We start from the raw sequence: 72,089 nt of genomic DNA, 5'->3' as shown, positions 1-72,089 counted from the left end.
GGGGGTGGGAAACAAGGCTGGGGCAATACAACGACAGTACCGGATGCACAACTCGCTCGAAAGACACTATGGGCAACCCTTCTCCGAGAACCCATCTTGCTTCCCTCGTGTCAGCAGTGTGCGCAGCGGCCCGCGGGGCACGGAGCTGTCAGGCCCGTGCCGTCTCCGCACCCCTTGGAAGCATCAAGGAGGGTACACCTTCTAGCCACTGACAAATGCTGTCGCTAACGTACACAAGTGTTGGAAAACTGACGCTGGCGACAAGGAAAGCTCCCTGGGCTGATGTGCAACAAAGAACACTGTGGGATTGTGCTTGTGGTCCAGTGTTGGAGTGGGGCGATAATCCCCTCTTGGAACGAACATCTCGTTTCCCGCAGTTTCAAGCCTTGGAACCACCGTGACGGGGTTGCTGAACGCGAGCTGTCCACCATGGGAGCTTTTTGGAACCATGGTGCGGCGATACCCTTTGCACACATAATGGGGTTTCACCGAGTGACAAGTGTGTGGAAAACGACCCGCGGTCTTTGCGGAGACTGCCTCACACTTCTGTGGTGAAACAACACTGGGCTGCATTCTTGCTGTGACGACGCTCTCGTTTCTCAAAGCTAGACGTGTGTGCAAACTGTCCGGAACCAGGCTGCAAAGAGCCACAGAGAGAACCCTGTGACACAGCACGGTGGGGAAGCCTTCTTTCAGCTCAGCAACCCCTGGTTTCACCAGGTTGGCAGGCGTTGAAAACCCCGCGGGCAACACGCAGGGCAATGCCACGAACTCCACTCTGTGAAACCTCAGTGAGGGACCACCCTCGTTCCTTCTACCTTCCCGAAGGAAGAAGCCTTGGAAAAGTCTACGTGCCTGCCTGGAACATCCCAGGGACTGAACTCTGATAGAGAAACGGCAGTTGGGGAAACTAGCTTTCAACCCACACGTTGTTCCAACAAGGAGGTAGGGCTTGCTGGAGAGCACAACGGGGCCGACACGGCCCGTCCCCTCGACTCAGCTCCGGGTAGCAAACTCGTGCCGAGGGCCTCTTTCAAGTGACACCCCATTTTCCTAAGCACGAAATGTCTGATGGGAAGCCCGGCGGGGCCGACGTCGCGAGCCCTGTGCCCTCAACGCTGTGCAGCCAACAGGGGTCGCGATCCAGAGGTCGACCAACTTCTCCTTCCCCTAACGTTACAAGAGTTGGAAATGCTTGCGGGACCTCACAGGGATGCGCCCCATGTGCATCTCCCAAAAGCAAGGCTGTGGGGTAACGGACCTCACCTGGCCTCAGTGGACTCCGAGAAGTTAGAAGTGTGGGAGTAGGTGTACCGGCCCTATGCATTACACTGTCCTAAGCTCATCTGTAGAAACCAAACTATGGTGACTCCACCTGACCCACGGACGGACACCTCGTTTCCCACAGTCAAAGGGTTGGAAACCTCGCTGGGGCAATACGACGACAGTACCGGATGCACAACTCGCTCGAAAGACACTATGGGCAATCCTTCTCCGAGAACCCATCTTGCTTCCCTCGTGTCAAAAGTGTGTGCAGCGGCCAGCGGGGCACGGAGCTGTCAGGCCCGTGCCGTCTCCGCACCCCTCGGAAGCATCAAGGAGGGGACACCTTCTAGCCACTGACATCTGCTGTCGCTAACGTACACAAGTGTTGGAAAACTGACGCTGGCGACAAGGAAAGCTCCCTGGGCTGATGTGCAACAAAGAACACCGTGGGATTGTGCTTGTGGGCCGGTGTTGGAGTGGGGCGATAATCCCCTCTTGGAACGAACATCTCGTTTCCCGCAGTTTCAAGCCTTGGAACCACCGTGACAGGGTTGCTGAACGCGAGCTGTCCACCATGGGAGCTTTTTCGAATCATGCTGCGGCGATACCCTTTGCACACATAATGGGGTTTCACCAAGTGACAAGTGTGTGGAAAACGACCCGCGGTCTGTGCGGAGACTGCCTCACACTTCTGTGGTGAAACAACACTGGGCTGCATCCTTGCTGTGACGACCCTCTCATTTCTCAAAGCTAGACGTGTGTGCAAACTGTCCGGAACCAGGCTGCAAAGAGCCACAGAGAGAACCCTGTGACACAGCACGGTGGGGAAGCCTTCTTTCAGCTCAGCAACCCCTGGTTTCACCAGGTTGGCAGGCGTTGAAAACCCCGCGGGCAACACGCAGGCAATGCCACGAACTCCACTCTGTGAAACCTCAGTGAGGGACCACCCTGGTTCCTTCTACCTTCCCGAAGGAAGAAGCCTTGGAAAAGTCTACCGTGCCTGCCTGGAACGTTCCAGGGACTGAACTCTGCCAGAGAAACGGCAGTTGGGGAAAGGCAGCTTTCAACCCACACGTTGTTCCAACAAGGAGGAAGGGCTTGCTGGAGAGCACAACGGGGCCGACACGGCCCGTCCCCTCGACTCAGCTCCGGGAAGAAAACTCGTGCCGAGGGCCTCTTTCGACTGACACGCCGTTTCCCTAAGCACTAAATGTCTGCTGAGAAGGCCGGCGGGGCCGACGACGCGAGCCCCGTGCCCTCAACGCTGTGCAGCCAACAGGGGTCGCGATCCAGATGTCGACCGACTTCTCCTTCCCCTAAAGTTACAAGGGTTGGAAATGCTTGCGTGGCCTCACAGGGATGCGCCCCACGTGCTTCTCCCCGAAGCAAGGCTGTGGGGTAACGGACCTCACCTGGCCTCAGTGGACTCCGAGAAGTTAGAAGTGTGGGAGTAGGTGTACCGGCCCTAAGCGTTACACTGTGGTAACCTCATCTGTAGAAACCACACTATGCTGACTCCACCTGACCCACGGACGGACACCTCGTTTCACACAGTCAAGGGGGTGGGAAACAAGGCTGGGGCAATACATCGACAGTAACGGATGCACAACTCGCTCGAAAGACACTATGGGCAACCCATCTCCGAGAACCCATCTCGCTTCCCTCGTGTCAGCAGTGTGTGCAGCGTCCCGCGGGGCACGGAGCTGTCAGGCCCGTGCCGTCTCCGCACCCCTCGGAAGCATCAAGGAGGGGACACCTTCTAGCCACTGACAAATGCTGTCGCTAACGTACACAAGTGTTGGAAAACTGAAGCTGGCGACAAGGAAAGCTCCCTGGGCTGATGTGCAAGAAGGAACACCGTGGGATTGTGCTTGTGGGCCGTTGGTGGAGTGGGGCGATAATTCCCCTCTTGGGACGAACATCTCGTTTCCCACAGTTAGAAGCCTAGGAACCACCGAGAGGGGGTGCTGAACGCGAGGTGTCCGCCATGGGAGCTTTGTGGAGCCATGGTGCGGCGATACGCTTTGCACTCATAATGGGGTTTCACCAAGTGACAAGTGTGTGGAAAACGACCCGCGGTCTGTGCGGAGACTGCCTCACACTCCTGTGGCGAAACAACACTGGGCTGCATTCTTGCTGTGACGACCCTCTCGTTTCTCAAAGCTAGACGTGTGTGCAAAGCTTTCCGGAGCCAGGCTGCAAAGAGCCACAGAGTGACCCCTGTGACAGAGCACGGTGGGAAAACCTTTCAGTTCAACAACCCCTGTCTTCTCCAGATTGGCAGGCGTTGAAACCCCCGCGGGCAACACGCAGTGCAATGCCACGAACTCCACTCTGTGAAACCAAAGTGAGGGACCACCCTCGTTCATTCTACATTCGCGAAGGAAGAAGCCTTGGAAATAGTCTGCCGTGCCTGCCTTGAACGTCCCAGGGACTGAACTCTGACAGAGAAACGGCAGTTGGGGAAAGGCAGCTTTCAACCCACACGTTGTTCCAACAAGGAGGAAGGGCTTGCTGGAGAGCACTACAGGGCCAACACAAACCGTCCCCTCGACTCAGCTCCGGGAAGCAAACTCGTGCCGAGGGCCTCTTTCAACTGACACCCCATTTCCCTAAGCACGAAATGTCTGCAGAGAAGCCCGGTGGGGCCGACGTCGCGAGCCCTGTGCCCTCAACGCTGTGCAGCCAACAGGGGTCGCGATCCAGAGGTCGACCAACTTCTCCTTCGCCTAACGTTACAAGAGTTGGAAATGCTTGCGGGACCTCACAGGGATGCGCCCCATGTGCATCTCCCAAAAGCAAGGCTGTGGGGTAACGGACCTCACCTGGCCTCAGTGGACTCCGAGAAGTTGGAAGTGTGGGAGTAGGTGTACCGGCCCTAAGCGTTACACTGTGGTAACCTCTTCTGTAGAAACCACACTATGCTGACTCCACCTGACCCACGGACGGACACCTCGTTTCACACAGTCAAGGGGGTGGGAAACAAGGCTGGGGCAATACAACGACAGTACCGGATGCACAACTCGCTCGAAAGACACTATGGGCAACCCTTCTCCGAGAACCCATCTTGCTTCCCTCGTGTCAGCAGTGTGCGCAGCGGCCCGCGGGGCACGGAGCTGTCAGGCCCGTGCCGTCTCCGCACCCCTTGGAAGCATCAAGGAGGGTACACCTTCTAGCCACTGACAAATGCTGTCGCTAACGTACACAAGTGTTGGAAAACTGACGCTGGCGACAAGGAAAGCTCCCTGGGCTGATGTGCAACAAAGAACACTGTGGGATTGTGCTTGTGGTCCAGTGTTGGAGTGGGGCGATAATCCCCTCTTGGAACGAACATCTCGTTTCCCGCAGTTTCAAGCCTTGGAACCACCGTGACGGGGTTGCTGAACGCGAGCTGTCCACCATGGGAGCTTTTTGGAACCATGGTGCGGCGATACCCTTTGCACACATAATGGGGTTTCACCGAGTGACAAGTGTGTGGAAAACGACCCGCGGTCTTTGCGGAGACTGCCTCACACTTCTGTGGTGAAACAACACTGGGCTGCATTCTTGCTGTGACGACGCTCTCGTTTCTCAAAGCTAGACGTGTGTGCAAACTGTCCGGAACCAGGCTGCAAAGAGCCACAGAGAGAACCCTGTGACACAGCACGGTGGGGAAGCCTTCTTTCAGCTCAGCAACCCCTGGTTTCACCAGGTTGGCAGGCGTTGAAAACCCCGCGGGCAACACGCAGGGCAATGCCACGAACTCCACTCTGTGAAACCTCAGTGAGGGACCACCCTCGTTCCTTCTACCTTCCCGAAGGAAGAAGCCTTGGAAAAGTCTACGTGCCTGCCTGGAACATCCCAGGGACTGAACTCTGATAGAGAAACGGCAGTTGGGGAAACTAGCTTTCAACCCACACGTTGTTCCAACAAGGAGGTAGGGCTTGCTGGAGAGCACAACGGGGCCGACACGGCCCGTCCCCTCGACTCAGCTCCGGGTAGCAAACTCGTGCCGAGGGCCTCTTTCAAGTGACACCCCATTTTCCTAAGCACGAAATGTCTGATGGGAAGCCCGGCGGGGCCGACGTCGCGAGCCCTGTGCCCTCAACGCTGTGCAGCCAACAGGGGTCGCGATCCAGAGGTCGACCAACTTCTCCTTCCCCTAACGTTACAAGAGTTGGAAATGCTTGCGGGACCTCACAGGGATGCGCCCCATGTGCATCTCCCAAAAGCAAGGCTGTGGGGTAACGGACCTCACCTGGCCTCAGTGGACTCCGAGAAGTTAGAAGTGTGGGAGTAGGTGTACCGGCCCTATGCATTACACTGTCCTAAGCTCATCTGTAGAAACCAAACTATGGTGACTCCACCTGACCCACGGACGGACACCTCGTTTCCCACAGTCAAAGGGTTGGAAACCTCGCTGGGGCAATACGACGACAGTACCGGATGCACAACTCGCTCGAAAGACACTATGGGCAATCCTTCTCCGAGAACCCATCTTGCTTCCCTCGTGTCAAAAGTGTGTGCAGCGGCCAGCGGGGCACGGAGCTGTCAGGCCCGTGCCGTCTCCGCACCCCTCGGAAGCATCAAGGAGGGGACACCTTCTAGCCACTGACATCTGCTGTCGCTAACGTACACAAGTGTTGGAAAACTGACGCTGGCGACAAGGAAAGCTCCCTGGGCTGATGTGCAACAAAGAACACCGTGGGATTGTGCTTGTGGGCCGGTGTTGGAGTGGGGCGATAATCCCCTCTTGGAACGAACATCTCGTTTCCCGCAGTTTCAAGCCTTGGAACCACCGTGACAGGGTTGCTGAACGCGAGCTGTCCACCATGGGAGCTTTTTCGAATCATGCTGCGGCGATACCCTTTGCACACATAATGGGGTTTCACCAAGTGACAAGTGTGTGGAAAACGACCCGCGGTCTGTGCGGAGACTGCCTCACACTTCTGTGGTGAAACAACACTGGGCTGCATCCTTGCTGTGACGACCCTCTCATTTCTCAAAGCTAGACGTGTGTGCAAACTGTCCGGAACCAGGCTGCAAAGAGCCACAGAGAGAACCCTGTGACACAGCACGGTGGGGAAGCCTTCTTTCAGCTCAGCAACCCCTGGTTTCACCAGGTTGGCAGGCGTTGAAAACCCCGCGGGCAACACGCAGGCAATGCCACGAACTCCACTCTGTGAAACCTCAGTGAGGGACCACCCTGGTTCCTTCTACCTTCCCGAAGGAAGAAGCCTTGGAAAAGTCTACCGTGCCTGCCTGGAACGTTCCAGGGACTGAACTCTGCCAGAGAAACGGCAGTTGGGGAAAGGCAGCTTTCAACCCACACGTTGTTCCAACAAGGAGGAAGGGCTTGCTGGAGAGCACAACGGGGCCGACACGGCCCGTCCCCTCGACTCAGCTCCGGGAAGAAAACTCGTGCCGAGGGCCTCTTTCGACTGACACGCCGTTTCCCTAAGCACTAAATGTCTGCTGAGAAGGCCGGCGGGGCCGACGACGCGAGCCCCGTGCCCTCAACGCTGTGCAGCCAACAGGGGTCGCGATCCAGATGTCGACCGACTTCTCCTTCCCCTAAAGTTACAAGGGTTGGAAATGCTTGCGTGGCCTCACAGGGATGCGCCCCACGTGCTTCTCCCCGAAGCAAGGCTGTGGGGTAACGGACCTCACCTGGCCTCAGTGGACTCCGAGAAGTTAGAAGTGTGGGAGTAGGTGTACCGGCCCTAAGCGTTACACTGTGGTAACCTCATCTGTAGAAACCACACTATGCTGACTCCACCTGACCCACGGACGGACACCTCGTTTCACACAGTCAAGGGGGTGGGAAACAAGGCTGGGGCAATACATCGACAGTAACGGATGCACAACTCGCTCGAAAGACACTATGGGCAACCCATCTCCGAGAACCCATCTCGCTTCCCTCGTGTCAGCAGTGTGTGCAGCGTCCCGCGGGGCACGGAGCTGTCAGGCCCGTGCCGTCTCCGCACCCCTCGGAAGCATCAAGGAGGGGACACCTTCTAGCCACTGACAAATGCTGTCGCTAACGTACACAAGTGTTGGAAAACTGAAGCTGGCGACAAGGAAAGCTCCCTGGGCTGATGTGCAAGAAGGAACACCGTGGGATTGTGCTTGTGGGCCGTTGGTGGAGTGGGGCGATAATTCCCCTCTTGGGACGAACATCTCGTTTCCCACAGTTAGAAGCCTAGGAACCACCGAGAGGGGGTGCTGAACGCGAGGTGTCCGCCATGGGAGCTTTGTGGAGCCATGGTGCGGCGATACGCTTTGCACTCATAATGGGGTTTCACCAAGTGACAAGTGTGTGGAAAACGACCCGCGGTCTGTGCGGAGACTGCCTCACACTCCTGTGGCGAAACAACACTGGGCTGCATTCTTGCTGTGACGACCCTCTCGTTTCTCAAAGCTAGACGTGTGTGCAAAGCTTTCCGGAGCCAGGCTGCAAAGAGCCACAGAGTGACCCCTGTGACAGAGCACGGTGGGAAAACCTTTCAGTTCAACAACCCCTGTCTTCTCCAGATTGGCAGGCGTTGAAACCCCCGCGGGCAACACGCAGTGCAATGCCACGAACTCCACTCTGTGAAACCAAAGTGAGGGACCACCCTCGTTCATTCTACATTCGCGAAGGAAGAAGCCTTGGAAATAGTCTGCCGTGCCTGCCTTGAACGTCCCAGGGACTGAACTCTGACAGAGAAACGGCAGTTGGGGAAAGGCAGCTTTCAACCCACACGTTGTTCCAACAAGGAGGAAGGGCTTGCTGGAGAGCACTACAGGGCCAACACAAACCGTCCCCTCGACTCAGCTCCGGGAAGCAAACTCGTGCCGAGGGCCTCTTTCAACTGACACCCCATTTCCCTAAGCACGAAATGTCTGCAGAGAAGCCCGGTGGGGCCGACGTCGCGAGCCCTGTGCCCTCAACGCTGTGCAGCCAACAGGGGTCGCGATCCAGAGGTCGACCAACTTCTCCTTCGCCTAACGTTACAAGAGTTGGAAATGCTTGCGGGACCTCACAGGGATGCGCCCCATGTGCATCTCCCAAAAGCAAGGCTGTGGGGTAACGGACCTCACCTGGCCTCAGTGGACTCCGAGAAGTTGGAAGTGTGGGAGTAGGTGTACCGGCCCTAAGCGTTACACTGTGGTAACCTCTTCTGTAGAAACCACACTATGCTGACTCCACCTGACCCACGGACGGACACCTCGTTTCACACAGTCAAGGGGGTGGGAAACAAGGCTGGGGCAATACAACGACAGTACCGGATGCACAACTCGCTCGAAAGACACTATGGGCAACCCTTCTCCGAGAACCCATCTTGCTTCCCTCGTGTCAGCAGTGTGCGCAGCGGCCCGCGGGGCACGGAGCTGTCAGGCCCGTGCCGTCTCCGCACCCCTTGGAAGCATCAAGGAGGGTACACCTTCTAGCCACTGACAAATGCTGTCGCTAACGTACACAAGTGTTGGAAAACTGACGCTGGCGACAAGGAAAGCTCCCTGGGCTGATGTGCAACAAAGAACACTGTGGGATTGTGCTTGTGGTCCAGTGTTGGAGTGGGGCGATAATCCCCTCTTGGAACGAACATCTCGTTTCCCGCAGTTTCAAGCCTTGGAACCACCGTGACGGGGTTGCTGAACGCGAGCTGTCCACCATGGGAGCTTTTTGGAACCATGGTGCGGCGATACCCTTTGCACACATAATGGGGTTTCACCGAGTGACAAGTGTGTGGAAAACGACCCGCGGTCTTTGCGGAGACTGCCTCACACTTCTGTGGTGAAACAACACTGGGCTGCATTCTTGCTGTGACGACGCTCTCGTTTCTCAAAGCTAGACGTGTGTGCAAACTGTCCGGAACCAGGCTGCAAAGAGCCACAGAGAGAACCCTGTGACACAGCACGGTGGGGAAGCCTTCTTTCAGCTCAGCAACCCCTGGTTTCACCAGGTTGGCAGGCGTTGAAAACCCCGCGGGCAACACGCAGGGCAATGCCACGAACTCCACTCTGTGAAACCTCAGTGAGGGACCACCCTCGTTCCTTCTACCTTCCCGAAGGAAGAAGCCTTGGAAAAGTCTACGTGCCTGCCTGGAACATCCCAGGGACTGAACTCTGATAGAGAAACGGCAGTTGGGGAAACTAGCTTTCAACCCACACGTTGTTCCAACAAGGAGGTAGGGCTTGCTGGAGAGCACAACGGGGCCGACACGGCCCGTCCCCTCGACTCAGCTCCGGGTAGCAAACTCGTGCCGAGGGCCTCTTTCAAGTGACACCCCATTTTCCTAAGCACGAAATGTCTGATGGGAAGCCCGGCGGGGCCGACGTCGCGAGCCCTGTGCCCTCAACGCTGTGCAGCCAACAGGGGTCGCGATCCAGAGGTCGACCAACTTCTCCTTCCCCTAACGTTACAAGAGTTGGAAATGCTTGCGGGACCTCACAGGGATGCGCCCCATGTGCATCTCCCAAAAGCAAGGCTGTGGGGTAACGGACCTCACCTGGCCTCAGTGGACTCCGAGAAGTTAGAAGTGTGGGAGTAGGTGTACCGGCCCTATGCATTACACTGTCCTAAGCTCATCTGTAGAAACCAAACTATGGTGACTCCACCTGACCCACGGACGGACACCTCGTTTCCCACAGTCAAAGGGTTGGAAACCTCGCTGGGGCAATACGACGACAGTACCGGATGCACAACTCGCTCGAAAGACACTATGGGCAATCCTTCTCCGAGAACCCATCTTGCTTCCCTCGTGTCAAAAGTGTGTGCAGCGGCCAGCGGGGCACGGAGCTGTCAGGCCCGTGCCGTCTCCGCACCCCTCGGAAGCATCAAGGAGGGGACACCTTCTAGCCACTGACATCTGCTGTCGCTAACGTACACAAGTGTTGGAAAACTGACGCTGGCGACAAGGAAAGCTCCCTGGGCTGATGTGCAACAAAGAACACCGTGGGATTGTGCTTGTGGGCCGGTGTTGGAGTGGGGCGATAATCCCCTCTTGGAACGAACATCTCGTTTCCCGCAGTTTCAAGCCTTGGAACCACCGTGACAGGGTTGCTGAACGCGAGCTGTCCACCATGGGAGCTTTTTCGAATCATGCTGCGGCGATACCCTTTGCACACATAATGGGGTTTCACCAAGTGACAAGTGTGTGGAAAACGACCCGCGGTCTGTGCGGAGACTGCCTCACACTTCTGTGGTGAAACAACACTGGGCTGCATCCTTGCTGTGACGACCCTCTCATTTCTCAAAGCTAGACGTGTGTGCAAACTGTCCGGAACCAGGCTGCAAAGAGCCACAGAGAGAACCCTGTGACACAGCACGGTGGGGAAGCCTTCTTTCAGCTCAGCAACCCCTGGTTTCACCAGGTTGGCAGGCGTTGAAAACCCCGCGGGCAACACGCAGGCAATGCCACGAACTCCACTCTGTGAAACCTCAGTGAGGGACCACCCTGGTTCCTTCTACCTTCCCGAAGGAAGAAGCCTTGGAAAAGTCTACCGTGCCTGCCTGGAACGTTCCAGGGACTGAACTCTGCCAGAGAAACGGCAGTTGGGGAAAGGCAGCTTTCAACCCACACGTTGTTCCAACAAGGAGGAAGGGCTTGCTGGAGAGCACAACGGGGCCGACACGGCCCGTCCCCTCGACTCAGCTCCGGGAAGAAAACTCGTGCCGAGGGCCTCTTTCGACTGACACGCCGTTTCCCTAAGCACTAAATGTCTGCTGAGAAGGCCGGCGGGGCCGACGACGCGAGCCCCGTGCCCTCAACGCTGTGCAGCCAACAGGGGTCGCGATCCAGATGTCGACCGACTTCTCCTTCCCCTAAAGTTACAAGGGTTGGAAATGCTTGCGTGGCCTCACAGGGATGCGCCCCACGTGCTTCTCCCCGAAGCAAGGCTGTGGGGTAACGGACCTCACCTGGCCTCAGTGGACTCCGAGAAGTTAGAAGTGTGGGAGTAGGTGTACCGGCCCTAAGCGTTACACTGTGGTAACCTCATCTGTAGAAACCACACTATGCTGACTCCACCTGACCCACGGACGGACACCTCGTTTCACACAGTCAAGGGGGTGGGAAACAAGGCTGGGGCAATACATCGACAGTAACGGATGCACAACTCGCTCGAAAGACACTATGGGCAACCCATCTCCGAGAACCCATCTCGCTTCCCTCGTGTCAGCAGTGTGTGCAGCGTCCCGCGGGGCACGGAGCTGTCAGGCCCGTGCCGTCTCCGCACCCCTCGGAAGCATCAAGGAGGGGACACCTTCTAGCCACTGACAAATGCTGTCGCTAACGTACACAAGTGTTGGAAAACTGAAGCTGGCGACAAGGAAAGCTCCCTGGGCTGATGTGCAAGAAGGAACACCGTGGGATTGTGCTTGTGGGCCGTTGGTGGAGTGGGGCGATAATTCCCCTCTTGGGACGAACATCTCGTTTCCCACAGTTAGAAGCCTAGGAACCACCGAGAGGGGGTGCTGAACGCGAGGTGTCCGCCATGGGAGCTTTGTGGAGCCATGGTGCGGCGATACGCTTTGCACTCATAATGGGGTTTCACCAAGTGACAAGTGTGTGGAAAACGACCCGCGGTCTGTGCGGAGACTGCCTCACACTCCTGTGGCGAAACAACACTGGGCTGCATTCTTGCTGTGACGACCCTCTCGTTTCTCAAAGCTAGACGTGTGTGCAAAGCTTTCCGGAGCCAGGCTGCAAAGAGCCACAGAGTGACCCCTGTGACAGAGCACGGTGGGAAAACCTTTCAGTTCAACAACCCCTGTCTTCTCCAGATTGGCAGGCGTTGAAACCCCCGCGGGCAACACGCAGTGCAATGCCACGAACTCCACTCTGTGAAACCAAAGTGAGGGACCACCCTCGTTCATTCTACATTCGCGAAGGAAGAAGCCTTGGAAATAGTCTGCCGTGCCTGCCTTGAACGTCCCAGGGACTGAACTCTGACAGAGAAACGGCAGTTGGGGAAAGGCAGCTTTCAACCCACACGTTGTTCCAACAAGGAGGAAGGGCTTGCTGGAGAGCACTACAGGGCCAACACAAACCGTCCCCTCGACTCAGCTCCGGGAAGCAAACTCGTGCCGAGGGCCTCTTTCAACTGACACCCCATTTCCCTAAGCACGAAATGTCTGCAGAGAAGCCCGGTGGGGCCGACGTCGCGAGCCCTGTGCCCTCAACGCTGTGCAGCCAACAGGGGTCGCGATCCAGAGGTCGACCAACTTCTCCTTCGCCTAACGTTACAAGAGTTGGAAATGCTTGCGGGACCTCACAGGGATGCGCCCCATGTGCATCTCCCAAAAGCAAGGCTGTGGGGTAACGGACCTCACCTGGCCTCAGTGGACTCCGAGAAGTTGGAAGTGTGGGAGTAGGTGTACCGGCCCTAAGCGTTACACTGTGGTAACCTCTTCTGTAGAAACCACACTATGCTGACTCCACCTGACCCACGGACGGACACCTCGTTTCACACAGTCAAGGGGGTGGGAAACAAGGCTGGGGCAATACAACGACAGTACCGGATGCACAACTCGCTCGAAAGACACTATGGGCAACCCTTCTCCGAGAACCCATCTTGCTTCCCTCGTGTCAGCAGTGTGCGCAGCGGCCCGCGGGGCACGGAGCTGTCAGGCCCGTGCCGTCTCCGCACCCCTTGGAAGCATCAAGGAGGGTACACCTTCTAGCCACTGACAAATGCTGTCGCTAACGTACACAAGTGTTGGAAAACTGACGCTGGCGACAAGGAAAGCTCCCTGGGCTGATGTGCAACAAAGAACACTGTGGGATTGTGCTTGTGGTCCAGTGTTGGAGTGGGGCGATAATCCCCTCTTGGAACGAACATCTCGTTTCCCGCAGTTTCAAGCCTTGGAACCACCGTGACGGGGTTGCTGAACGCGAGCTGTCCACCATGGGAGCTTTTTGGAACCATGGTGCGGCGATACCCTTTGCACACATAATGGGGTTTCACCGAGTGACAAGTGTGTGGAAAACGACCCGCGGTCTTTGCGGAGACTGCCTCACACTTCTGTGGTGAAACAACACTGGGCTGCATTCTTGCTGTGACGACGCTCTCGTTTCTCAAAGCTAGACGTGTGTGCAAACTGTCCGGAACCAGGCTGCAAAGAGCCACAGAGAGAACCCTGTGACACAGCACGGTGGGGAAGCCTTCTTTCAGCTCAGCAACCCCTGGTTTCACCAGGTTGGCAGGCGTTGAAAACCCCGCGGGCAACACGCAGGGCAATGCCACGAACTCCACTCTGTGAAACCTCAGTGAGGGACCACCCTCGTTCCTTCTACCTTCCCGAAGGAAGAAGCCTTGGAAAAGTCTACGTGCCTGCCTGGAACATCCCAGGGACTGAACTCTGATAGAGAAACGGCAGTTGGGGAAAGGCTAGCTTTCAACCCACACGTTGTTCCAACAAGGAGGTAGGGCTTGCTGGAGAGCACAACGGGGCCGACACGGCCCGTCCCCTCGACTCAGCTCCGGGTAGCAAACTCGTGCCGAGGGCCTCTTTCAAGTGACACCCCATTTTCCTAAGCACGAAATGTCTGATGGGAAGCCCGGCGGGGCCGACGTCGCGAGCCCTGTGCCCTCAACGCTGTGCAGCCAACAGGGGTCGCGATCCAGAGGTCGACCAACTTCTCCTTCCCCTAACGTTACAAGAGTTGGAAATGCTTGCGGGACCTCACAGGGATGCGCCCCATGTGCATCTCCCAAAAGCAAGGCTGTGGGGTAACGGACCTCACCTGGCCTCAGTGGACTCCGAGAAGTTAGAAGTGTGGGAGTAGGTGTACCGGCCCTATGCATTACACTGTCCTAAGCTCATCTGTAGAAACCAAACTATGGTGACTCCACCTGACCCACGGACGGACACCTCGTTTCCCACAGTCAAAGGGTTGGAAACCTCGCTGGGGCAATACGACGACAGTACCGGATGCACAACTCGCTCGAAAGACACTATGGGCAATCCTTCTCCGAGAACCCATCTTGCTTCCCTCGTGTCAAAAGTGTGTGCAGCGGCCAGCGGGGCACGGAGCTGTCAGGCCCGTGCCGTCTCCGCACCCCTCGGAAGCATCAAGGAGGGGACACCTTCTAGCCACTGACATCTGCTGTCGCTAACGTACACAAGTGTTGGAAAACTGACGCTGGCGACAAGGAAAGCTCCCTGGGCTGATGTGCAACAAAGAACACCGTGGGATTGTGCTTGTGGGCCGGTGTTGGAGTGGGGCGATAATCCCCTCTTGGAACGAACATCTCGTTTCCCGCAGTTTCAAGCCTTGGAACCACCGTGACAGGGTTGCTGAACGCGAGCTGTCCACCATGGGAGCTTTTTCGAATCATGCTGCGGCGATACCCTTTGCACACATAATGGGGTTTCACCAAGTGACAAGTGTGTGGAAAACGACCCGCGGTCTGTGCGGAGACTGCCTCACACTTCTGTGGTGAAACAACACTGGGCTGCATCCTTGCTGTGACGACCCTCTCATTTCTCAAAGCTAGACGTGTGTGCAAAGCTGTCCGGAACCAGGCTGCAAAGAGCCACAGAGAGAACCCTGTGACACAGCACGGTGGGGAAGCCTTCTTTCAGCTCAGCAACCCCTGGTTTCACCAGGTTGGCAGGCGTTGAAAACCCCGCGGGCAACACGCAGGCAATGCCACGAACTCCACTCTGTGAAACCTCAGTGAGGGACCACCCTCGTTCCTTCTACCTTCCCGAAGGAAGAAGCCTTGGAAAAGTCTACCGTGCCTGCCTGGAACGTTCCAGGGACTGAACTCTGCCAGAGAAACGGCAGTTGGGGAAAGGCAGCTTTCAACCCACACGTTGTTCCAACAAGGAGGAAGGGCTTGCTGGAGAGCACAACGGGGCCGACACGGCCCGTCCCCTCGACTCAGCTCCGGGAAGCAAACTCGTGCCGAGGGCCTCTTTCGACTGACACGCCGTTTCCCTAAGCACTAAATGTCTGCTGAGAAGCCCGGCGGGGCCGACGACGCGAGCCCCGTGCCCTCAACGCTGTGCAGCCAACAGGGGTCGCGATCCAGATGTCGACCGACTTCTCCTTCCCCTAAAGTTACAAGGGTTGGAAATGCTTGCGTGGCCTCACAGGGATGCGCCCCATGTGCTTCTCCCAAAAGCAAGGCTGTGGGGTAACGGACCTCACCTGGCCTCAGTGGACTCCGAGAAGTTAGAAGTGTGGGAGTAGGTGTACCGGCCCTAAGCGTTACACTGTGGTAACCTCATCTGTAGAAACCACACTATGCTGACTCCACCTGACCCACGGACGGACACCTCGTTTCACACAGTCAAGGGGGTGGGAAACAAGGCTGGGGCAATACATCGACAGTAACGGATGCACAACTCGCTCGAAAGACACTATGGGCAACCCATCTCCGAGAACCCATCTCGCTTCCCTCGTGTCAGCAGTGTGTGCAGCGTCCCGCGGGGCACGGAGCTGTCAGGCCCGTGCCGTCTCCGCACCCCTCGGAAGCATCAAGGAGGGGACACCTTCTAGCCACTGACAAATGCTGTCGCTAACGTACACAAGTGTTGGAAAACTGACGCTGGCGACAAGGAAAGCTCCCTGGGCTGATGTGCAAGAAGGAACACCGTGGGATTGTGCTTGTGGGCCGTTGGTGGAGTGGGGCGATAATTCCCCTCTTGGGACGAACATCTCGTTTCCCACAGTTAGAAGCCTTGGAACCACCGAGACGGGGGTGCTGAACGCGAGGTGTCCGCCATGGGAGCTTTGTGGAGCCATGGTGCGGCGATACGCTTTGCACTCATAATGGGGTTTCACCAAGTGACAAGTGTGTGGAAAACGACCCGCGGTCTGTGCGGAGACTGCCTCACACTCCTGTGGCGAAACAACACTGGGCTGCATTCTTGCTGTGACGACCCTCTCGTTTCTCAAAGCTAGACGTGTGTGCAAAGCTTTCCGGAGCCAGGCTGCAAAGAGCCACAGAGTGACCCCTGTGACAGAGCACGGTGGGAAAACCTTTCAGCTCAGCAACCCCTGGTTTCTCCAGGTTGGCAGGCGTTGAAAACCCCGCGGGCAACACGCAGTGCAATGCCACGAACTCCACTCTGTGAAACCTCAGTGAGGGACCACCCTCGTTCCTTCTACCTTCGCGAAGGAAGAAGCCTTGGAAATAGTCTGCCGTGCCTGCCTTGAACGTCCCAGGGACTGAACTCTGACAGAGAAACGGCAGTTGGGGAAAGGCAGCTTTCAACCCACACGTTGTTCCAACAAGGAGGAAGGGCTTGCTGGAGAGCACTACGGGGCCGACACAAACCGTCCCCTCGACTCAGCTCCGGGAAGCAAACTCGTGCCGAGGGCCTCTTTCAACTGACACCCCATTTCCCTAAGCACGAAATGTCTGCAGAGAAGCCCGGTGGGGCCGACGTCGCGAGCCCTGTGCCCTCAACGCTGTGCAGCCAACAGGGGTCGCGATCCAGAGGTCGACCAACTTCTCCTTCGCCTAACGTTACAAGAGTTGGAAATGCTTGCGGGACCTCACAGGGATGCGCCCCATGTGCATCTCCCAAAAGCAAGGCTGTGGGGTAACGGACCTCACCTGGCCTCAGTGGACTCCGAGAAGTTAGAAGTGTGGGAGTAGGTGTACCGGCCCTAAGCGTTACACTGTGGTAACCTCTTCTGTAGAAACCACACTATGCTGACTCCACCTGACCCACGGACGGACACCTCGTTTCACACAGTCAAGGGGGTGGGAAACAAGGCTGGGGCAATACAACGACAGTACCGGATGCACAACTCGCTCGAAAGACACTATGGGCAACCCTTCTCCGAGAACCCATCTTGCTTCCCTCGTGTCAGCAGTGTGCGCAGCGGCCCGCGGGGCACGGAGCTGTCAGGCCCGTGCCGTCTCCGCACCCCTCGGAAGCATCAAGGAGGGGACACCTTCTAGCCACTGACAAATGCTGTCGCTAACGTACACAAGTGTTGGAAAACTGACGCTGGCGACAAGGAAAGCTCCCTGGGCTGATGTGCAACAAAGAACACTGTGGGATTGTGCTTGTGGGCCAGTGTTGGAGTGGGGCGATAATCCCCTCTTGGAACGAACATCTCGTTTCCCGCAGTTTCAAGCCTTGGAACCACCGTGACGGGGTTGCTGAACGCGAGCTGTCCACCATGGGAGCTTTTTGGAACCATGGTGCGGCGATACCCTTTGCACACATAATGGGGTTTCACCAAGTGACAAGTGTGTGGAAAACGACCCGCGGTCTGTGCGGAGACTGCCTCACACTTCTGTGGTGAAACAACACTGGGCTGCATTCTTGCTGTGACGACGCTCTCGTTTCTCAAAGCTAGACGTGTGTGCAAAGCTGTCCGGAACCAGGCTGCAAAGAGCCACAGAGAGAACCCTGTGACACAGCACGGTGGGGAAGCCTTCTTTCAGCTCAGCAACCCCTGGTTTCACCAGGTTGGCAGGCGTTGAAAACCCCGCGGGCAACACGCAGGGCAATGCCACGAACTCCACTCTGTGAAACCTCAGTGAGGGACCACCCTCGTTCCTTCTACCTTCCCGAAGGAAGAAGCCTTGGAAAAGTCTACGTGCCTGCCTGGAACATCCCAGGGACTGAACTCTGATAGAGAAACGGCAGTTGGGGAAAGGCTAGCTTTCAACCCACACGTTGTTCCAACAAGGAGGTAGGGCTTGCTGGAGAGCACAACGGGGCCGACACGGCCCGTCCCCTCGACTCAGCTCCGGGAAGCAAACTCGTGCCGAGGGCCTCTTTCAACTGACACCCCATTTTCCTAAGCACGAAATGTCTGATGGGAAGCCCGGCGGGGCCGACGTCGCGAGCCCTGTGCCCTCAACGCTGTGCAGCCAACAGGGGTCGCGATCCAGAGGTCGACCAACTTCTCCTTCCCCTAACGTTACAAGAGTTGGAAATGCTTGCGGGACCTCACAGGGATGCGCCCCATGTGCATCTCCCAAAAGCAAGGCTGTGGGGTAACGGACCTCACCTGGCCTCAGTGGACTCCGAGAAGTTAGAAGTGTGGGAGTAGGTGTACCGGCCCTATGCGTTACACTGTCCTAAGCTCATCTGTAGAAACCACACTATGGTGACTCCACCTGACCCACGGACGGACACCTCGTTTCCCACAGTCAAAGGGTTGGAAACCTCGCTGGGGCAATACGACGACAGTACCGGATGCACAACTCGCTCGAAAGACACTATGGGCAATCCTTCTCCGAGAACCCATCTTGCTTCCCTCGTGTCAAAAGTGTGTGCAGCGGCCAGCGGGGCACGGAGCTGTCAGGCCCGTGCCGTCTCCGCACCCCTCGGAAGCATCAAGGAGGGGACACCTTCTAGCCACTGACATCTGCTGTCGCTAACGTACACAAGTGTTGGAAAACTGACGCTGGCGACAAGGAAAGCTCCCTGGGCTGATGTGCAACAAAGAACACCGTGGGATTGTGCTTGTGGGCCGGTGTTGGAGTGGGGCGATAATCCCCTCTTGGAACGAACATCTCGTTTCCCGCAGTTTCAAGCCTTGGAACCACCGTGACAGGGTTGCTGAACGCGAGCTGTCCACCATGGGAGCTTTTTCGAATCATGGTGCGGCGATACCCTTTGCACACATAATGGGGTTTCACCAAGTGACAAGTGTGTGGAAAACGACCCGCGGTCTGTGCGGAGACTGCCTCACACTTCTGTGGTGAAACAACACTGGGCTGCATTCTTGCTGTGACGACCCTCTCATTTCTCAAAGCTAGACGTGTGTGCAAACTGTCCGGAACCAGGCTGCAAAGAGCCACAGAGAGAACCCTGTGACACAGCACGGTGGGGAAGCCTTCTTTCAGCTCAGCAACCCCTGGTTTCACCAGGTTGGCAGGCGTTGAAAACCCCGCGGGCAACACGCAGGCAATGCCACGAACTCCACTCTGTGAAACCTCAGTGAGGGACCACCCTCGTTCCTTCTACCTTCCCGAAGGAAGAAGCCTTGGAAAAGTCTACCGTGCCTGCCTGGAACGTTCCAGGGACTGAACTCTGCCAGAGAAACGGCAGTTGGGGAAAGGCAGCTTTCAACCCACACGTTGTTCCAACAAGGAGGAAGGGCTTGCTGGAGAGCACAACGGGGCCGACACGGCCCGTCCCCTCGACTCAGCTCCGGGAAGCAAACTCGTGCCGAGGGCCTCTTTCGACTGACACGCCGTTTCCCTAAGCACTAAATGTCTGCTGAGAAGCCCGGCGGGGCCGACGACGCGAGCCCCGTGCCCTCAACGCTGTGCAGCCAACAGGGGTCGCGATCCAGATGTCGACCGACTTCTCCTTCCCCTAAAGTTACAAGGGTTGGAAATGCTTGCGTGGCCTCACAGGGATGCGCCCCATGTGCTTCTCCCCGAAGCAAGGCTGTGGGGTAACGGACCTCACCTGGCCTCAGTGGACTCCGAGAAGTTAGAAGTGTGGGAGTAGGTGTACCGGCCCTAAGCGTTACACTGTGGTAACCTCATCTGTAGAAACCACACTATGCTGACTCCACCTGACCCACGGACGGACACCTCGTTTCACACAGTCAAAGGGGGTGGGAAACAAGGCTGGGGCAATACAACGACAGTACCGGATGCACAACTCGCTCGAAAGACACTATGGGCAATCCTTCTCCGAGAACCCATCTTGCTTCCCTCGTGTCAGCAGTGTGTGCAGCGTCCCGCGGGGCACGGAGCTGTCAGGCCCGTGCCGTCTCCGCACCCCTCGGAAGCATCAAGGAGGGGACACCTTCTAGCCACTGACATCTGCTGTCGCTAACGTACACAAGTGTTGGAAAACTGACGCTGGCGACAAGGAAAGCTCCCTGGGCTGATGTGCAACAAAGAACACCGTGGGATTGTGCTTGTGGGCCGTTGGTGGAGTGGGGCGATAATCCCCTCTTGGAACGAACATCTCGTTTCCCGCAGTTTCAAGCCTTGGAACCACCGTGACGGGGTTGCTGAACGCGAGGTGTCCGCCATGGGAGCTTTGTGGAACCATGGTGCGGCGATACGCTTTGCACTCATAATGGGGTTTCACCAAGTGACAAGTGTGTGGAAAACGACCCGCGGTCTGTGCGGAGACTGCCTCACACTCCTGTGGTGAAACAACACTGGGCTGCATCCTTGCTGTGACGACCCTCTCATTTCTCAAAGCTAGACGTGTGTGCAAAGCTGTCCGGAACCAGGCTGCAAAGAGCCACAGAGAGAACCCTGTGACACAGCACGGTGGGGAAGCCTTCTTTCAGCTCAGCAACCCCTGGTTTCACCAGGTTGGCAGGCGTTGAAAACCCCGCGGGCAACACGCAGTGCAATGCCACGAACTCCACTCTGTGAAACCTCAGTGAGGGACCACCCTCGTTCCTTCTACCTTCCCGAAGGAAGAAGCCTTGGAAAAGTCTACCGTGCCTGCCTGGAACGTCCCAGGGACTGAACTCTGACAGAGAAACGGCAGTTGGGGAAAGGCAGCTTTCAACCCACACGTTGTTCCAACAAGGAGGAAGGGCTTGCTGGAGAGCACTACGGGGCCGACACGGCCCGTCCCCTCGACTCAGCTCCGGGAAGCAAACTCGTGCCGAGGGCCTCTTTCAACTGACACCCCATTTCCCTAAGCACGAAATGTCTGCAGAGAAGCCCGGCGGGGCCGACGTCGCGAGCCCTGTGCCCTCAACGCTGTGCAGCCAACAGGGGTCGCGATCCAGAGGTCGACCAACTTCTCCTTCCCCTAACGTTACAAGAGTTGGAAATGCTTGCGGGACCTCACAGGGATGCGCCCCATGTGCATCTCCCAAAAGCAAGGCTGTGGGGTAACGGACCTCACCTGGCCTCAGTGGACTCCGAGAAGTTAGAAGTGTGGGAGTAGGTGTACCGGCCCTAAGCGTTACACTGTGGTAACCTCATCTGTAGAAACCACACTATGCTGACTCCACCTGACCCACGGACGGACACCTCGTTTCACACAGTCAAGGGGGTGGGAAACAAGGCTGGGGCAATACAACGACAGTAACGGATGCACAACTCGCTCGAAAGACACTATGGGCAACCCATCTCCGAGAACCCATCTTGCTTCCCTCGTGTCAGCAGTGTGTGCAGCGGCCCGCGGGGCACGGAGCTGTCAGGCCCGTGCCGTCTCCGCACCCCTCGGAAGCATCAAGGAGGGGACACCTTCTAGCCACTGACAAATGCTGTCGCTAACGTACACAAGTGTTGGAAAACTGACGCTGGCGACAAGGAAAGCTCCCTGGGCTGATGTGCAAGAAGGAACACCGTGGGATTGTGCTTGTGGGCCGTTGGTGGAGTGGGGCGATAATTCCCCTCTTGGGAACGAACATCTCGTTTCCCACAGTTAGAAGCCTTGGAACCACCGAGAGGGGGTGCTGAACGCGAGGTGTCCGCCATGGGAGCTTTGTGGAGCCATGGTGCGGCGATACGCTTTGCACTCATAATGGGGTTTCACCAAGTGACAAGTGTGTGGAAAACGACCCGCGGTCTGTGCGGAGACTGCCTCACACTCCTGTGGCGAAACAACACTGGGCTGCATTCTTGCTGTGACGACGCTCTCGTTTCTCAAAGCTAGACGTGTGTGCAAAGCTTTCCGGAGCCAGGCTGCAAAGAGCCACAGAGTGACCCCTGTGACAGAGCACGGTGGGGAAAACTCTTTCAGCTCAGCAACCCCTGGTTTCTCCAGGTTGGCAGGCGTTGAAACCCCCGCGGGCAACACGCAGGGCAATGCCACGAACTCCACTCTGTGAAACCTCAGTGAGGGACCACCCTCGTTCCTTCTACCTTCCCGAAGGAAGAAGCCTTGGAAATAGTCTGCCGTGCCTGCCTTGAACGTCCCAGGGACTGAACTCTGATAGAGAAACGGCAGTTGGGGAAAGGCAGCTTTCAACCCACACGTTGTTCCAACAAGGAGGAAGGGCTTGCTGGAGAGCACTACGGGGCCGACACGGCCCGTCCCCTCGACTCAGCTCCGGGAAGCAAACTCGTGCCGAGGGCCTCTTTCAACTGACACCCCATTTTCCTAAGCACGAAATGTCTGCTGAGAAGCCCGGTGGGGCCGACGTCGCGAGCCCTGTGCCCTCAACGCTGTGCAGCCAACAGGGGTCGCGATCCAGAGGTCGACCAACTTCTCCTTCCCCTAACGTTACAAGAGTTGGAAATGCTTGCGGGACCTCACAGGGATGCGCCCCATGTGCATCTCCCAAAAGCAAGGCTGTGGGGTAACGGACCTCACCTGGCCTCAGTGGACTCCGAGAAGTTAGAAGTGTGGGAGTAGGTGTACCGGCCCTAAGCGTTACACTGTGGTAACCTCATCTGTAGAAACCACACTATGGTGACTCCACCTGACCCACGGACGGACACCTCGTTTCCCACAGTCAAAGGGTTGGAAACCTCGCTGGGGCAATACAACGACAGTACCGGATGCACAACTCGCTCGAAAGACACTATGGGCAATCCTTCTCCGAGAACCCATCTTGCTTCCCTCGTGTCAGCAGTGTGTGCAGCGGCCCGCGGGGCACGGAGCTGTCAGGCCCGTGCCGTCTCCGCACCCCTCGGAAGCATCAAGGAGGGGACACCTTCTAGCCACTGACATCTGCTGTCGCTAACGTACACAAGTGTTGGAAAACTGACGCTGGCGACAAGGAAAGCTCCCTGGGCTGATGTGCAACAAAGAACACCGTGGGATTGTGCTTGTGGGCCGGTGTTGGAGTGGGGCGATAATTCCCCTCTTGGAACGAACATCTCGTTTCCCGCAGTTTCAAGCCTTGGAACCACCGTGACAGGGTTGCTGAACGCGAGCTGTCCACCATGGGAGCTTTTTCGAATCATGGTGCGGCGATACCCTTTGCACACATAATGGGGTTTCACCAAGTGACAAGTGTGTGGAAAACGACCCGCGGTCTGTGCGGAGACTGCCTCACACTTCTGTGGTGAAACAACACTGGGCTGCATCCTTGCTGTGACGACGCTCTCGTTTCTCAAAGCTAGACGTGTGTGCAAAGCTGTCCGGAACCAGGCTGCAAAGAGCCACAGAGAGAACCCTGTGACACAGCACGGTGGGGAAGCCTTCTTTCAGCTCAGCAACCCCTGGTTTCACCAGGTTGGCAGGCGTTGAAAACCCCGCGGGCAACACGCAGGGCAATGCCACGAACTCCACTCTGTGAAACCTCAGTGAGGGACCACCCTCGTTCCTTCTACCTTCCCGAAGGAAGAAGCCTTGGAAAAGTCTACCGTGCCTGCCTGGAACGTCCCAGGGACTGAACTCTGCCAGAGAAACGGCAGTTGGGGAAAGGCAGCTTTCAACCCACACGTTGTTCCAACAAGGAGGAAGGGCTTGCTGGAGAGCACAACGGGGCCGACACGGCCCGTCCCCTCGACTCAGCTCCGGGAAGCAAACTCGTGCCGAGGGCCTCTTTCGACTGACACGCCGTTTCCCTAAGCACTAAATGTCTGCTGAGAAGCCCGGCGGGGCCGACGACGCGAGCCCCGTGCCCTCAACGCTGTGCAGCCAACAGGGGTCGCGATCCAGATGTCGACCGACTTCTCCTTCCCCTAAAGTTACAAGAGTTGGAAATGCTTGCGGGGCCTCACAGGGATGCGCCCCATGTGCATCTCCCAGAAGCAAGGCTGTGGGGTAACGGACCTCACCTGGCCTCAGTGGACTCCGAGAAGTTAGAAGTGTGGGAGTAGGTGTACCGGCCCTATGCGTTACACTGTCCTAAGCTCATCTGTAGAAACCACACTATGGTGACTCCACCTGACCCACGGACGGACACCTCGTTTCCCACAGTCAAAGGGTTGGGAAACCTCGCTGGGGCAATACGACGACAGTACCGGATGCACAACTCGCTCGAAAGACACTATGGGCAATCCTTCTCCGAGAACCCATCTTGCTTCCCTCGTGTCAGCAGTGTGTGCAGCGGCCCGCGGGGCACGGAGCTGTCAGGCCCGTGCCGTCTCCGCACCCCTCGGAAGCATCAAGGAGGGGACACCTTCTAGCCACTGACATCTGCTGTCGCTAACGTACACAAGTGTTGGAAAACTGACGCTGGCGACAAGGAAAGCTCCCTGGGCTGATGTGCAACAAAGAACACCGTGGGATTGTGCTTGTGGGCCGTTGGTGGAGTGGGGCGATAATTCCCCTCTTGGGACGAACATCTCGTTTCCCACAGTTAGAAGCCTTGGAACCACCGAGACGGGGGTGCTGAACGCGAGCTGTCCGCCATGGGAGCTTTGTGGAACCATGGTGCGGCGATACCCTTTGCACTCATAATGGGGTTTCACCAAGTGACAAGTGTGTGGAAAACGACCCGCGGTCTGTGCGGAGACTGCCTCACACTCCTGTGGTGAAACAACACTGGGCTGCATTCTTGCTGTGACGACCCTCTCATTTCTCAAAGCTAGACGTGTGTGCAAAGCTGTCCGGAGCCAGGCTGCAAAGAGCCACAGAGAGAACCCTGTGACACAGCACGGTGGGGAAGCCTTCTTTCAGCTCAGCAACCCCTGGTTTCACCAGGTTGGCAGGCGTTGAAAACCCCGCGGGCAACACGCAGGGCAATGCCACGAACTCCACTCTGTGAAACCTCAGTGAGGGACCACCCTCGTTCCTTCTACCTTCCCGAAGGAAGAAGCCTTGGAAAAGTCTACCGTGCCTGCCTGGAACGTCCCAGGGACTGAACTCTGACAGAGAAACGGCAGTTGGGGAAAGGCAGCTTTCAACCCACACGTTGTTCCAACAAGGAGGAAGGGCTTGCTGGAGAGCACTACGGGGCCGACACGGCCCGTCCCCTCGACTCAGCTCCGGGAAGCAAACTCGTGCCGAGGGCCTCTTTCAACTGACACCCCATTTCCCTAAGCACGAAATGTCTGCTGAGAAGCCCGGCGGGGCCGACGTCGCGAGCCCCGTGCCCTCAACGCTGTGCAGCCAACAGGGGTCGCGATCCAGATGTCGACCAACTTCTCCTTCCCCTAAAGGTACAAGGTTTGGAAATGCTTGCGAGGCCTCACAGGGATGCGCCCCATGTGCATCTCCCAAAAGCAAGGCTGTGGGGTAACGGACCTCACCTGGCCTCAGTGGACTCCGAGAAGTTGGAAGTGTGGGAGTAGGTGTACCGGCCCTAAGCGTTACACTGTGGTAACCTCATCTGTAGAAACCACACTATGCTGACTCCACCTGACCCACGGACGGACACCTCGTTTCACACAGTCAAGGGGGTGGGAAACCAAGGCTGGGGCAATACAACGACAGTACCGGATGCACAACTCGCTCGAAAGACACTATGGGCAACCCTTCTCCGAGAACCCATCTTGCTTCCCTCGTGTCAGCAGTGTGCGCAGCGGCCCGCGGAGCACTGAGCTGTGTATTTTTTGTTTGTTTTATATGTTGTGAATATTTGACATCTATGTAGTAAATGTGTTGTCCTTGTGCCCCCCCTTTTTATTTTTGTTGTATATATGTGATTTTTGAGTTTGTGGTATTTTGTGGATTATATGTGTCCTATGTATTGTGTTTCTGGTATATGTATTGTATGGCTTTGTGTTCAGTATGTGTTTTAAGTTTCATAGAGTGTGTTATATATTTTTTGTGTATATGTGATGGAAGGGTGATATGCGTTGTTTTTGGCATGCATGTGGTGTGTGTATGCATGCCCACATGTTTGTGGTATATATGCAATGTATTTGCAGTATATGTCTGGTGTGGGAATTGTGTTTGTGTGTTTCTCTGTGACAAGATTTTTGTAGTGCATATAGTGTGTGTGCATGTGTCTGGCATGTGCGTTGTGGTGTGGTGTATGTATCATGTGCATCGAATTTATATGTTGTGTTTCCTGTGCGTATATTTAGTATAAATGATATGACATGCTCCATATGTGTCTTTTTTGTGCAGGATATGAGTTGTGTGGGTGTTCTGTGTATGTGTGGTATATATAGTTTATGTGCAGTGTGTGGTATATGTGCAATCTTTGTTTGGTGTTTGTTTTGTGATGTGTGTAATACATATTTGTGGTTGAATGCAGTATATGCTTTGTGGCATGGAATGGAATTGGTATAGTCGTGGGTTGCATAGTGTCTTGTGGTGTGCATAGTGTGTATTTGGTGTGTGTTTGTGCAGTATGTGTGCAGGGAAATTGGATTTTCTGTGTGTGTGTGATAGGTGTGTTATGTCTGTGATGTGTGGGAGTATGTGTGGTATGAGTTGCGGTATATGTGGGGTTTTATGCAGTATATGTGGAGTTTGTGTGTATGGTATCTGCGTGGTTTATCTCTGTTGAGTATGAGGTGTATTGTCATGATTCTGTGCTTGTAGTATATGTGGGCATATTTTTTTCATACTTGTGGTGTTCTTGTGTGGCACATGTGGTGTGTATGTGTGTCTGTGATATGGGTTTGATGTGTGTAGTAGTTGCGGCATAGGTGAATCAATAGTGTGTGTTGGTTATAGGTAATGTATGTATGGTAGGTGTGATATGTTTTGATGTGTAGAATATGTGTGCTGTATCTGTTGTCTGTTGTGTGTGGTTTGTGTGTGCAGTGTATGTGTGGTTTATGTTTATGTGAGGAGAATGTGTTGTATATGTGTGAGCTAAGTATGGTGAATATGTGCATGTGTATGTGTGTTGTCTGTGTGGTGAGATATATGCTGTGTGTGGTGTCTATTTAGCATGTGGTTTTGTATCAATATGATATGTGTTTGTGGTGTAACTATGGTGCACGTGTGACATATCTGTATGGGCTAATATGTGCTGTCATTTCAGTTTGTGTTACCAATATGACATATAGGTTATATGAATTCTGTGTCTGGCCTATGTTTGCTGTTGGTCGCCTGTTTGGTTTGTGTGTCCTGTGGGATATATGTATGGCTAGTGTTTTTGGTATATGTGTGCATGTGTTTGGGCTTATGTCATGTGTCTGATGTGTGGTGTGCATGTCATATGTGTCGTTAACATGTGTACATGTTGTGTATATATATAGTGTGTGTTTTTGATGTGTACGCCGACTTTCTATGTGTGTGGTTCTATGTGTCATATGTGTTTCTAAGTGTGGTATGTTTTTTGTGTATCTATGGACTCTTACTGTGTCTGTAGATTTTTAATATTTATTTGAGAGAGAGAGCACAAGCGGGAGAGGGGCAGAGAGAGGGATTCACAGAATCTGAAGCAGGCTCCAAGCTCTGAGCTCTCAGCACAGAGGCCAATGTGGGCCTCGAACCCATGTGAGACCATAACCGTAGCCGAAGTCAGACGCTTAACTGAGCCACCTAGGCGCCCCAAGTATCTGAGAATTTTTGACGCCTGGGCCTACATGTGATAGTGTGTGGTGTGTGTCTGGCATTTGCCTGTGAGATATATGTCTTTTTTATGTGTGTATTGGGTGTGATATTTTTTAGCAGTGTGTTGTAGTGTGCATTGGTGAGTGTGGTGACATTATGGCAAATAGATTAAGTGAACTTAATGTATTTTTGTCACGGGGATGGTGTATATGTGTATATATTTATCTATTGTGCATATGTGGTGTAAATCTGTGCTACACCTGTATTTGTGTGGTGTGTTTGTGGTGCTTGTTTAGTGTGTGTGGTGCCTATCTCTTGTGTGTTTTATGTTAGGTGATCTGGTTTATATGTGGTGTGTGTGTGTGGTGAGTGTGGTGTGTGGTTGGTGTTTGTTGTATGTGTGTTGTGTATGGTATATGCAATCCTTGTGTGAAGGGACTGAGTGATGCGTGTGTGGTGGTCTGTGTGTTATGTGTGTTTTGTGTGCATTGAGTGTGTAGTTATGTGTTTTTGCATGTTGAGGGAGTGACGTATGTGAGCAATATATGCATGTCTTAGGTGTGGTGTATGTGAGATGCGTGTGCAATATGTGTGGTGTTTGCATGACGTGTATTTTGTGTGTTTTGGTGTATTATGGTGTGGTGTATTTGAGCTGTTTGTGATATAATAGGTTTGTGTGTCACATGTGTGGTGTATGTGTGGTTGTTCTTTGTGATGCATGTGTGCAAGTTTGCATGTGTGGTGTGTCTGTGGTAGAAGTAATTACGTGTGTGGTGTGTGTTGGTAGGTGTACGCTGTGTGTGTGGTATATTTGTGGTGTGTGTGTAATGTATGTGTTTGTGTATGTGTAGTGTGTGTTTGGCCTGGGTGTAAAAGGATTTTCTTTGTGGTGTATGTAGTGTGTGTGGCATTGTGCAGCATTGATGTAGACTAGGTCTATTTGTGTCAGTAAGGATTTTTTGGTATGTGTTAATCATGTGTGATATTTGTGTGTGTGGTGTATCTGTGGTGTGAACGTGGTGTCTGTGTAGTTTGTGATTGTGTGCCATGTGGATGGTTATCGTATGACATGTATGTTGTTTGTGTGTGTGGTATATATGTCTGTGGCATGTGTTGAATATGTGTCATGTGTGTTGTATTTTTGTACAGGCATGTTATATGTGTAGTAATACTGTATGTGTAATGTGTGTGGTATATGCATGCTGTGTGTATACATTGCTGTATGTGTCATAATGTTTGGTGTATGTGTGGTATGTGTGCGTTTGTGGTATATGTGGAATATGTGTATTATAACATTGGGAATATGTGTGGTGGTATTTATGTTGAGTGTTGTGTGCGGCGTCTGTGAAATATGAGTGTTGTAGGTGTGGTTCATGTATGTGTAGGGTGTGTGGTGAAACTGATGTACCTGGTTTTTTTTGGTGTTTATGTGGTGGTTCTGTGGAGAATATGTGGTGTGTGTGTATTTCTGTGAAAGAATAGCGTATCTGTTGTGTGAGAGTGGTGTGTGTTTTGTGTGTATGGTGCATGTGTTTTCTGTGTGTGTTGTATATATGGAAAATAAGTGGAGTCTGGTATGTGTGTATGGAATATGTGTTGTGTGTGGTGAGTGTGTGCTGAGCATGCATGAGGTATATGTGCTGTGTATTTGTGGTTAAGGTGTGGTGTGGTGTGTGTGAAGTATGTGTTCCTGTGAGTGATATTTGGGTGGTGTATATGAGTGTGTGTGTTGAATAAGGTGTTGTGTGGTGGGTAGGTGTGAGTGTGAAGTATGCGTCCCTGTGAGTGGTATTTGTGTGGTGCATTTGAGTATGTGTGTTGAATATGTGCAGTGTGTCTGCAGTATAGGTGTATGGTTTGTGCTTTGTGTGTATTTGTGTGTGTAACATCTGTGGTGTGTGCAGTGTGTGTATAGATCTTAGTATTGGCTATAGTGTGGTGTATGTGAATTGTCTGTGTGTGGTATATATGAGTTGTAAATGTGGTTTACATGTGCAGTATACACAGAGTAAGTGTGGTCTGTGTAGTGTGTATAGGTGTTATTTGTCTGTATTTGTGGTACAGTGATTGACATATGTAGGGAATGTGTGTTTAAACACACGTTTAAGGTGTGGTGATATTATAATGTCTTTGTGATGTATATGCTGTGGAATTGTGTATGTAAGGTATATTAGTGAAATATATGTCTTCTATATATGGTACATATGAGGGTATGGTGTTGTGTAAAAATGGGGTGGCTATGCTTTGTGTCGTGTCTATTTAGCATGGGTGTTGTATACATGGAGTGTGTGGGAGGTACACCTATGGTGTACATGTGTATGTCTGTGTTGTATGTGTTTTTTGGTGTGTGTGTCATATGTATTCATCAGTGTCATACGTATTCTGTGTGCGTGTGTGCATAATGAATGTTTGGTATGTGTAAAGAAGATAAAAAGCTTCTGCACTGCCATCTGGATGTCTTCTTTAGAAAAGTGTCTATTCATGTTTTTTTGCCCATTTCTTCACTGTATTATTTGTTTTCTTGGGTGTGGAGTTTGGTGAGCTCTTTATAGATTTTGGATACTAGCCTTTTGTCCAATAGGTCATTTGGAAATATCTTTTCCCATTCTGTTGGTTGCCTTTTAGTTTTGTTGATTGTTTTCTTTGCAATGCAGAAGACTTTTGTCTTCATGAAGTCCCAATAGTTCATTTTTGCTTTTAATCCCCCTGCCTTTGGAGATGTGTCAAGTAAGAATTTGCTGCTGCTGAGGTCAGAGAGGTTTTTTCCTGCTTTCTCCTCTAGGGTTTTGATGGTTTCCTGTCTCACATTCAGGTCCTTTATCCATTTTGAGATCATTTTTGTGAATGGTGTAAGAAAATGATCTAGTTTCATTCTTCTCATGTCGCTTTCCAGTTCTCCCAGCACCATTTGTTAAAGAGACTGTCTTTTTTCCATTGGATATTCTTTCCTGCTTTGTCAAAAAATACTTGCGCATACGTTTGTGGGTCCAATTCTGGAGTCTCTATTCGATTCCATTGGTCTATGTGTCTGTTTTTGTGCCCATACCATGCTGTCTTGATGATTACAGCTTTGTAGCAGAGGTTAAAGTCTGGGGTTGTGATGCCTCCTGCTTTGGTCTTCTTCAAAATTACTGTGGCTATTCGGGGTCTTTTGTGGTTCCATGCAAATTTTAAGATTGCCTGTTCTAGCTTCGAGAAGAATGCTGGTGCAATTTTGATTGGGATTGCACTGAATGTGTAGATTGCTTTGGGTATTATTGACATTTTAACAATATTTATTCTTCCAATCCATGAGCACAGAATGTTTTTCCATTTCTTTATGTCTTCTTCAATTTCCTTCTTAAGCTTTCTATAGTTTTCAGCATACAGATCTTTTGCATCTTTGGTTAGGTTTATTCCTAGGTATTTTATGCTTCTTGGTGCAATTGTGAATGGTATCAGTTTCTTTGTCTTTTTGTTGCTTCATAATTGGTGTATAAGAATGCAACTGATTTCTGTACATTGATTTTATATCCTGCTACTTTGCTGAGCCCATGTATCAGTTCTAGAAGACTTTTGGTGGAGTCTGTCAGGTTTTCCATGTGGAGTATCATGTCATCTGCAAAAAGTGAAAGTTTTACTTCATCTTTGCCAATTTTGATGCCTTTGACTTCCTTTTGTTGTCTGATTGCTGATGCTAGGACTTCAAATACTATGTTAAACAGTGGTGAGAGTGGACATCCCTGTCGTGTTGCTGATTTCAGGGGGAAAGCTCTCAGTTTTTCATAAAAGCTGTGGGCTTCTATGATATTTAGGTATGTTCTTTCATCCAACTTTCTTGAAGATTTTCATCAAGAAAGGATGTTGTATTTTGTCAAAAGCTTTTTCTGCATCTATTGACAGGACCATATGGTTCTTACCTTTTATTTTATTAAAGCGATGTATGACATTGATTGATTTGCGAATATTGAATCAGCCCTGCAGCCCAAGAATGAATCCCACTTGATCATGGTGGATAATCTTTTTTACATGCTGTTGAATTCAATTTGCTAGTATCTTATTGAGAATTTTTGCATCCATATTCATCAGAGATAGTGGCCTGAAGTTCTTTTTTTGCTGGGTCTCTGTCTAGTTTGGGAATCAAAGTAATGCTGGCTTCATAGAATGAGTCTAGAAGTTTTCCTTCCCTTTCTATTTTTTGGAATAGCTTGAGAAGGATAGGCATTATCTCTGCTTTAAATATCTGGTGGAATTCCTCTGGGAAGCCATCTGGTCCTGGACTCTTATTTGTTGGGAGATTTTTGATAACTGATTCACTTTCTTCACTGGTTATGGGTCGGTTCAAGCTATTTCTTCATGTGAGCTTTGGAAGTGTGTGGGTGCTTAGGAATTTGTCCATTTCTTCCAGGTTGTCCAGTTTGTTGGCATGTAATTTTTCATGGTATTCTCTGATAATTGCTTGTATTTCTGAGGGATTGGTTGTAATAATTCCATTTTCATTCGTGATTTTATCTATTTGGGTCATCTCCCTTTTCTTTTTGAGAAGCATGGCTAGAGGTTTATCAATTTTATTTTATCAAAAAACCAACTCTTGGTTTCAATGATCTGCTCTACAGTTTTTTTAGATTCTATATCGTATATTTCTGCTTTGATCTTTATTATTTGTTTTCTTCTGCTGGGTTTGGGGTGTCTTTGCTGTTCTGCTTCTAGTTCCTTTAGGTGTGCTGTTAGATCTTGTATTTGGGAGCTTTCTTGTTTCTTGAGATAGGCCTGGATTGCAATGTATTTTCCTCTCAGGACTGCCTTTGCTACATCCCAAAGCATTTGGATTGTTGTATTTTCATTTTCATTTGTTTCCATGTATTTTAAAATTTCTTCTCTAATTGCCGGTTTGACCCATTCATTCTTTATTATGGTGTTCTTTAACCTCCATGCTTTTGGAGGTTTTCCAGACTTTTTCCTGTGGTTGATTTCAAGCTTCATCGCAGTGTGGTCTGAAATTATGCATGGTATGATCTCAATTCTCGTATACTTATGAAGGGCTGTTTTGTGAACTAGTATGTGATCTATCTTGGAGAATGTTCCATGTGCACTCGAGAAGAAAGTATATTGTGTTGCTTTGGGATGCAGAGTTCTAAATATATCTGTCAAGTCCATCTGATCCAATGTATCATTCAGGGCCCTTGTTTATTTTATTTTATTTTATTTTATTTGCATTTTTTTTATTTTTTATTTTTTTAATATATGAAATTTATTGTCAAATTGGTTTCCATACAACACCCAGTGCTCATCCCAAAAGGTGCCCTCCTCAATACCCATCACCCACCCTCCCCTCCCTCCCACCCCCCATCAACCCTCAGTTTGTTCTCAGTTTTTAACAGTCTCTTATGCTTTGGCTCTCTCCCACTCTAACCTCTTTTTTTTTTCCTTCCTCTCCCCCATGGGTTTCTGTTAAATTTCTCAGGATCCACATAAGAGTGAAACCATATGGTATCTGTCTTTCTCTGTATGGCTTATTTCACTTAGCATCACACTCTCCAGTTCCATCCATATTGCTACAAAAGGCCATATTTCATTTTTTCTCATTGCCACGTAGTATTCCATTGTGTATATAAACCACAATTTTTAATCCATTCATCAGTTGATGGACATTTAGGCTCTTTCCATAATTTCAGGGCCCTTGTTTATTGATCCTGTGTCTAGATGATCGATCCAATGTTGTAGAGTATTAAAGTTCCTGCAATTACCACATTCTTATCAATAAGGTTGCTTATGTTTGTGATTGTTTTGTACATTTGGGGGCTCCCGTATTCGGCACATAGACATTTATAATTGTTAGCTCTTCCTGATGGATAGACCCTATAATTATTATATAAAGCCCTTCTTCATCTCTTGTTACAGACTTTATTGGAAGTCTAGTTTGTCTGATATAAGTATGGCTACTCCAGCTTTCTTTAGACTTCCAGTAGCGTGATAGTTCTCCATCCCCTCACTTTCAATCTGATGGTGTCCTCATGTCTAAAATAAATCTCTTGTAGACAGCAACTTGATGGGTCTTGTTTTTTTTTTTATCCATTCTGATACCCTATGTCTTTTGGTTGGTGCATTTAGTCCATTTACATTCAGTGTTATTATTGAAAGATATGGGTTTAGAGTCACTGTGATGTCTATAGGTTTCATGCTTGTAGTGATGTCTCTGGTCCTTTGTGGTCCTTGCAACATTTCACTCACAGAATCCCCCTTAGGATCTCTTGTAGGGCTGGTTTAGTGGTGATGAATTCCTTCAGTTTTTGTTTGGGAAGACGTTTATCTCTCCTTCTAGTCTAAATGACAGACTTGCTGGATAAAGGATTCTCGGCTGTATATTTTTCCTGTTCATCACATTGAAGATTTCCTACCATTCCTTTCTGGCCTGCCAAGTTTCAGTAGATAGATCCGTCATGCGTTTTATCTGTCTCCCTTTATGTTAGAGCGTGTTTATCCCTAGCTGCTTTCAGAATTTTCTCTTTATTCTTTTTTTTTTTATTTTTTTTCAACGTTTTTATTTATTTTGGGGACAGAGAGAGACAGAGCATGAACATGGGAGGGGCAGAGAGAGAGGGAGACACAGAATCGGAAACAGGCTCCAGGCTCTGAGCCATCAGCCCAGAGCCTGACGCGGGGCTCGAACTCCCGGACTGCGAGATCATGACCTGGCTGAAGTCGGACGCTTAACCAACTGCGCCACCCAGGCGCCCCTCTCTTTATTCTTATATTTTGTCAGTTTCACTGTGATATGTCACACAGAAGATCAATTCAAGTTACTTCTGAAAGGAGTTCTCTGTGCCTCTTGGATTTCAATGCCTGTTTCCTTCCCCAGATTGGGGAAGTTCTCTTCCTCTTCTGGAATCCCTATTATACGGATATTGTTGTGCTTGATTGCATCACTTAGTTCTCTAATTCTCCCCTCATACTCCTGGATTTTTTTTATCTCTCTGTTTCTCAGCTTCTTCTTTTTTCATAATTTTATCTTCGAATTCACCTATTCTCTCTTCTGCCTCTTCAATCCGAGCTGCGGTCACCTCCATTTTATTTTTCACCTCATTTATATCATTTTTTAGCTCCTCCTGACTGTTTCTTGGTCCCTTGATCTCTGTAGTAATAGATTCTCTGCTGTCCTGTATACTTTTTTCAAGCCCAGCGATTAATTTTATGACTATTATTCTAAATTCATGGTCTGTTATATTGCTTAAATCATTTTTGATCGATTCATTAGTTGTCACTCCTTCCTGGAGTTCCTTTTGAGGAGAATTCTTCCATTTCATCATTTTGGATAGTTCCTGCAGTGGCACCAAACTGCAGGGCACTTCCCCTGTGCTGTCTGGAGTAACTTGGTGGTCAGGGCCACAGTCAGACCCGATGTGTGTTCCCAGCCCACCCCTGGGGCCACAGTCAGACTGTTGTGTACCTTATCTTCCCCTCTTCCAGGGGCAGGACTCACTGTGGTGTAGTATGGTCCCTGCCTGGGTTACTTGCACACTACCAGCTTGTGGTGCTTCTTTGATGGCATCTGGCATATTAGCTGGGGTGGATCCGCCAGGTGCACAGGGGTGGGAGGGGCAGGCTTAGCTCACTTTGCCATTGGTGGTTCCCTCTGGGAGAGGCCCTGCAGCATCAGGAGGGAGGCAGACCCATCAGAGGGATGGAACCACAGAAGTACAGCATTGGGTGTTTGCACTGTGCAAGGAAATTCCATGTCGGGAACTGGTTCCCTTTGGGATTTCGGCTGGGGGATGGGAGAGGCAGATGGCACTGGCCAGTGCTTTTCTTCCCCACCAAGCTGAGCTCTGTCTTCCAGGGCTCAACAACTCTCCCTCCCAGTGTCCTCTTGCCCTCCCACTCTCCGAGCAGAGCTGCTGACTTTTAACATTCCAGATGTTAAGTCCCGATGGCTGTCAGAACTCACTCCATCTAGCCCTTCCAGTTTTGCAAGTCAGACTCAGTGGCTCTGCCTTGCCGGGAAGGCTGTCCTTCCACCGCCCCAGCTCTCTCCCACCAATCCGTGTAGCACGCACCGCCTCTCTGCCCTTCCTACCCTCTTCCGTGGGCCTCTCATCTATGCTTGGCTCTGGAGAGTCCATTCTGCTAGTCTTCTGGCAGTTTTGTGGGTTATTTAGGCAGATGTCGGTGGAATCTAAGTGATCAGGAGGGCGTGGTGAGCCCAGCATCCTCCTACACTGCCATCTTCCTATTCTCAGTTTTTAAGAGTCTCCTATGGTCTGGCTCCCTCCTTCTCTTTTTTTTCCTTCCCCTCCCCCATGATCTTCTGTTAAGTTTCTCAGGATCCACATAGGAGTGAAAACATATGGTATCTGTCTTTCTCTGTATGACTTATTTCACTTAGCATGACACTCTCCAGTTCCATCCACATTGCTGCAAAAGGCCATATTTCATTCTTTCTCATTGCCAAGTAGTATTCCATGGTGTATATAAACCACAATTTCTTTATCCGATTCATCAGTTGATGGATATTTAAGGCTCTTTCTGTAATTTGGCTATTGTTGAAAGACATGGCATCCATTCAGGTTTGCATCTCAGTTATAACGTTTTTAATTTTGGCCTGTGTAGTTTTTAGTTCTCTTGTCTCTGAAGTAAGGGATTCTTTAGTGTCTTCTATGCTCTTTTCAAATCCAGTTAGTATCCATATAATTCTGGTTTTAAATTCAATTGTGACGTATTACTTATATATGTATTGATTAAATACCTGACATCAACTTCTTCCTGTTTTTTTTTATGGCTGAATTCTTCTGTCTTGTCAATTAGGAGGTAAAAAAATAAAATGAAATAATAAAGAAGGCTATATCCCAGGTGTGTTTTGTTTTGCTTGTTTAGAAAAGTTTGGTTCAGGAGAGGAGTTAAGATGGCAGGAAGAAGGGTGATGCTGAGCTCTCCATCCTCATTTCTCACAGTTGTATTGCAGTCAGTCCACTTGGAACACCCAGGAAATTGATCTGCAGACTGGCAGAAGAATCTCCATTGTTGGAGGGAGACATTGTGGAAAGTTCAAGGTGCATGGAAGTGAATTGGAGAGAAAAAGAGCAATGCCACGGAGGGAAGGGAACCCTTTCTGTGGAAAGGCAAAAGGGAGAGTGATAAACAGACATTGAAAGAATGTGATATCGGGTTTGCACAAGAGGAAAACCTCTCTGGACCTCAGGCTGTGGAGCTAGAGGTACTGAGTACTGCAAGGATTTTTTTGCAAGCAGCATGTGGAGTTCAAACCCTGAGGTTTTGGAAGTGCATGACTTTCTCCAGAGTGGAACTGTGGCATGCATTCCTGTGTAGAAGGAAGGAGTTGGCCCTAGAGTGCAAATGTGGTGTAGTGATCTCTGGGGCACAATGGGAAAGCACTCCCCTTCCTGAAATACTTTAGGCAGAGGGTATATTTCCTCTCCAAGGACAAAAGACTCTGTAGGTGCCAGAAAAGAGCTTTTCTTTGGCAGGTGACAGAGGCAGTCATAGAGGGCTTATTGTTGCTTTTAGTGGTGGTACACTTTAAATTCTTCACACTGCACAGGTGTAGAACTGTTTTTCTGATACAAAGTACGTCAGACACAGCATGGAGAGGCTCTACTCAAGAGAAGGAGGGCAGTCCATTTAGTTCTGGGTCCTTAAGATCTTGAATTTTAAATCCCAGCCACACGCTGAAGAAAAAAGCACAAGAAAGCTGTGGCACAGAGTCAGCTGACTGCCCTCCCTACTTTGTGAGGGCTTCCAGAACAATGGAGGGTGTGAGACCCCTTATCTGGGAATGAGAGATAAGGGTGGCACCATTGTCCCCCAACACCAACATGGTAGGACTTCAGAAGGCAAAACAGTGGCCCCCAGTAGAGGCAGGACCCACATACTCCAAACCTTCCCCCCCGTGCCTGGTAACTGCTTATTTACTGGGACAAGATTGACTCTGAGCCTCTTCTCCAGAAGACCATCACAGGTAGTGCACCCTATTCACCAAGTGTACTGAAAATAGAGTCCTTCAAGGCATCACTTGATGTTTTGGTGGAAATAGAACCAGGCATTCTTTCTTTTCTTTCTTTCTTTCTTCTTTCTTTTTCCTTCCTTCCTTTCGTCCTTCCTTTTCTTTCTTTCTTCCTTTCCTTTCTTGCTTTCTTTTTTTCTTCTTCTTCTTCCTCTTCCTCTTTTTTTTATTTTTTAATAAGGTTCATAGTTTTTTGTTTTTTTTTTTCATTTCCTTTTCCTCCCTTGTTGTTTTTTCTTTTTCTTGCTTCTTTCTGTTCTTTTCTTTGGAATCAGGCTTATAGGTTTTTGATTGTCTGTTTTTTTTATTCATTCATTTTACTTTTCTCTTTATTTTTGGATCAGGCTTTTTTTTCCCTACTTTTTCCCCTTTTATTCAAACAAATCAAAGAACACCTAGTTAAAGTCCAAACACTCCCAACTACAAGCAAGGAGGAACTCTGCAGTGGACTGACCAGTGAGAAGGAGCAGCCAAAACACAATAGCGGATCACACACAGCATACAGCATTCAGGAAAACTTCCTAAAGTGTCATGCCTGGACAATGTATGAAGTTTTTTAATATAGCACTGCTCTTTGGTGTAGGAAACCCAAGAAACTTTCAAAACATGCAAAACAAGCCCCTGTGTGGCTCAGTTAATTAAGCGTCTGACTCTTGATTTTTTCCTCAAGTTATGATCTTGCAGTCATGCAATCGAGCCTCACATTAGCCCCCCCACTTCTTCACATTCTCTCTCTCTTCTTCTGCCCCTTTCTTTTCTCACTCTTTCTCTCTTTCAATATAAATAAAATAAACATTCCAAACATACAGAAGACAGAAACCTAGCCAAAATCACAAGACAAAGAATTTCTCCCCAAAAGAATAGTCAAGAAAAAATCACAGCCAGATTAAGGAAGGCAATTGTTGGGATGACCACTGGGTGTTGTATCTAAGTATGTGTTATATGAATCAATAAATTCTACTGAAACCAATACTACACTATATGTTAATTAACCTGAATTGAAATTTTAAAAAAGGAAATTACAGCCAGGGACTTGCTCAAAACAGATATAGACAAAATATGTGAACAAGAACTTAAAACAACAGTCATAAGACTATGAGATGAACTTGAATAAAAAGCATAGAAGACACCAGAGAAACCCTTGCTACTGAGATCAAAGACCTAAAAACTAGTCAGGCTGAGATAAAGAAGGCTATAACTGAGATGTAAAATTGACTAGAAACAGTCACAAGAAGGATTTAAAAATCATAGAAGAGAATAAATGATAAGAAGATAAAATAATGGAAAACAAGGAAGCTGAAAAGAAGAGGGAAAGGAAACTATTGGATCATCAAAGGGGACTTAGGTAACTCAGTGATTCAATCCAGCAAAACAATATCCATATCACAGGAGTCCGAGAAGAAGAGTGAGCAAAGGGGATAGAAAGTTTATTGGAACAAATTATAGCTGCGAACTTCCCTAATCTGGGGAAGGAAACAGGCATTCAAGTCCAGGAGGACAGAGAACCCCCCCACACACAAAATCAACAAAAACAGGTGAACACCATGATATATCACAGTGAAACTTTCAAAATACAAAGACAAGGAGAATTCTGGAAGCAGCAGGGGACAAAAGGCTCTTAATCTACAAGTGTAGACATATAAGGTTAGTAGCAGACCTGTCCACTGAAATTTGGCAGGCCAGAAGGGAGTGGCAGGAAATATTCAACATGTTCAGTAGGGGAAAAATATGCAGCCAAGAGTTCTTTATCCAGCAAGGCTTTCATTCAGAATAGAAGGAGAGATAAAGAGTTTTCCAGAAAAACAAAACCAAACAAGTTTATGACCACTAAAGCATCCTTGCAACAAATTTTAAGTGGGACTCTTTGGTTAGAGAAAAATAAAACCCAACATAACAAAGACTACAAAGAACCAGAGAACATTACCAGAAACACCAGCTCTACAATGGCACTATATTCGTATCTTTCAATAATTGTTCTGAATGTACATGGACTAAAGGCTCCATTCAGAAGATGGAGTATCAGAATGGATTACAAAACAAGATCCATCTATATGTTGCCTACAAGAGATTCACCTTAGACCAAAGACACCTGCAAATTGAAAGTGAGGGGATGGAGAACCATCTATCAGGCTAATGAATGTCAAAAGAAAGATGGAGTAGACAAACATATCATACAAGCTAGATTTTAAAACAAAGACTATAACAAGGAACAAAGAAGGGCATTATATTATAATTAAGGAGTCTATCCACCAAGATCTAACAATTGTAAACAATTATGTCTCCAGCTTGGAACACCCAAATATATAAATCAATTAATAACAAACATGAGAAAACTCATTGATAATTAATGCAATAATAGTAGAGGGCTTTAACACCCCACTTACAATTAACAGATCATCTAAGCAGAAAATCAACAAGGAAACAATGGCTTTGAGTGACACACTGGACTGGATGGACTTAACAGATATATTCAGAACTTTTCATCCTAAAGTAACAGAATACACATTCTTCTGGAGTGCACATGGAACATTTTCCAGAATAGACTGCACACTTGGTCACAAATCAGCTGTCAATAGGTAGAAAAAAATTGAGATCATACCATGCATATTTTCAAATCACAATGGTATGAAGCTTGAAATTGCCACACACAAAAAATTGGAAAGCCTCAAATACATGGAGGTTAAAAACCATCCTACTAAAGAATGAATGGCTCAATCAGGAAATTAAGGAATAAATAAAAAATACATGTAAATCAATTAAAATGGAAACACTACAGTCTGGAACCTTTTGGGATGCAAGAAAGACAGTCCCAAGAGGAAAGTATATTATGATTCAGGCCTATCTCAAGAAGCAAGAAAGGTCCCCAATACACAGTCTAACCTTATACTTAAAGGATCTAGAAAAGGAACAGCAAATAAAGCACAAAGTCAGCAGAAGAAAAGGAATATTAAAGATTAGAGCAGAAATAAATGATCTAGAAACCATAAAATACATTAAAGCATATCAATAAGACCAAGAGCTGTTTCATTGAAAGAATAAACAAAATTGACAATACCCTAAATAGACTTCTCAAAAAGAGAAAGGACACAAATAGATAAAATCACAAATGAAAGAGGCAAGATCACAACCAACACCACAGAAATACAGAAATTATAAGAGAATACCATGAAAAAGTATATGCTAACATAGTAGGCAATCTGAAAGAAATGTACAAATTCCTAGACACTCACAAAATACCAAAATTGAAATAGGAAGAAACTGAAAATTGAACAGACCCATAAAGAAATTGAATCACCATACAAAAATCTTCCAGCAAAATTCCTGGTCCAGATGGCTTCCCAGGGGACTTGTACCAGACGTTTAAGGAAGAGTTAATACCTATTCTCAAACTGTTCCAAAAGATACAAATGGAAATAAAACTTTCAAGCTCATTCTATGAGGCCAGAATTACCTTGATTCCAAAACCAGACAAAGACCTCACTAAAAAAAGAATTAAAAGCCAATTCCCTGATGACCCTGGATGCAACAATTCCCAAAAGGTACTAGAAAATAGAATCCAACAGTACATTAAATTAATTATTCACCATAATCAAGTGGAACTTATTCCTGGGATGTAGGGATGGCTCAATATTCACAAATCAATCAACGTGATACACCACATCAATAAAAGAAAGGATAAGAACCATGAGTCTCTCAATAGATGCAAAAACAAATGCATTTGACAAATTACAGTATCCATTCTTGATTAAAAAAAAACCTCAACAAAGTAGGGATAGATGGAACATCTTAACATCACAAAGGCCATATACAAAAGACCCACAGCTAATATCATCCTCAATGGGGAGAAAAACTGAGAGACTTTCCTCTACAATCAGGAACAAGACAAGGTTATCAACTTTCACCATTACTATTTAACATAGTACTGGAAGTGTTGGCCTCAGCATTCAGACAACAAAAAGAAATAAAAGGCATCCAAATTGGAAAGGAAAAAGTGAAACTTTCACTATTTGCAGAGGACAGGATAATCTATGTGTAAAACCTGAAAGCCTACTCTGCAAAATTGCGTGAGCTAATAGATAAATTGAGCAAAGTCGCAGGGTAAAAAATCAACATGCAGAAATCTGTTGCATTTCTATACACAAATAATGAAGTGACAGAAAAAGAAATCAAGGAATAGACTCCATATACAATTGTGCCATGAATAAGATAACTAGAAATAAACCTAACTAAAGAGGTAAAAGATCTGTACTGATAACTCTAGAAGAATTATGAAAGAAATGGAAAAACATTTCATGCTTATGGATTGGAAGAACAAACACTGTTAAAATGTCTATATCGCCCAAAGTAATCTACACATTTAATGCAATACCTATCAAAATACCACCAGCATTCTTTGCAGAGCTAGAACAAACAATCCTAAAATCTGTATGGAAACAAAAAATACCCCAAATAGCCAAAGCAATCCTGCAAGAGAGAAAAAAACTACAGGCAGCATGATTCCTGATATCAAGCTATATTACAAAGCTGTAGTCAAGACAGTATGGTACTGGTACAAAAACAGACACATAAATCCATGGAACAGAATAGAAAACCCAGAAATGGACCCACAACTAAATGCTCAACTCATCTCTGACAAAGCAGGAAAAAAGATACAATGGGGAAAAACAGTCTCTTTAACAAACACTGTTGGGAAAAACGACAGTTACATGCAAAAGAATGAAACTGGACCACTTTCTTACAACATACACACACAAAAATATTCAAAAATTGGATGAACTACCTAATGTGAGACAGGGAACCATCAAACTCCTAGAGCAGAAAACAGGCAGGAACCTCTTTCACCGCAGCCAGAACAACTTCTTACTAGACACGTCACTGAAGACAAGGGAAACAAAAGCAAACATGAACAATTAGGACTTAAAAAGCTTCTGCACAGTGAAGGAAACAATCAACAAAATTAAAAGGCAGCTTACGGAATGGGAGAAGATATTTGCCAACGACATATCTGATAAAGGGTTAGTTTGCAAATCCATAAAGAACTTATCATCAAATTTAAGACCCAAAAAACTAAAATTCCAGTTAAAAAATGGGTAGACCACATGAATAGACACTTCTCCAAAAAAAAATCCAGATGACTAACAGACACATGAAAAGATGCTCATCATCACTCATCATCAGGGAAATACAAATCAAAACCACAATGAGATACCACCTCACACTTGTCAGAATGGCTAACATTAACACAAGAAACAACATTGGTGAGGATGCAGAGAAAGGGGAACCCTCTTGCACTGTTGGTGGGAATGAAACTGGTGTAGCCACTCTGGATAACATTATGGAGGTTTCTCAAAAAACTAAAAATAGAATTATCCTATGATCCAGAAATTGCACTATTAGTATTTACCCAAAGCATACAAAAATACAGATTCTAGGGGTGCCTGGGTGGCTCAGTCAGTTAAGCATCCAACTTCAGCTCAGGTCATGATCTCACAGTTCATGAGTTCAAGCCCCTCTTTGGTCTCTGTGCTAACAGCTTAGAGCCTGGACCCTGTTTTGGATTCTGTGTCTCCCTCTTTCTCTGCCCTTCCCCTGCTTGTACTCATGCTCTCTCTTTCTCTCTCTCTCTCTCTCTCTCTCAAAATAAACATTAAAAAATTTAAAATACAGATTCTAAGGGGTGCATGCACCCCAATGTTTATAGCAGCATTATCAATAATAGCCAAACTAGGGGAAGAGTCCAAATGTCTATTCTGATGAGTGGATTAAGATGTGACATATATATACACTGGAATACTAATCAGCCATTTAAAAAAAATGAAATCTTGCCCCTTGCAACATGGATGGAGCTAGAATGTGCTATACTAAGCTCAATAAGTCAGAGAAAGAAATGCCATATGATTTCGCTCATATGTGGAATTTAAGAAACAAAACGGATGAACATATAGGAAGCAGGGAGATGGGAAGAGGAGACAGGGAAACCACAAGAGAAGGAAACAAATCACTCTATCTTTTAATAATAGAAAACAAACTGAGGGTTGATGGAAGGAGGTGGATGGAAGATGGGTTAGAGGGTGTTGTAAGTGATGAATCCCTGAATTCTACTCCCAAAACCAATATTACACTGTATATTTACTAAAATTTCAATTAAAAATAAATATATGAACAATAAAAAGGAGAGAATCTTGATTCAAAAAATAAGTAAAAATTGGGGTGCCTGGGTGGCTCAGTCAGTTAAGTGTCCGACTTTGGTTCAGGTCATGATCTTGCAGTTCATGGGTTTGAGCCCCATGTAGGGCTCTGTCTGACAACACAAATCCTGGAGCTTGCTTCAGATTCTGTGTGTGTTTCTCTGCCCCTCTTCCACTCACACTCTGTCTCAAAAATAAACATTAAAAAAATTTTAATAAGTAAAAATAATAAAATGTAAAAATAAAGTAAAAAATAAATAACAAAATAAAATTTAAAATGAAAATAAATTGCTTCTTCTGTATCCAAAAAAAAAAAAATCCCCAAGGAAAACTAGATCTTGTTTCCCCTAGAACTGAAGATTTGCAGCACTCTACAATCAGTAGAGTTGGTGCATAGGAGGGATTTGTCCTAGCCCTCTGGGGGAGGGGCCTGCTGCTCTGATTCTCAGGTGGACTTGCCCTAGAGGAGATACACTTGCAGGGTGCTTCCAGTGGTGTTTGGTGAAAGTAGCTCTGGCTTCCACTTGGTGGCACTGTTTTGCTCACTGAACTGGATCAGTGTTGTTGGGGGTGGGGGTAGTGAATGGCTTAGCCTAGCTCTCTTGTCTTGGAGCCTTGGAGCAGGGAGCTCTTACCTGCCACTCAGGAAGCCCTTACAGATGAGCAATCATCTTTACTGTGTCCCCAGCTTCCATCAGATCCCCACCCTCACCCTGTCTGTGTCTGAGCTGTCTGCCTTCCAGGCAGCAAGCACTCCTGTATTTTATCTCAGGCATGGCTGTGATTCTAAACTCCAAACATCAGAGACACTTGTGGCGAGGACCGATGCTGATCTTCTGGGGAGGGTCTTGCTGCACTGTGGCCAGTGCAGTCTTGTCCAAAACTATGGTCACACAACATCCTCCAGTTCGGAGTTTATGGTACATAGCAGCACAAAACTGGTGCCAAGGCTGCTGTCCTCAGCCAGCATCTTATGTTATTGAACGGGGCAGCTCAATGGCATCCACAGGATCTTTTGTGCACAGAAAGGCCAAATCACCTCTGCCAAATGCACTCCAAGCAGGGGAACTTTTTCCTCCCCATGCAACCCTCAGACCATGCTGTCCACTCCTGGGTCTCTGCCCTCCTTCCCCACTCAGCACTGCTGAGCCCACTGGGTGTGACCCTCCTGGTGGTGCTGACTGCAGAAACTTCAGACTCTGCACTCTACTGTTTATAAAAAACTTGTAGTATTTAAACCCTCTCCTTTTTCCAGTCAGTGGTTTGGGGGAAGTTTTTTTGTGCAATCCCCTGCATTTGTTTTCACTCTTGTTTTCACTCTTTCTCTCTTGCTCCTCTCTCCATGATGACAGGAAGTTTCTTAGCTAATCCTATGTTGGTAATTATTTTGCAATATATAAATGTATCAAATCAACACATTGTACACCTGAAATTTACACAATGTTCTATGTTAACTATATCTCAAAAAAGATGAAAAAATGATAGACTTTGGTGTCTCTTTCCTAATATTAAAGAGGTCAACACTTTTGCTGAACATTGTAATAAAAGTCATAGTCAACTCAGTAAGGCAAGGAAATAGAAGTAAACTCTTTTGAATCAGAGATGATATGGTCACATACCTAGTAAATCCAAATAAATCTACAAAAAAATCTACTTCAACTTATTAATAAATTTAACAAGTTTTATAAAAGTGACAAAATACAGAATCATTGCATTAAAATTATTGCACTGTATATTACTAGTAGTGATCAAATGGAAACTGAAATTTTTAAAAAGGCAATTTGCATTAACATCAAAATAGTGTAGCAAATAAAAAAAAAGGAAAGCCAAATTATACTTATAAGTCTTTAGTAACTCTGACTTATGAAAACTGTGCTACATAAATTTGGAACTTCTGTTTTACATAAAAATGGATCTGAAAGAGAAAAGTAATTGTAATCATAAATTAAAGGATATATGTGAAACACACTATTTTACAAAACTGTTATACAAAGAGCAAATGTATGCCTTATTTTCCTAAATTATAACTTGTTCTCTGCCATTAGAAAAGAAATTGTTTAAATACAGTTTATGTAAGGTAAACCTTTATAATCTCTAAAAGAAACTATGGACTGTCACATTATTACCAGAAAGTCCATTCTAATGTGCAATAGAGTGATAATTTTTACAAAGTTAATATTATTTTTTATACATGTCTCAACCTTGCTGACTCCAGTTTTAATAACATTAGATTGTGTTGAAAGAGTAAGAAGATGAAAGTCCCTTAGCAGTATAATCCAGCATTTGAAAAGCACTAATAAGTTATATTGTCTATCTTCTGAAGATTAATGATCTAGATTAAACTATCCATACCTATAATACAGCTAAAGTATTGTTAACGTATTCATTTATCAAATAAACAGGTGCCAGCCACTGTGTGGTCAGGCAAAGCAAAAGTGAGCAAAATGTAAAAGTGAGCAAAAAAAAAAGACCCTAGTCTTAGTAGAGTTTCTATTGAAAGCTTATATAGAAGATTTCTTTCCTCTCCCAAATTATAAAATCTGTAAAATGATTTAATATCATATTTAAAAATCCTATGCATGTGGGATACCTGGGTGGCTCAGTTGTTTGAGCATCCAGCTCTTGATTTTGGCTTGGGTCATGATACCAGGGTCATGGGATCAAGCCCTACATTGGGCTCAGCGCTGAATGTGGAGCCTGCTTAAGATTTTCTCTCTCTCTCTTTCCCTCTCCCCACTAGTGCACTCTCTTTTTCTCTGTTTCTAAAAAAATAATAAAATTAAAATAAAATTAAAATCCTGTGGATGTACCTCCCTTTCCCCATATTTTTAAATAAACTTTTCAATAAGTAAATATAAACAGACATTATTATATTCCGAAGCTAAATTATAATACCCTGATATCCTTTTAAAAAGAAAAAAGTTCTGTCTTTGAAATTATGCAGTAATAAAATTACAACAGAAACAAATATTCTCTTAGGAACATGAGAAAATATCATGCACTATGCCAGATGTTGTTGAAATAAACATATAAATGCCCTCAAATGTAGCATTTTTATTTTTGAGAAAGAGAGAGAGAGAGCACATGAGCAAGGGAGGGGCAGAGGAAGAGAGAGAACTTTAAGACCACATAGGGCTCAACCTCAAGACCCTGAGAACATGACCTGAGCCAAAATCAAGAGTCAATTAACCGACTTAGCAACCCAGGCACCCCTCAAAAGTAGCATTTTAACAGAAGGAGTCATGGTGAAGGCTAACTACACAAATATTAGAATATACAGTCAGAAAGAAAATTTTGAATTAGCAAAAAAAATCCAACTTATTTTCTAAAAGCTTGGTAACTTTAGTTTTAATATATACATAAAATCTATAAATCATCATCCAAATATTACTTATGGTGCTCCATTGTTCTCTGGCTCTACCCAACTTCTAAGACTTTTATTCTAATAGTTTTACAAGGTCTGACCTCAAAGCATAGAAGTTCTAACAAAACTCAGTCTTTTATTGTAATAACTATCAAGAAATTATTAGGAATTTAGTAAAGGAAGTGAGCATAAGATTAGATTTTTATACATATGGCTTGCCAGAAGCCAAGCTATCCAACCAGCCTGATGGCAGGGCCCAGGCGGTGGACGGATCGGGACCATCCCCATCCTAATCTAAATACCTCTTAATTCTAAAATGCCTCCTGGGGGCCAAGTGGGCCTAGGGGTTGGAGTAACCTGTGCCCATAGATACACTCCTTTGTTGCTGGAGTGGGAGTTTTAAATCCATTCGTCCCTCCTTGGCTGGGAAATGTATGAGGCTATCCTTCCTTTAGGTAGAAGAATCTTTATAGGGAGTGGCAAGGGCTAAATGTAGGGCTGCACAATTTCCTTGAGGAACCTTATTTCTTTCCCAAAGGTTCTTTTCCCAGGGGCCTGTCAAGGGCAATTCCCCAACAGACAATTCCCCAGGTACTTTATTAAGGCCAAATTACATAAAAGTGGGAGTACAAATGGATTTGAAAGCCCCACTCTGGCATCAAAGGAGTGTATCTATGGGCACAAGTTACTCCAACCCCTAGGTCCACTTGGCCCCCAGGAGGCATTCCAGATGATGATTGAACCTAGTCGGTTAAAGTACAGAATGGTTCATTATTTCCTAGGTGCATTGTCTCTCTGAGAATGTATAAGGCCTGGGTTCCTAAGGCCCTTTTGGCCCCCTCCTGGCACCTCGGACCAAGGCGAACACTTTTGTTCCTCAAACCACAAATGGTTCAGTGAAACAACTAAGAGGTCATGTTCCTGTAACTGTTCCACTTGAGGTGTTGAGAGATAGATGACCTTTCATGAAAACAGCAAAGCAAATGCTTTATAGATTATAGATAAACGTAGATACATAATGAAAATATTGTAAGAAATTAATCAATAAGCAAAGGGCAGGAGGGAATGTTATGAGAAAATAACCATGTTACTCCTTAAAAGGTGATTACACATAGGAACATTTTTAGAATTAGGTAATGCTAGAAAACATAGATGATGCACACTACAAGGAAATTGCTAACAAATATAATGCCACGTTTGCCACAATAAAGCAGCCAGTTCAACACACTGCTGTTGTCTGTGTCCATTTTTATTTTTGATTTTTTTTTTCATTTTTTTGCCAACGCTGTTCAGCCTTCAGGAACCCCTGGACTTGCTGGAGCTTGACTCCGGCAATGGCTCATGAACAAATCCCCTATATATATAGTTGTTATAGTTGTTATAGTTTTATAGTTATAGTTATAGAGTAGTTATAGTTATAGTTATGCACTGGAGCCATAGCCAGAGCTATGGTATTAAAAAAACAAACAAAAACAGCTAATCAACACTACTTACACTATGCTATGCATTTCTTTGATTTTTTTTTTCATTTTAGCAAATATTTATTGAGTGGAAACTGTGTTAGTTTTTGTTAAAAACACTGAAGACACAAAATCTAATATGGTCAGGGTACCTGCTCTTGGGAAGTTCTCATTCTAATTGGGAAAGAGTTAAGTGTTATAAAGATAATCTCACAGATAGACTTGAGAGCGATAGTGCTCTATAATACACAGAATGGTAAGAGAGGGCTATTTCTTACGATCTCCTTCTTTATATTGGTGCACACCAGAGTCTGTAATGTTCCAGAAACAGCCTTCAGTTTATAAAAATCCATTATTTCTTCTTCCAATTGTCTTCTCTTCTCCTCAAGTTTCATTGTCTCCTCTTGTTGGACTTGTTTAAGATGCTCAAACTTTTCTTGTAACTGTAAAACAAATGCGCAGCTGTGACTCAATGCACACTATGGTAGCACATTCCCAGGGACTTGATGGTGTTTTCACTGGTTATTAAATATAACCTAACCATCAGAGTAGAGCATGATCTTAGTAACAGTCTCTAAATTTCATGTTTAAAGTAGAAAATCATATATGAAATTTCTTTCTTAATTTTAATTTTAAATGTGTCCCCATTGAGCCAAATGTAATAAGATGCAAAATTATGAAAAATACTCAATTTAAAAATTTTTACTAATGTATAATTTTTTACTTTATACTTTTCCACTAATCTCTCTGAGTAAAAATTGATAGATCCATGTCCTGTAAAGATACATACATTAAATTATGACATGGATTATAAGTTTTTTGTCTATACTTTAATTGATAAAGTCATTTCAAAAGAAAGTCTGATAATTTCCTTGTTAAGATTAGTACAATTATAGGAAGAAAAAAACCTCATTCAGTTACTTGTTATTTACTACTGAGATCTTTAATCTGTGGGATTTAAGCCAAATTAATCATAAGAAAGAGATAATACCACCTTAGTTTCCATTAGAGACAGGCCTGGGTCTTTAGTAAGACATTATTCAACATAAGGATTGCTTGTATGCATCAGAGATGGTATGATATTTTTGAATTTTTGCTAATCCAAAAAAATTATAAAGGACCAACTAATTTTCAGTTTAACTTTTTGAAAAACAGGCTAGGGGCTTAAATTGCCACAATATTAATTAGCTGCCTTATATGGCTGTGAAGAACACAAGCATGGTGTTGATATTACCCTAGATGCCCATTAGAATCGTTCAGTAAGTTTGTAAATCTCCTAAAGCACAGGCTACCCACAGATCAATTGCATCACACTATCTGGAAATGAAACCTGAGCATCAGTCCTTTTAGAAAATCCCCAGGTAATTTTAGTGTGCAGCAAAGTTTGAGATCCATGGTCTTTCTTTTTTTCTTTCTTCCTCTTTCTTTCTTTCTGAGAGACAGAGAGAGAGTGAGTGGGGGAGGGACAGAGAGGGAGAAAGAGAATCTCAAGCAGGTTCCATGCTGTGGAGCATGGAACCCAACGTGGCGCTTGATCTCATGAACTGTGAGATCGTGACCTGAGCCAAAATCAAGAGTCTGATGCTTAACCGATTGGGCTACCCAGGTGTCCCAAATCCATGGTGGGTTTTTTTAATTTTTTTTAATGTTTATTTATTTTTGAGAGATAGAGTAGGGGAGGGTCAGGGAAAGACAGGAGACACAGAATCTGAAGGAGGTTCCAGGCTCCAAGCTGTCAGCACAGCTGACATGGGGCTTGAACCCATGAGCCATGACATCATAACCTGAGCTGAAGTCAGATGCTTAATCGACTGAGCCACACAGGCACCCATAAGTAAAGATTACATTCCTGCTGAAGTCAGATATAATTACACTTTCATGCCTGAGAAGGAAATGAATACTGACACACAGTTGAAAAGACTGGGGATGTGAGAGTGTGGTATCTATAAATGATGGCAAAAATCAGTGAGAAAACTCACTTAAAGATGGGAAGGTGAGACTTGGAAGGAAGATGGCAGTGGAGTAGGAGGAACTGAGGCTCACCTTCTCCCACAAACACAACTAATTAACTATCCAATCATCCTAAATGTGCCAAAAATAAACCTGAAGACTGACAGAACAAACTCCACAATTAAAGGAGAGAAGAGATCACATCAAAGAAGATAGTAAGTGTGGAGATGTGATTTAGAGGAGAAATGGATATCAGGTGCTGTGAAGGGAACCTGATATCAACAACCTGATACCAACAGGTAGCTGTTGGTCATGGAAAAGGGAGAGAGTGAGGGGAGCACATGGAGGAACGCACAAGGAGAATGTTTCCTCAAAGCCACTGGCTTGGAAAATAAAATGGGTTGAACTATGTGAGTTCTTACAACTTGTGAGGCTTAGATCCTGGAGTTTTCAAGATCAGGAAGTTTGGCTCAGATAGAGCCCTGAAAGCACTGTCCTGCTCCTGGAGAGAAGATAGGCAAAGAACACAGGGGCAGATGGCATGGAAACAGTGATCTGAAGAACACCTGGGGCACATAATTGGAAAGATTATTTGTCCTTCTTAGAGCTTCTCTGAGAGACAGCGTTCACTAACACATCTCTCCAGGAACAAAGGAGCTGACTGGCACAATTTCCCTTCTCCATCCTTCAGCAAAAACACAGAGCCACCTGCTGGAAGCAGTGCAGCACTGACACTGGCTGCCTAACTTCCATATACCAAGCCCCATGCATTCTACCAGGACTGCCTTCTCAGTCAAGCTTGCCTCATTCCCAGTGTGGCAGGCCCCTCTCTCAGAACACCAGCACAAACGTCTGCCCAGATCACATCTCCTGACCAAGGAGTACTGCAGGGCCTCACTTCTAGTGGAACTGATGTCAGGTCTCATTTCACAAGCAGACCAGAGCATATCTAGTTAAAACTCACCACATTCAGGCCTGAGACCAAACATTACCTACTGCAGGCAAGGAGAGCCTCTGCAGATGAGTAGCCTGAAGGATAAAGCAGCCAGAAAACAACAGCAGAGTGCACACAGTACAAACTGCACATACTTCAGGAAGTACCAGGCCTGAGCACTACCTGACCTCTTCTTTATTAGGCCATTACTTTCAGGAGGAGGAGACACAACTGGCTTTTCTAACACAGAGAAAAAAGGAGAGATTTAGACAAAATGCCAAAACAGAGTAATTTATCCCAAATGAAAGAACAAGATAAAGCCAAATCAGAGAGCTAAGTAAAACAAATATAGGTAACATGCCTGACGGAAACTTTAAAGGAACAATCATAAGGATACTCTATTCAGAAAAGAATAGAAGACATCAATGAGACCCTTACCACAGAGATAAGAGAGTTAAAAAGAACCAGAGATGAAGATTGAAATAAACACGATGGGAAAGAAGCTTGATGCAATGAAGAGCAGACTGAAAGAAGCAGTGGAATAATATAGTGTCCTAGAAGGGAGAATAATGGAAAATAAAGAAGCTGAAGAAAAGAAAGAATTATGCAACACAAGAATAGAATCAGGGAACTCAATGAATCCATCAAATGTAATAACATTCATTTTATGAAAGATATGAATCTCGTTCATCAGCGTTGTATAGTTTCTCTTCTTATAGAAGAATAGAAACAATGGGGGTGGGGTTAGAAAATTTATGTGAGGAAATAATAGCTGAAAATTTCCCTAATCTGGGGAAGGAAACAAATATCTAGATCCAAGAGGCACACAGAACTCCCATCAAAATCAACAAAAGCAACTCAACACCAAGACATATTGTAATAAAATTTGTAAAATATAAAGACAGAGAAAACATCTTACAAGCAGAAGTCTTTACAAGGGAAGACCCATAACGCTAGCTGGATATTTCTCAATATAAACTTGGCAAGCCAGAAGGAAGTGGCATGATATATTGAAAGTGATGAATGGGAAAAATCTGTGGCTAAGGATACTCTATCCAGAAAAGCTTTCATTTAGAATAAAGAGATAAGGAGTTTCCCAGCAAACAAAACCAAAGGAGTTCGTGACCACTAAACCAGCCCTGCAATAAATATTAAATGGAACTCTTTGAATGGAAAGGAGGGACCAAAAGTGACAAAGAAGAAAGGATCAGAAAAAATCTTCAGAAACAGTAACAAAACAAGTAATGAAATGACACTGACTACACATCTATCAATAACTACTTTGAATGTAAGTGAACTAAGTATTCCAATCAAAAGATATAGGGTGACAGATGGATAAAAAAGAAAAAACCGAGACCCATCTATGTGCTGTCTTCAAAAGACCCATTTTCAACTTAAAGACACATACAGATTGAAAACAAGGGGATGGAGAAACATCTTTCATGCAAATGGATGTCAAAGAAAGCCAGAGTAGCAATACTTGTATCAGACAAAATAGACTTAAAACAAAGACTATAACAAGAGATGAAAGAAGGCACAATATCAAAATACAGAGGACATTCCAAATATAATATCTAACAGTTGTAAATATTTATACACCCAACATGATAGCCCCCAAATATATTAAAAATTGAAACAAACATAAAGGTACTCATTGATAATACAATAATAGTAGGGGACTTTAACACCCCATTTTATACCATTCAGCTACTGGAAGACATTTCAGTTCCAAGTTTTGGCAATAATGAATACATCTCTTTTAAACATCTGTGTATAGGTTTTTGTGTGGACATAAGTTTCATTTCCTCTAGGTAAATACCAAGGAATACAATTGTTGAATTATATTGAAAAGGGCATGACTAGTTTTTTAAGAAAACACCAAACTCTTTCAAAGTACATGAAAACGTATGAGAAAACAAGAGTCCAAAACATCTGGAATGCAGCAAAAGCAGTTCCAGAGGGCTGTTTATAGCAATATAGGCCTACCTCAAGAGAAAGAAAAATCTAAGCAACCTAACCTTACACTAAAGAAACTAGAAACACAACAGCAAACAAAACCCCAAACCAGCTGAAGGAAGGAAATAATCAAGATTATAACAAAAATAAATGATATAGAAACTAAAAACAAAACAAAACAGGTCACAGCAATGAAACTGGGAACTGGTTCTCTGAAAAAAAATAAAATTGATAACCCCCTAGCCAGAATTATCAAAAAGAAAAGAGAGAGGAAAGGACTCATATAAATAAAATCACAAATGAGACAGGAGAAATAACAACCAACACCACAGAAACACAAACAATTACAAAAGAATGTTATGAAAAATTATATGCCAACAAATAGGATAATTTGGAAGAAATGGATAAATTGCTTAACATATTAACCGCCAAAGCTGAAACAGCAAGAAATAGGAAACTTGAACACATTGATAACCAGCAAAGAAATTGTATCAGTAATCAGAAAACTCCCAGCAAACAAAAGTCCAGGGCCAAATGGCTTCACAGGAGAACTCTAGCAAACATTTTAAAAAGAGTTAATACCTATTCTTCTCAAATTAGTCCAAAAGAGTAGAAATGGAAAGAAAACTTCCAAACTCATTCTATGAGGCCAGTGATTACCCTGATTCCAAAACCAGACAAAGACTCCACTAAAAGAGATCTACAGGCCAGTATCTCTGATGGTTGCAAAATTTCTCAAAAAATATTGTTAAATCCAATCCAACAATACATTAAAGAATAATTCATCATGACCAAGTGGGATTTTACCTGGATTAATGGTGGTTCAATATTTGCAAGTCAATCAATGTGACACATTACATTAATAAAAGAAAAGATAACCATATGATCCTCCCAATCGATGTAGAAAAAGAATTTGACCAAGTACACATTCATTCTTGATGAAAACCCTCAACAAAATAGGCATAGAGGGTATAGACTTCAACATAATAATGGACATATAAGAAAAATGTACAGCTAACATTATCCTTAAAGGGGAAAAACTGAGAGTTTTTCCCCTAAGGTCAGGAACAAGACAAGGATGTACTCTCTCCCCTTGTATTCAACATAGTACTGGAAGTCCTAGCTACAGCAATCAGATAACAAAAAGAAATAAAAAAGAATTCATATAAGCAAGGAAGAAGTAAAATTTTCACTAAATGCAGACTGCATGAAACTCTAGAAAACCCAAAAGACTCCACGAAAAAAACCTGCTAAAATGAATAAACAAATAAATGAATTTAGTAAAGTTGCAGGATACAAAATCAACATACACAAATCTATTGCACTTATACACAAATAAAACAGCAGAAAGAAATTAAAGAAAACAATCCCATTTATAATTGCACCAAAATAATAAGATACCTAGGAATAAACCTAAACAAAGAAGTAAAACAATTGTATTCTGAAAACTAATGCTGATGAAAGAAATTGAAGATAACATCAAGAAATGGATTGGAAGAACAAATGTTAAAATGTTTATACTACCCAAAGCAATCTACACATGTAATGCAATCCCTATTAAAATACCAACAGTTTTTTTCATAGATAGAACTAACAATCCTAAAATTTGTATGGAACCACAAAAGACACCAAACAGCCAAAGCAATCTTGAAAAAGAAAAGCAAAGCTGGAGATACCACAATTCCAGACTTCAAGTTATATTACATATTTGCAGTGATCAAAATGCTTTGTTACTGGCACAAAATAGATACATATATCAAGAGAAAAGAATAGAAAACCTAGAAATAAACCCACAACCATATGGTGAATTAATCTTCAACAAAGCAAGAAAGAATATCCAGTGGAAAAACATAGTCTTTTCAACAAATGGTGTTGGGAAAACAGGACAGCAACATGCAAATGAACGAAACGGAACCGCTTTCTTACACCATACACATAAAACAGTTCAAAATGGATTAAGGACCTAAATGTGAGACCAAAAACCATAAAATCTGAGAAAAGAACATAAGCAGTAACCTCTTTGACATCAGCCATAACAACTTTTTTCTAGATATGTCTCCTGAAGTATTGGAAACAAAAGCAAGAATAAACTCTCGGGACTTCATCAAGATAAAAAGCTCCTTCACAGTGAAGGAAACAATCAACAAAATTCAAAGGCAACTTAAGGAATGAGAGAAGATATTTGCAAATGACAAATCTGCTAAAGGGTTAGTATCCAAATTATATAAAGGAATTATAAAAGTCAACATCCCCCCAAAAAACAAACAATCCAATTAAAAAATGGGCAGAAGACATGAACAGACAATTCTCCAAAGAAGGCATGCAGATGGCCAACAGACAGGTGACAAGATGTTCATCATCACTTACCATCAGGGAAGTGCAAGTAGAAACTACAATGAGACATCACCTCACACCTGTCAGAATGGCTAAAATCAACAACACAAGAAACAACAAGTGTTAGTGAGGATGTGGAGAAATAGAAATCTTCATGCACTGTGCAAAGGTGCAGCCATTCTGGAGAAAAGTATGGAGGTTCCTCAAAAAGTTAAAAATAGAACTACCCTATGATCCAGCAATTGCACTACTGATTTTTACCTGAAGAATACAAGAACACTAATTCAAAAGGATACACACAGCAGCATTATTTACTATAGCTAATATATGGATGCAGTCCATGTGCCCATTCATTAATAAATAAAGATGGGGTATATATATTGCAATGGAATATTATTCTGCCATGAAAAAGAATGAAATCTTGCCATTTGCAATGACATGGATGTAGCTAGAGACTACAACTAAGCAAAGTAAGTCAGTCAGAGAAAGCCAAATACCATATGATTTCACTCACATGTGGAATTTGTTAAACAAAACAAGTGAGCGGAGAGAAAGTTCAAGAAACAGACTCTTAATTATAGAGAGCAAACTGATAGAGACAGGAGGGTGTGGGGGGATTGGTTAAAGAGGTGATTGGGGATTGGGAGTGCACTTGTGATGATCCCAGGGTAGCATATGGAAGTGTTGAATCACTATATTGTACACTTGAAACTAATATAACACTGTATGCTGGGGCGCCTGGGTGGCTCAGTCAGTTGAGCGTCCTTCAGCTCAGGTCATGATCTCATAGTTTGTGAGTTAGAGGCCCACATCAGGCTCTGTGCTGACAGCTCAGAGCCTGGAGCCTACTTCAGAGTCTGTGTCTCCCTCTCTCTCCGTCCCTCTCCCGTCATGTTCTGTCTCTTTCTCTCAAAAATAAGTAAACGTTAAAAAATTTTTTAAAAATAGCATTGTATGCTAACTGAAATTAAAATAACAGATTTAAGAAGATGAGAAGAAAGATGATGAAATCTCTAGTAATGTGGGAAATGTACAAACATCAATTTTAAGTATTTGTAAATTATAAAGTTGTAAGTTTGAATTCTAATTTATCTGCTACATGTGCTTAAAAAGTTTGCTTTACCTCTGTGAGTCTCCACTTTCCTTGTCAGTTAATCATAACTTCTGTCTACTTATCATGTTTTCAATAACTAAGCTGCTCCTTTTGTGAGCAAGTCTGGTGGGCCCATTTCCTTTCATTTTACTCTTTGTGGTTGCTTTTACTATCCCGGTCATTTTATTTCTACCAGAAATTTAATTTTTTTTCTACAAAAATTAATCTCTGTTCTCTGTTAAGAATTTCATCACTCTGCCAACCAATTTTAAGTTATGTTTGGTTTTTCTTGAAGGAAATATAACTGAAGAATGGGAGAATAACTGATGACCAGAGGACAAAAATGAAACAGATGTACACAGTTAAGTGCCATAACTAAGGGGAATAATGTAGGGAAGAAATAGAGAATGTAAATGGCTGATTTGGTTTCTGATAACCTCCTACTTTGGGTTTAAGTTATCATGAGATCCAGTTATGCTTCCTGTTCTTGGATTCCATAAGATACCCTTGAATAATTCCAAAACTTTACCTTTATACTGAAGCTAAAAGAATTTTTATTACCTATAATTCAACTGTCCATGATTGAGACATCTGTTACAGAACACCTAATCACTACATTGTTTCTATTGAGAAAGAAGTTCATGTTCAATGTACCTATTTCTGCTCAAAACTAAAATATTAAGTTAAAACCACAATCATTTGAAAGGTATTTATGATTCCAAATATATTTTTTGTTAAAAAGGTATTGGTGCAAATAATCAAAACTATATAAGTTGTCTTTTTTTTTCAATTTCTTGGAAACATAAAGGAATGAAATGAAAAAAAAATCCAAATAATTCACCAACTTAATGTTTTCTAATTAATTAAGATGTGTGTTATTCAACACTTACCTGCTTATTTATAAAAGTGAAAATTTTTTATAATGCAGTAGTAGCATTAGAAAGTAATAACTCTTCACACATATCAATAGCTTGAATTTTTTATAAATTAAAATTTATTCATGAAAATTCATATTATAAAATAAAATAAAGGTAAATAGGTTTTACAAAATTATTTTCATTTTTTCTAAAAATACAAATTGTCTATATGTTCTAAAAAATAAAATTGTTGACTATAATTTTTAAAGCTTGTATTCAAAACCTATACTGTAAACAGCTACTTCAAAAGTAGCAAGTCTCCTCCAAAATCATCAACTAAACCTTTGATATTAAAACTCCAAATTAATAATACACATTAAAATGAACACAAATTGGATTATATCAGTGTACTTGCCTCTTTTTCAGATTCTTTAAATGTTGTTTCTTTATCCTTTACTCGCTGCATAAACTTTTGTTTCAATTCTTCTTCTTCCCTCTGACATTGATCATAGAACTTTTGTCTTTTATCTTCATAGATCTCTTGAAAACTATAAAAAATATTTTATTATTGTCATATTAAAATGGTATATAAATAAACTTGTAAAAATATATACTGTACAGTACATAAACTATATACTGTAAAATATAATGTAAAAAAATTTATATCATGAGATGTAAAAAAGTGGAGTGCAGTATTGAATACATGGACAGCCTACCTAAAGAGTACTAGAATTTTGAAACACTTATATCAGTGATTTCTTATTATCAACACTTTTCATTATATCACAACTCTTCACATCTTTTGATAATAAAATTTCAGGACCTCTACTTTATAAAATTCTTATTTAAAATGAAGCATCATCATCATCCTCCTCATCATTATCATCATCATAGCTATAATTATCAAAACAGTATGGTACTGGCACAAAAATAGACAAATAAATGGATCATAATTAAGATCCCCAAAACAAACCCAAGTTTATATGGTCAATTAATCTATGACAAAGGAGGAAAGAATACACAATGGGTAAAAGTCTCTTCAATAATTGGCACTGAAAAACTGAACAGCTAGGTGCAAAAGAATGAAAATGGACTACGTTCATATACCATACACAGAAACTCGAAATTAATTACCTAAAGCGAAATCTGAAACCATAAAACTCCTAGAAGAAAACATAAGCAATAATCTCTTGGACATTGGTCAACATTTTTCTGCCAACATTTTTCTAGCTATGTCTCCTCAGGGAAAGGGAACAAAGGCAAATATAAACTATTTTGACTACACCAAAATAAAAGACTTTTGTACAGTGGAGGAAACCATCAACCAAATTAAAAGGCAACCTACTGAATGGGATAAAACATTTGCAAATAATATATCTGATATGAGGTTAGTAACAAAAATATATAAAGAACTTCCACAACTCAACACCAAAAAGAAAAAAATAAACTGATAAAAAATGGGCAGAGGATGTGAATAGACATTTTTCCAATGAAAATATACAGATGGCCAACAGACACATGAAAAAATGCTCAACATTACTATCATCAAGGAAATGCAAATCAAACCACAATGAGACATAATCTTACACCTGTCAGATGTTGGTATGATGTGGCAAAAAGGGAATCCTCATGCACTGTTGGTTGGAATGTAAATTGGTACAAGTGCTGTGGAAAAAAAATATGGAGGTTCCTTAAAAAGTTAAAAATAGTGGGGCTCCTGGGTGGCGCAGTCGGTTAAGCGTCCGACTTCAGCCAGGTCACGATCTCGCGGTCTGTGAGTTCGAGCCCCGCGTCAGGCTCTGGGTTGATGGCCCAGAGCCTGGAGCCTGTTTCCGATTCTGTGTCTCCCTCTCTCTCTGCCCCTCCCCCGCTCATGCTCTGTCTCTCTCTGTCCCAAAAAAAATAAATAAATAAATAAACGTTGAAAAAAGTTAAAAATAGAAATACCATAGGTTCCAGTAATTCCACTACTGGTTATTTACCCCCCAAAATGAAAACATTAATTCAAATATATATATTATATAAATATATATAATATATTATATATATAATATAAATATATATTAAATTTATTATATATTATATATATTTATATTATATATAATATATTATATATTTATATATATGAAATCAAATATATATTTGGATATATATTTGATTATTTGGATCTAAATAATATATATTTGGATCCATATATATTCAAATATATATATTTGAATCCTTAAGTGTGTTTCAGCATTATTTACCATAGCCAAGACATGGAGGCAACCTGTTTCCATCAACAGATGAATGGATAAATAAGATGTGGGGTATGTCTGTGTGTATGCATGTGTGTGTGTGTAAATAATATTACTCAGCCTTAAAAAAGAATAAGATCTTGCTATTTGTGACAACAGGGATGGACCTAGAGGGTACTAAGTGAAATGTCATAGAAAGAAAAATACCGTATGATTTCACTTATATGTGGAATGTAAAAAACAAAGCAGATGAACAAACAAGCAAACAACAAAAGGAGGAACCGACAAATAAATATGAACAAACTGGTGCCTACCAAAGGCTAGGGGAATGGGAGATGGGAAAAACGGGTGAAAGGGAGGGGGTAGAGGCTCCTGGTTATGAAATAAGTAAGTCAAGTGGGTGATAGGTACACCATAGGAAATAAAGTCAATGGTATCATAATGGTGTTGTATGGTGACAGATGGTAACTACACTTGTAGTGAGTGTAGCAGAATGTAAAAGTTGTCAAGTCATTATGTGTACACCTTAAACTAATGTAACGTGTATCACTATAGTTAATTTTTAAAAATTATTTTATGAGTGAGAAAAATCTAGTTTTCACATCTTACTTTTTAAAAAAAATTTTTTTAACGTTTATTTATTTTTGAGACAGAGAGAGACAGAGCATGAACAGGGGAGGGGCAGAGAGAGAGGGAGATACAGAATCTGAAACAGGCTCCAGGCTGTGAGCTGTCAGCACAGAGCCCGACGCGGGGCTTGAACTCACGGACCTGAGATCATGACCTGAGCCGAAGTCAGACGCTTAACCGACCAAGCCACCCAGGCGCCCCATGGTTTTCACATCTTTCTTAGAAAGTCTACCTCTTCTCCCAAAATAAAAATTAAATATTAAGTCAGACATCTTTCAAAATATAATTCAGTTAAAATAACCAGTTCAATTTTGTTTGTCTTCAAAATACCTGAAAAAATCAGCATACCTGGATCATACCACACTCTCATCATTTGCAGCACAAAAACTATTCTACTTAAATATCACTAAATACACCTACTCTCAAACTATTTTCACTTGAATTCTACAACATTCCACTGTGGCTTTTCCTCTCTCTTTCGTCCAACATTCAATGTCCTTTGTCATCCTTCTTAATATTCTTTGCCAGCTTTTATCAATAAAGGCTTTGCCAATATTTGGAAACCTCCTTCATGTACATCTATTTCATATAAAATACAAAAATAAAAACAATATAATGTTTTTCTTTTGGATACACATTTCAGCATATATACATATTGGATACATTGGATACTCTTTTTTGAGCATATAAATGAGCCCTTTAATTATGTTGCTCCTAACAACTCTCTCCAAGTCTGAAGATGATTAAAAAACAAAATTTGAGATGATCCATTTGGATACAACATGGCAGAGAAGTAGGGGGATCTGAAGTTCCCTCATCTCTCAAACACAGCAGTGTTGAGGCCAAAGGACTTTGAACTCCAAAAGTCCGGGCGACCAAGTAACAGAGATGCCTCCAGGCACCCACTGGGACAAACTGGCAGGCCATTGGTGTGTGATTACAAACTGGGAGAGATAAAACGGGCAGCAGAGGAATGGAGGGGAAAGATCACCTTCTGTGGAGAGACAAAGGGAAGAGAAAGAGAGGGTGGGAAAGCATAGGACTGTATCTGGACAAGAGAAAAACCACAGACCAGGACTGAGAAAGATCCAATCTCTTAACTGTGGGGCTTTCTCCGGATTGGACGAGCTGCCCTGTTTGCACACCTGGGGAAGAGGAGAGCCAGTCCCAAGCTCAGTAACTAGTTCAGAGGTGCAGTCTACAGAGGGAGAAAGCAATTCCCTCCCTGGAGTGGTGTGGGAAGAAGGTATATAGCCATTCAGAGGAAAAAGACTGCCTGCACCTGCCAGCCAGAGACCATATATCTGGCAGTGCAAAGAGGCACTTCCCAAAACTTAGGGTGTATAGAGTGGGAACCTTTAGACATCGGGGTTTAAGTCCCAGCCAAGATGCAGGGAGGCACAGAAGTCAGTGGAGCAGGACAAACCACCTTGTTTGAGCCCATAGCACAGTGAAGACAGCCTGAACAGAGTGGTTTGGGACACACTGTCCATGGAGGAGAGACTAGGGTGCCATTTTTCTCCCCATCACCAATAACGTGGGGCTTCAGGGAATGAACAGTGAGCCCAGAGTGGAAGCAGGACCCGCCTACACCAAACCATGCCCCTCTGTGCCTGGTAACTGTGTATCTATGAGAGCAGGATTGACACTGATGAACCAGACAGCCCCTCCTCCAGACCAGCACTGTTGCATTGCCTGATTTAATTTTCAGACAATTCTTATTATATAGACACAGTCTTCCTTCTTTTTCTCCTTCTTATCTCTCCCCTTCTCGAGTCTGGTTATTCTGATTGTTGGTTTGTTTAAGCAGACATATTTAATCTATTGGCTTTATACATGTTATACACCTCCTTCTTTATTTTCCTTTCTCTCTCTCTGGATTAATCCATTCAGTTTCTCTGGTCAATTTTCCTTTCTTTCTCCCCAACCCTGTCATTTCTCTCTTAGTATGGGATAAGGCTTCTTCCATAAGCACTACCTCCACCATATTGTTTACTTGTGGCTGGTGTTTCTGTGGGCTTTTCTGGGTTTTTTTTTTTGTTTGTTTGTGGGTTTGTGTTTTGTTTGTTTTCCTTTCCAGGGTTACTTCCATCAACAAATCAAAGTAAACCTGGTGAAGGGTTGAAGCATCACTATGAGAAGTAGAGAGATAAAGTAAACCAAAGTCACAACAACTGAGAGCAAGTAACACACTCCAAAAGACACCTATGGAAGGGACAGACCCTGGACAGTGTATGACACCTCTTTAATATAGTACTTCTCGCAGGTGCAGGGCATGTAACAAACTTTTAAAACACATAAAGGAGAGAAAACCAGTCAAAATGACAATTCTTCTCAAAAGAAATTCCAGGAAGAAATGACAGCTAAAGAATTGATAAACGTTATAACTGAACAAGAATTTAGGATAATCATCATAAGATTAATCGCTGGGCTTGAAAAAAAACATACAACAGAGAAGCTATTGTTGCAGAGATCAAGGAACTAAAAAATAGCCATGATGAATCTAAAAAAGCCATAAATGAGGTGCAAAATAAACTAGAGGTGATGACAGTGAAGATTGAAGAGGCAGAGGGGAGAATAAGTGAAATAGAAGATAAAATTATGGGAAACAATGAGGCTGAGAAAAAGGGAGTTTTAAAAATTCAGGACCACAAGGGAGGAATTAGACAAAGTGATTCAAAGAAAAGGAATAATATCCCTATTATAGGAGTTCCAGAAGAAGAAAGAGAGAAGGGGGTGGAAAGTGTACTTGAACAATCATAGCTGAGAAATTCCCCAATCTGGGGAAGAAGATAGACATTGAAATCCAGGAGGCACAGGGAACTCCCTTCAGAGATGAATTGATCTTGTGCACAACATGTCATAGTGAAACTGGCAAAATACAAGGATAAAGAGAAAATTCTGAAAGAAGCCAGGGACAAACGAGTCTTGACATACAAACAGAGACATATAAGGGTAGTAGGAGACCTATATACTGAAACTTGGCAGGCCAGAAAGGAGTGGCAGGAAATTTTCAATGTGCTGAATAGGAAAAATATCCAGTCAAGAATCCTTTATCCAGCAAGCCTGCCATTCAGAACAGAAGCAGAGATAAAGGTTTTCCCAGACAAACAAAGACTGAAAGGAATTCATCACCACTAACCAGCCCTACAAGAGATCCTAAGGGGACACTGTAAGTGGAATGTTGCAAAGCCCACAAAGGACCAGAAACATCACTACAAGCATGAAACCTACAGATAACACAATGACTCTGAATCCATATCTTTCGTTAATAACACTTAATGCAAATGGACTACATGCCACAATCAAAAGACATAGGGTATCAAAATGGATTAAAAAAAAAGAGACCCAATTGTTTGCTGTCTACAAGAGACCCATTTGAGACCTGAGACCTTTCAGATTGAAAGTGAGGGGGTGAAGAACCATGTATCATGCTCCTGGAAGTCAAAAGAAAGCTGGAGTAGCCATACTTATGTCAGACAAACTACACTTTCAATTAAAGGCTGTAACAAGAGATAAATATAAATGTCTATGTACTGAATTCAGAAGCACCCAAATATATAAAACAACTAATCACAAACATAAGCAACCTTATTGATAAGAATGTGGTAATTGTAGGGGACTTTAATACCCCACTTACAACAATGGACAGATCATCTAGGCAGAGTATCAGTAAAGAAACAATGGCCCTGAATGATACATTGGACCAGATGGACTTGACAGATATATTCAGAACTTTTCATGCAAATGCAGAATACACATTCTTCTCGAGTGCACATGGAACATTCTCCAAGATAGATCACATACTGGGTCACAAAACAGCCTTCAATAAATATAAAAGTGAGATCATACCATGCACACTTTCAGATCACAATGCTATGAAACATGAAATAAACCACAGGAAAAAGACTGGAAAACCTCCAAAAGCATGGAGGTTAAAGAACATCTTGCTAAAGAATGAATGGGCCAACCAGGCAATTAGAGAAGAAATTTAAAAATACATGGAAACAAATGAAAATGAAAATACAACAATCCAAATGCTTTGGGATGCAACAAAGGCAGTCCTGAGGGGAAAATAAATTGACATCCAGGCCTATCTCAAGAAACAAGAAAAATCCCCAATACAAAATCTAACAGCACACCTAAAGGAACTAGAAGCAGAAGAGAAAAGACACCCCAAACCCAGAAGAATAAGAAGAGAAATAATAAAGATCAGAGCAGAAATAAACATTATAGAATCCAAAAAAAAAAAATAGTAGAACAGATCAATGAAACGAAGAACTGGCATTTTGAAAAAGTAAACAACATTGATAAACCCCTAGCCAGACTTCTCAAAAGAAAAGAGAGGGGACCCAAATAGATAAAATAATAACTGAAAATGGATTTATTACAACCAATCCCTCAGAAATATAAGCAATAATTAAGGAATACTATGAAAAATTATATGCCAACAAAATGGACAACCTGGAAGAAATGGACAAATTCCTAGATACACACACACTACCAAACTGAAACAGGAAGAAATAGAAAATTTGAACAGACCTATAACTAGTGAAGAAATTGAATCCGTTATCAAAAATGTCCCCCCAAAATATGAGTCCTGGACCAGATGGCTCCCCTGGGGAATTCTAGCAGACAGTTAAAGCAGAGTTAATGCCTATCCTTCTCAAGCTGTTCCAAAAAAAATAGAAACAGAAGGAAAAATTCCAGACTCATTCTATGAAGCCAGCACTACTTTGATTCCTAAACCAGACACAGACTGAGCAAAAAAAAAAGAGAACTACGGGCCAATATCCCTGATGAACATGGATGCAAAAATTCTCAACAAGATACCATCATATCCAATTCAACAGCATATTAAAAGAATTATTCACCATGATCAAGTGGGATTCATTCCTGGGCTGCAGGGTGGTTCAATATTCACAACACAATCAATGTGATACATCACATTATTAAAAGAAAAGATAAGAGTCATATGATCCTGTCAATCCATGCAGAAAAAGCATTCGACAAAATACAGCATCGTTTCTTAATAAAAACCCTCGAGAAAGTCGCAATAGAAGGAACATACTTAAACATCATAAAAGCCATTTGTCAAAAGCCCATAGCTAATGTCATCCTCAGTGAGGAAAAACTGAGAGCTTTCCCGCTGAGATCAGGAACACGACAGGGATGTCCACTCTCACCGCTGTTGTGTAATATAGTGTTGGAAGTCCTAGCACCGGCAATCAGACAACAAAAGGAAATAAAACTCATCAAAACTGGCAAAGAAAAGTCAAACTTTCACTTTTCGCAGACGACATGATACTATACATGGGAAACCTGACAGACTCCATCAAAAGTCTGCTAGAGTGGATAGATCAATTCACCACAGTTCCAGGGTACAAAATCAGTGTACAGAAATCGGCTGCATTTTTATACATCAATAACGTAGCAACAGAAAGAGAAATAAAGAATATGATCCCCTTCACCTTTGCACCAAGAATCATAAAATACCTAGGAATAAACCTAACCAAAGACATAAAAGATCTGTATGCTAAAAACTATAGAAAGCTTATGAAGGAAATGTCAGAAGATACAAAGAAATGGAAAAACATTCCATGCTCATGGATTGGAAGAGTAAATATTGTTACAATGTCAATACTACCCAAAGCAATCTACACATTCAATACAATCCCAATCAAAATTGCACCAGCATTCTTCCCAAAGCTAGAACAAACAATCCTAAAATTTGTCTGGAACCACAAAAGACCCCAAATAGCCAAAGTAATTTTGAAGAAGAAGACCAAAGCGGGAGGCATCACAATCCCAGACTTTAGCCTCTACCACAAAGCTGTAATCATCAAGACAGTACGGTATTGGCACAAAAACAGACTCCTAGACCAATAGAATCGAACCCCAGAATTGGACCCACAAATGTATGGACAACTAATCTTTGACAAAGATTAGTGCAGCCACTCTGGAAAACAGTGTAGAGGTTCCTCAGAAAATTAAAATAGATCTACCCTATGACCCATCCATAGCACTGCTAGAAACTTACCCAAGGGATACAGGAGTGCTGATGCATAGGGGCACTAGTACCCCAATGTTTATAGCAGCACTTTTAACAATAGCCAAATTATGGAAAGAGCCTAGATGTCCATCAACTGACGAATGGATAAAGAAGATGTGATTTATATATACAATGGCATACTACTTGGCAATGAGAAAGAATGAAATCTGGCCATTTGCAGCAACATGGATGGAACTGGAGGGTATTATGCTAAGTGAAATAAGTCAGGCAGAGAGAGACAGATACCATAGGATTTCACTCATATGTGAATCTTGAGAAACTTAACAGAAGACTGTGGGGAAAGGAAGGGGAAAAATAGTTATAAACAGAGAGGAAGGGAGGCAAAACATAAGAGACTCTTAAATACAGAGAAGAAACTGAGGGTGTTCAAGAGGGGATAATGGGTGATGGGCTTGAGGAGGGCACTTGTTGGGATGAGCACTGGGTGGTGGATGTAAGCAATAGGCCACAGGAATCGACCCTAAAAACCAAGAGCACACTTTACACACTGTATGTAAGCCAATTTGACAATAAATTATATTTTGAAATAAAAATAAAAAATAAGACATTAAAAAAATTCAGTATGACCCAGAATGTGAAAAGTAGTTAATCTCATTCCCAAATGATTGCATATCATCGTTGTAGGGGGTTTCTAAATCACCCATTAGCTTGTTCTGACATGATCTTCTCTACTCACCTAAGTGGCTTGTTGTCTGGGCCCACATCAGTAAAGCCCATTTTCTCCAGTTTGCAGCACCTATAACGTTCATAGTGCTGAGTGTGAGTTTGTTCTTTCAGGTCTTCCATATTTATACAAAGAAGCATATCCCGGAGCTTGACAAAGTCACAGTGATTTTCATTTTCCACTAGGTAGACAAATAAGAAAGTAACAACACTCATTATCAATCCTTTGCACCCAATCAGTATTCTAGAGTGGATATGTGCATGAAAAACATTTAAAATAACAACTAAGAGATCGTTCTGTTAAATAGCTATAATTCTTTGTAACTATAATTATATGGGACATATCTATTATAGGCAGAGTTTATTTTTGGACCAGGAAAGTTGCTTTAAGTTTATTAGTCAAAGAATAAATAAAAAACAGTGAAATAATATGTTATATTAGTGTACACAGTTTTTCATTAATAATTGTTAGTATTTTACAAACTGTCCCCCAAGGTATTTCACTGAGTGCTAACACAGAATATAATATTTCACTAATGAAACACTTTAATTAATGTAAATCCTGCTGACATGAAAACATTAAAAGTTATGCATGTTTGAGTTCTCTATTTCTATTTATACCCCATATTTATGAGACCAAATTAGTCAATATTCAAAATCAACCAATTAGTTTATATGGCTCTTTCCTGTGTTTGTCATATCCAGACTACTGGGCACAATATATACTTTATTGTGCATGATATTGTAACCAAATTTAATATACATTAAAATATATTGTTTTTAAGTGTGCTTCATAAGTTTAATTTTTAATATATCAATTAAAACATTTTTGAAACTAGTATAAGTGGAGATAATCCAATCCCCAATAATCTGTATTACAATCATATAAACCAGAGAATAAATGACTGCCTATTAGAATATTTCAATTCATCATGATGTTAGATAGCTAATATAAGTATATAGGTATGAATTTTCCAAAAGTAAATCACATTTCTTTTTTTTTTTAAATAGCTTACCATCCTTTTTCTTTGGTGGCCACTTAAAAATGCTTTACAAATTAAGTAGTCATTAATTCATGTAACAGGTTTTAAAGACTGGCATTTATACTTTAATAGTGTTCAAAGTTCTTTCGTTCAAAGCACTTTCCAACATTCTGAATGTAGTAGTTTATGCAGAGAGAGATACTATGTATATGTCAGGTTGGGGTAAATGAGGAGGTTCTACCAAACCTCTAAGAAATTTTGTCTAAAGCATCACCTGGTAAACTGTGAGAATGAATTATAGTCAAAGTGAGAATTCAGTTAAATGTAAAAGAATCTGTGCTTCTAATTAGTAACTCTCAATTTACTATTTAGCAGCAATTACCACTACTGACTCAAGTTAAAATATTTTAAGACTATGAGAATACACACACACACACACACACACACAGTCTTTCCAGAGCAAGCCTGCTCACTTTTATCACATTTACCTTGTAAAACTCCCCAAGGGTACTGACGGCCTCTGACCATTCTTTTTCCAACTTTCACTTCATCCATACTCCCTACTACAGCAAAAGGTAATTGTCCCTAGAAAGTAAGAACAACTTTCATTATGTTCCCTTATACCAATAAGGCCTACTCTGTTACCTATTTCCGTTGTGAAAATCAAAAGAAAGAATATTATATTTATTCAAACAAGTTTATCTACCCTGCCTCAGATTTTGTGACTTGCAGTAAATTTGTGCAAATTAATTTCTGCAAGCATTATTGTCAGGTCATGCACATAAATGAAAACTACCGAGTAGAGGCTAAAGCAAGGCATTCTGCTGTGGGGAATACAAATAAAAAATATTTTTACTAGACACATTTTTTTCACATTGTCTTTACCCCAAAACAAAAAATAAGGAAATAATATGTAAACCACTTTTTAAAATGTTTATTTATTTTTAAGAGAGAGAACAGGGTAGGGGCAGAGAGAGGGAGATAGAGGATCTGAAGTCAACTCTTTGCTGACAGCAGAAAGCCCAAGGTGGGGCTCCAACTCATTAATTGCAAGATCATGACCTGAACCTAAGTTGGACACTTAAACGAGTCACCTAGGTGCCCTATGTGTAAACCACTTTTAACTCCAATATACAAGTTAAATGGAAAATATTGAGAAAAAACTGTAATAATTAATGGATATACAATTAGGGTATATTAATAAATACCACCATACATGTATCAATAAATTCTAAACATAATTAAAGTGTCTTTCTGGGAGGTGAGAATCAGAGAGATTCTGAAAATTAATATGCAACCAAACGGAGATTTGGGAAGATAATAAGCAAAGTAGGAAGAATAATCACAGGTAAAAATGAGGTTTTCAACAGGCTGTGAAGACAGCAGAAATATTCAAGATAAATTCATGATCTGTCAGAAGTTATATAGATTGTTTGAATAGAAAGGTTGATATACAAGAAATGTCTAAGATAAAAATTAGTCAGCATCAATATAAATACTTAATACCTAACAATATTTAATTTATTAATTGATTTTGATGAAAAAGTATTCCCTATGAATTCTTAGAGGTACAATTAGATAGGAAAGGCCAAAATATTTAGGACAAAATCTGAAGAAAATTTAACACAGAAGAATAAATATAAATTTTACAGTACTCAGCTTTTCAATTCAGAAGTCTGTTTAGTTTGTGAAATCTTACAATAAATGGTGTATGAAAAATACCAAAAAAGAAATGGAAGAAACATAATTTTTATCAATTATTTGTTGTAGATAGACCCTGTGTATCAGGCACTTCACAAAGACTATGGCATTTATACCTCGCAAAAAGCCTCAATAGTCATATCAATAATCCCATAGTGTAGATACATTAAAAACCTCAGGGAATATAGAAATTCTATAAATTCTACAGGATTTTATTAATTTTTTAAAATAGTTTTCCTCTTTTTTAAAGTTTTTATTTAAATCCCATTAGTTGACATACAGTGTAATATTAGTTTCAGGTGTACAATATAATGATTCAACACTTCCATACAGCACTTAGTGGTCATTCCCCCTACCCATTCCCCTCTGGTAACCATTGGTTTGTCATCAATAGTTAAGAGTCTGTTTCGTGGCTCCTATCTTTTCCTTTGCTCATTTGTCTTTTTTCTTAAATTCTGCATATGAGTGAAATTTTATGGCATTTGTCTTTCTCTGACTTATTTCCCTTAGCACTATACTCTCCAGCTTCATCCATGTCATTACAAATAGCAACATTTCATTCTTTCTATGGCTGAATAATATTTAATTTTATATATGTACCATATCTTCTTTATCCATTCATCTATTGATGGATACTTGGGCTGCTTCCACAATTTGGCTATTGTAAATCATGCTAAAATAAAAATAGAGGTGTATGTATCCATTTGAATTAGTGTTTCTGCACCTGGGGCGTTCATACCAGTAGTGTGATTGTTAGATTTTACGGTACTTCTATTTTCAACTTTCTAAGTGAATTCCATACTGTTTTTCTGTTTTGCTTCTTAAAATCCCATATTATTTTTGCTTCCATTTACATGGTAAATGTTTTTCATACTTCCACTTTTATTTACTTTAAAATTTTTATTTTAATTTTTAATTCTTTTTTAATTAAATATAATTTATTGTCAAATTGATGTCCATACCACACTCAGTGCTCATCCCAACAGGTGCCCTCCTCAATGCCCATCACAAAATTTCCTTCTCCCCCCATCCCCCATCAACCCTGAGTTCTCAGTATTTAGAACCTCTTATGGTTGGTGTCCCTCTCTCTAACTTCCCCCCCTTCACCACCCCCCTAGTTGCCTGTCAAGTTTCTCAGGATATATGGTGAAATCCTATGGTATCTGTCTCTCTCTGCCTGACTTATTTCACTTAGCATAATACCCTCCAGTTCCATCCATGTTGCTGCAAATGGCCAGATTTCATTCTTTCTCATTGCCAAGTAGTATGCCATTGTATATATAAATCACATCTTCTTTATCCATTCGTCAGTTGATGGACATCTAGGCTCTTTCCATAATTTGGCTATTGTTAAAAGTGCTGCTATAAACATTGGGGTACTAGTGCCCCTATGCATCAGCACTCCTGTATCCCTTGGGTAAGTTTCTAGCAGTGCTATGGATGGGTCATAGGGTAGATCTATTTTAATTTTCTGAGGAACCTCTACACTGTTTTCCAGAGTGGCTGCACTAATCTTTGTCAAAGATTAGTTGTCCATACATTTGTGGGTCCAATTCTGGGGTTCGATTCTATTGGTCTAGGAGTCTGTTTTTGTGCCAATACCGTACTGTCTTGATGATTACAGCTTTGTGGTAGAGGCTAAAGTCTGGGATTGTGATGCCTCCCGCTTTGGTCTTCTTCTTCAAAATTACTTTGGCTATTTGGGGTCTTTTGTGGTTCCAGACAAATTTTAGGATTGTTTGTTCTAGCTTTGGGAAGAATGCTGGTGCAATTTTGATTGGGATTGTATTGAATGTGTAGATTGCTTTGGGTAGTATTGACATTGTAACAATATTTACTCTTCCAATCCATGAGCATGGAATGTTTTTCCATTTCTTTGTATCTTCTGACATTTCCTTCATAAGCTTTCTATAGTTTTTAGCATACAGATCTTTTATGTCTTTGGTTAGGTTTATTCCTAGGTATTTTATGATTCTTGGTGCAAAGGTGAAGGGGATCATATTCTTTATTTCTCTTTCTGTTGCTACGTTATTGATGTATAAAAATGCAGCCGATTTCTGTACACTGATTTTGTACCCTGGAACTGTGGTGAATTGATCTATCCACTCTAGCAGACTTTTGATGGAGTCTGTCAGGTTTCCCATGTATAGTATCATGTCGTCTGCGA

General features: G+C 44.3%; 1 protein-coding gene and 1 long non-coding RNA gene across 2 annotated transcripts; one reads left to right on the top strand and one right to left on the bottom strand.

Annotated features, from left to right (window-relative positions):
* Positions 1-38,842: 38,842 nt before the first annotated feature.
* LOC122471401 lies at positions 38,843-52,243 on the top strand. Its single transcript, XR_006294184.1, has 2 exons — positions 38,843-38,986; positions 52,209-52,243. It is a non-coding gene; the product is annotated as an uncharacterized LOC122471401 (long non-coding RNA).
* On the bottom strand, positions 48,120-68,982 carry LOC122471400 (septin-14-like). Its single transcript, XM_043559935.1, has 4 exons — positions 68,710-68,982; positions 67,252-67,420; positions 58,051-58,183; positions 48,120-48,954 (listed from the first exon to the last, which is right to left on the bottom strand). The coding sequence occupies exons 1-4, from the start codon at positions 68,774-68,776 to the stop codon at positions 48,751-48,753; spliced, it is 573 nt and encodes a 190-aa protein (XP_043415870.1). The 5' UTR covers positions 68,777-68,982; the 3' UTR covers positions 48,120-48,750.
* Between the last annotated feature and the right edge of the window lie 3,107 nt (positions 68,983-72,089).

Source organism: Prionailurus bengalensis, chromosome E3 (genome assembly GCF_016509475.1).
Source record: "Prionailurus bengalensis isolate Pbe53 chromosome E3, Fcat_Pben_1.1_paternal_pri, whole genome shotgun sequence".
Taxonomy (NCBI): Eukaryota; Metazoa; Chordata; class Mammalia; order Carnivora; family Felidae; genus Prionailurus; species Prionailurus bengalensis.
Note: the sequence above shows the minus strand (reverse complement) of the source record. Positions and strands in the feature narration are given on the sequence as shown.

Coding starts and splice junctions, on each gene's coding strand:
- LOC122471400 (XM_043559935.1), bottom strand. CDS start 68,776: ATGGATGAAGTGAAAGTTGGAAAAAGAATGGTCAGAGGCCGTCAGTAC. Junction 67,421..68,709: donor CCCTTGGGGAGTTTTACAAG/GTAAATGTGATA, acceptor TTGTCTACCTAG/TGGAAAATGAAAATCACTGT. Junction 48,955..58,050: donor TTAAAGAATCTGAAAAAGAG/GCAAGTACACTG, acceptor TTTGTTTTACAG/TTACAAGAAAAGTTTGAGCA.